This window comes from Sardina pilchardus, chromosome 8, assembly GCF_963854185.1.
Source record: "Sardina pilchardus chromosome 8, fSarPil1.1, whole genome shotgun sequence".
NCBI lineage: Eukaryota > Metazoa > Chordata > Actinopteri > Clupeiformes > Clupeidae > Sardina > Sardina pilchardus.
The window spans coordinates 35493067-35565155 of NC_085001.1; the positions used below are offsets into that span (position 1 = coordinate 35493067).

A 72089-nucleotide genomic window follows, 5' to 3' on the forward strand; every position below is an offset into this window, starting at 1 on the left:
GCACCAAATGACCGCAAAATACGCGAGGCAGCCATGATGCATACACGAACGCGTTGTCTACAGCAAGTCTAAACGTGCCTTTAGGCAAAGATTTTTTGTATTGCAAGTTTTCTGAAATGTGATGTTTAGATATGCAAATGAGACCAGTTTTACTTAAATATGCAATAATTTGCATATATTTCTAGAAAACTAAATCTGAACAATAGGTACAGTCAACTTCAAAATGATTGCTGCATTTTGCTTCTATATTGGATACCAAAAGCCTATGCAAAGGGAATATTAGATATCACTTCATATCACCTCAGAAATGAGGAAATCAAGTCAAGTCTAAATCAATGCGTTTCAATGGAAGTACATTATAGAACAAATGATTGTCAATGATATGGTATGATGGAAGTATCTCAAGTCATATGCCAAGTCACATAAGGAATATATTGACCTTTAGACAACATATCAAGTGAGTTGGCATGCACTGAAATACTTCCATCATGTGAAGTGATCTAATGGATTTCAAGGCAGTCTTGCCAGCCTTGCCAGCCTACACATGTCAAAACACATATGGTGAACTCGGCTAACTCTCCTACACATAACACAAAGCTTAATTTCTGAAGAAAAAAAACACTGTTTGATTTTATATATTTTTAAATGTAAAAACCATGCTTGAAATGCTTTAAATCTATTCTGCGGCTTGACCTTTTCGCCTACCCATATCAAAACTCATCTGATGATCTCAACTGACTGCCCCACACGTAACACAAAGTTTTTTTTCATTACTGTAAAAAAATGGTATAAAATCAAAGGTCAAGCCGCAGAATAGATGTATAGCCTTTTTTCACATTAAAAATGGTATAGAATCAAAGGGTGGGGTTTTTTCTTTCCAAAAAAAGCTTTGTGTTATGTGTGGGGCAGTCAATTGAGATCATCAGATGAGTTTTGACATGGGTAGGCGAAAAGGTCAAGCCGCAGAATAGATTTAAAGCATTTCAAGCATGGTTTTTACCAACCAAAAAAAAATATCAAACAGTGGTTTTTTTTTTTTTGAAATTAAGCTTTGTGTTATGTGTAGGAGAGTTAGCCAAGTTCACCATATGTGTTTTGACATTTGTAGGTCAAAAGGTCAGACCGCACAATAGATTTATAGCATTTGAACATTTAAAAGTCGTATAAAATCAAAGGTTGTTTTTTGGAGAAAAGAAGCTTTGAGTTAATGTGTGGGGCAGTTAGCTGAATTCACCCTATGTGGTTTGACATGGGTAAGTCAAAAAATTAAGTCGCAGAATAGATTAAAAAGCATGTATCAACATTAAAAATCAAAATAAGTATTTTTGACAAATGAAGCTTTGTGTTATGTAGGCAAGCCTTGTAGTAACACGTGCACGTTGGTTTGACTTAAATTTGTCCCTTGTAGCCAGTGCTGAATAGGTTTTTTGAATGTGTCGAATATCCAACATCCAATATAAAACCAACCTTTCCAGACTTCCAAGCGCGAGAGACTAAAAATACAGTACATGAATACAGTAAGCTAGACCATGCTGCATACTGTTCAGTAACCTATAATAGCTAGTCAATAAGCTCCCGTGTGAAATAAACGTCATCGTATAGTAATATACAAATTATAAACAAAAGACATTAAATAAACCAGTAATAAGATACATGACAAATCTTAGTTTTAAGACAAACATACCTGGAAGACAACAGACAGGGCAGTCAGCCACACACACACGCGGTTGAGCAGGGATAGCTGGCATCCTGAAGGTAATGCACCCATTTACACTCAGGCAAATGGCTATTCAGATAACATTTGATCCATTCAAACGATATTAATAAGCTCATTTGCATAAACGATCTCAAAATAAATAGCTGAGACGTCATATAATATCTTTACATCAAATAATAATGATAATATCTTGAAAAAAAAAAGAAATAAACAAAGTTAAGACCATTCACACTAGCAGGATTTATAAAGTCAGTTTACCTCTTTCCAGACTTCCAAGCGCGAGAAAGTCTGCAGGTGTGCAACACCAATTAATGCCCCATCGGAAACAAAAGCAAACTATTAGCGCAACCATTAAGAATTTAACATAAATTATAAGAAAAATAGAAGGGGAAGTTCACAAATTAGACAAAATGTATTAACCCTATGAGCCCTAAGCTGTTTTAAGGGCATTTTCACTACCTCTAGTTAGAAGCATTTATCCTGGTCATTGTAAGTGCCATTCACACATGCTACATATTGTTTTTTTCAGCACAGTCTAGGCTATCCAGATCTGCCACAATATCATGTATAAATACTTGCATTGATTTGATTTAGATTTTTAAATAATAAAAATTTGAAAAGCGTACTATACAAATTCTTACATTTTGACGTGTATCTCACCACAGCAAGCTCACATCTCGACGAAACTTGCATGGTTGTGTAGGCCTGACTGTCCTGAAAATGGCAATATAAGAACCATGGTGGAGGTATACTTTGGGGCTGAGCAATCCACAGAAATATGTGGTGTGTGCCTTCCAGAAATAAATGGCAATTTTTATTTAGTGATGAAAAAATGACTTTTTGGCACTTTTTGCGCTCCATATTTGTGACACTAGCTGATCTGACATGACTTGTTTGCGGTGGCACACATGACGTGCACATATGATGATTCTCTATAATATTTGTTTTACTGCATTGCAATGAACAAAGTAAAGGCAAAAAGTGTTTATTTGTCGAACAAATTTGGATGCAATATGAGTCTTGAATTGGATACCATACAGGAGTTTGCTAGGATCTCAAAACTGTGTTATGAACGTGACTTGCCATAGAGAAACACATGATAACATTGGATTATGAACATAGGCTATTATGCCACACAAAAACACGAGGTAAGTGGAGCTGAATGAAGTTATTATTTTGCCGTCACTTCGTCTGTTTTATGGCTTAGAAGGTTGTATTTGGTATCTGTGGATAGCTCAAGCTCTCCTCTTTCATCTGACATGCGTGCCATATATTTTTGATCGCGATTTCACGAGGAAATCAAACGAGAGTAAAGGTAGCCAAACCTATATGACATTATTATTTGTTTGTAACTTCGTCTGATTTTATAATACGAAATGATCGATGTATTTGGTATCAATGCAAAGCTCTGCTCAGGGGTGTAGCGTGCGACGGTGCAGCTGGTGCAACGCACCGGGGCCCTTCGAGCTTCGCAGGGCCCTTGGCAGTTCGGAATTCGCCCAGCGTCTTTCAGCTATGCGACCTAAAGTTGTCTGTTGTCGTCAATGACGCCGTCGCTTTTTATCATAAAGGGCAAACTGATTGCTATTTAAATGCTTCACTATCTCCTACAACATGGTCTCATGGTGGCACCTATCCATTCCCCAATTCTTGTATTTTCTCCTACTTTTCATATCATTTTGATTTTACTAATGAGATTTCAATGTTAGAATCAAAATGAATCAATAAAACTAATACCATTATTGATTATTTTATCGTCAACTTACAAGATGTTGTAACATGGCCTGCTGGGAAATCTGCTTGTCCAGTCATAAAATTTTTACGTCATCTCTGATCATAGGCTGCTGCCCATGCTAGCAAATGTAAACAGGTATAGGCTACTACTCTTACTAAAGTCGTGGAAAATCAGCAAATTAATAAATACCTATCTGAGGAGTGCCATGGGTCAGGAGCGACTGAGTGGATTGGCCATACTCTCCATCGAAAATGACAGGGCGAGGAAATTGGATTTCACCACAATAGTGAATGAGTTTGCTGAGCAGAAGGCACGCAAAGTACACTTCTGACGGGTGAGTGCAAGTGTTTTTGCTCATACGGCAACTGATCGGCGTACAGGTTAGTTAAATGGCCGCTGTGCCATAATTGTGTCTGTTTGTTCTTTGATGAGTTTGCAGAGAGAGGTGCGCTCAATTAAACTCCAAGATATCCCCTTCTTCGGGTGCGAGTTAAATATCGTATTCCAATGTGCAAAAGAACCGCACTCACTAGTTAATTATCTTATACTTTATTCGGCGTCAAGCCGTCCTTGTGTGTTCTTTGATGAGGCCATTGTTGTGCTGCAAGGGAACGTGGTGTGTTCAGTTGAATGAAATTGTATGCGTTCTGTTTTTGATCGTAGGCTGTGTGCAAGTTACGCAAATAGTCGCTGTCCATGTAATAATGACTGTGCGTGCGTTCTTTCCCTCTGTGGTCGGTCGGTGTGTGTCTTGAGATATACAGGGATGGGTCGAGATAGCGTGGGGTGGGGTGGGGTGGGGTGGGGTGTAGGGGGGGGGGGGGGTCCAGCGGCAGACTTGCACCGGGGCCTTGCGCAACCACGCTACGCTACTGGCTCTGCTTCTCCTCTTTCATTTGATATGCGTGTCATGTCTGTGCGATGCGTGGTCCGTGAGTAATTCAAGCGAGAGTTCTGGATGCGCCGGTGAACGCAGAGCAATATAGACTGTAAATATGATATACTTTGATTTAACTTCATGATTTTATTTTATTTTCATACTTGATCGTACAGACAAGTGTCTAGTATCGTTGGAAAGCCCCGGTTCTGCTCTTTCCTGCAATATAAGTCTCATCTCGCTGTGACTAATAATAGCGGAGCAATGTAACAAAGAAAATGTGTGCGTTTTTTGACGCACTTTGCGTCCGTCGGGCTCATAGGGTTAATGATAAATTATGACTGCTACACACGGTCGGAACACATTAAAACAGGGCTGTAGTACTCGAGTCCGGACTCGGACTCGAGTCCGGACTCGAGTCCGTTTTTTTATGGTCTCGGACTTGTCTCGGACTCGCTGGTATCTGACTTGGACTTGTCTCGGTCTCGGCCACTGGTCTTGCCAAATATGGTTCTTGGTCTTGACCGAGTCCAGGCATCTTTATTATGTTATAATATTCAAGGGAAGTAGGAGTACACTCTGTAATACTGGTCATTCTTGTATTTGTCTGGAGTGAAGCTATTGTTATTTAGATCAGCAAAATTAATAATAACCCAAAATTATTGTCTTTATACTGTCAAGCATGCAAGTTGTTTTTTTCTGTCCTGGACTCGGTCTTGACTCGGACTCGAGTCTTTTGGACTCGGTCTGTCTTGGACTTGAACCTCTTTGGACTCGGTCTTGACTTGGTCTCGACCGGTCCTGGTCTTGGACTCGACAAAGGTGGTCTTGACTACAGCCCTACATTAAAATGCATGTCATCTCGTGTCTCATCTATAGTGCACAAGATATTATGCTAGTTATCACACTATAGATGCATGTCAAAAAATCATAAAACAATAGACAAAGCACACTTCAGTAAGACACACACCTCTGCCTCAGGACAGTTGCAATAGAGGCAGAGGAGGGGGCTACATGGAACCTTAGGGGTCTCCAGCGTGGGAACCAACTTCTGCCACACCCAAGACACACACCCCTACTACCTACTGTACCCCAGAGGCGTGGGAAACTGCAAACCTGTGCAGAATATGCAGGGAAAATTGGGGAAATTCAGGGAAGCATAACCAACCCTGCTGCACTATCGTAGCTTCTCTGAAGCAGAAGCACTCCACACAGTGAAAGGGTTAATGTTAGGTGTCATTGTAAAAATGGTGCTGTTACTCTTTTTTCCAAACTAAATATGAAGTTGAAGACTCGCCATGTGAACACCATGATAGGTAGCCTACAAAGGATCTTTAATACCTTGTATTTACATAGTAATAACAGTGCCTGTCAATCATCAAGACCCCTGCTGTGCCTCCACGTGGCAGCTCATGGAAACTGGCAGAATCCAAACCAGGCGAAATCAGCAGGGGATCTCGGAGTCACAGTGGTCCCCAGAGGTGTAGTCATATTTTTTTAGACTGTGACTTACCAACCACTGCCTTTGCATACAAATATCAACATTTAGAACAACGAAAGACCATAAACTCCAAAAATGTATGCATATTTTTTATTTCAAATCTCTTAGAGCTGCAAGGATCTGCTGTTGTCCCTCAGCTATGGTGGACAGGCTGTTGTGAATCTGAGACAACGTGGAGAGCAATGTACGCTCGAACTGTCGGCGTCTCCGCTGCTCTGTTCTCGTCATCCTCTCTGTGGCTGGGCGCACCAAGGACTCCAGCGCAACCGTCCTCCTCTCCGCGTGACTTTCATAAGTCTCCAGGAAAGGAGAGGAGGCTCGGCTGGCTGAAGCCCTTGGTGGCCGGCTTGGGCCCAGAGGCTGGGGATCTTGTTGGCTGGGGATCCTGATGGCTTGGGGCCAGGGGCTGGGGATGTGGCTGGCTGGGGAATAGGGGAGTGGAGATGACGGTGCCCTCCGGGGCACTCCCAACCCCTGACCTCCCAAAAATGTCATCCATGTGCTGTCACCAGACAGAAAGGTAAAGTGTAAAGTGTAAGTCGTAAATGACAACTCATATATATCTTCAGTATAAGTGACATTTAAATGTTTGGCACATAACTTAAAATCTGCATGAGGTAAGGTAACCAACAAATATTTTTCTTACTGCATAATATTCCCAGCCAATTCTCTCCTCTCCTGTTGCCCGGCATCGGTCCTTTACTCATTTGTAGGTCGTTAGCATGTTGTTCCACAGCTGCTCCACAGACATACTGTATCCCTTCTGCTCCATTTGTTTTTTGGATTTTGGTGAAATATGCCAGTTTATTGGTGCAGTAAAGGTGGTGGTGTGATTTGAGGAGTGATAACAGGAAGAGGTTGGTGCGGTATTTCAGTTCTGTGAATATAGGAATACAGGTTAATTGGTCGTTACACATGTATTTCAATTGACTTACTGTATTTTCTATTCTCAGTACAATACCTGGTTGGGAGTGAGGAGACGGTCCTGGGCTCAGGGACACAGGCTGTCTGGGAGCAGGGCTTTGACCGGAGAATGGTGGCCGGACAACAGGAGGTGGCTGGAGGGTGTAGCAACGGCCTACGGGGAAAGTGGCAATGGAGCTGGGGCCTGAACAGGGGGTTGTTGTTGTTGGTGGTGGCTGCTGCCTCAGGGGGCCTGAGGAGGGGGTTGTTGGTAGTGGTGGTGGATGCTGCCTCAGGAGGCCTGAGGAGGAGGTTGTTGGTGGTGGTGGTGGATGCTGCCTCAGGGGGCCTGAGGAGGGGGTTGTTGTTGGTGGTGGTGGATGCTGCCTCAGGGGGCCTGAGGAGGGGGTTGTTGTTGTTGTTGGTGGTGGTGGATGCTGCCTCAGGGGGCCTGAGGAGGGGGTTGGTGGTGGTGGTGTTGGTGGATGCTGCCTCAGGGGGCCTGAAGAGGGGGTTGTTGTTGTTGGTGGTGGTGGTGGATGCTGCCTCAGGGGGCCTGAAGAGGGGGTTGTTGTTGTTGGTGGTGGTGGTGGATGCTGCCTCAGGGGGCCTGAAGAGGGGGTTGTTGTTGTTGTTGGTGGTGGTGGATGCTGCCTCAGGGGGCCTGAAGAGGGGGTTGTTGGTGGTGGATGCTGCCTCAGGGGGCCTGAGGAAGGGGGGGTTGGTGGTGGTGGGCCTGCTGAGTCAGAAGTTGGTGGCAGAATCCAAACAGGAGTCATGGTGGTGTATGAGTTATAGATTAGACTTTATAATGAATAAAGCAAGTCACTTGAAATTGTGTTCAAATCATTCATTCCAAAACATTTACAAATGGTCACTTGGATACCTTGCATGGCTCCAGATGCTCTGACCTGCTTTATAGTTGATAACAGGAATTCATTATCTGAAGACAATTAAGTCCAAGAATAAGTTGTGGCATCAATCTTAATGAGTCAATTCCCTTTTAAAAACATGTTGTTCACTCACCAGTCTTAAGCCTTTGGGCCACCTCCTTGGACACCTTGAGTGTCAATGTGCCTTGATCATCCTTCAGTTGTAGGATTTCCATTTTGACAGTGAGTGGGAGCCAGCATTTTGGTGGTATATAAAGGTGTTCGAGTAACAGCCTGACATAGCACACCTGTGTTGAGCAACTAGCAAATGGCCTTCATTTGGGAAATTCATTATACCTGTGTTCCGGAATGAGGTCGTTTAAGCAATGAAAGGAATGCCCCTGATGAATCATCTGTAGCCTTAACTGTTTGTCACAACATGAACAAACTAAAGCAACATTGGGAAATATTTTTGTATTAAACATGTTATAAAGATGAGGCATGATGGGCAAGTTTGGACACATATTTTGGCTAATGACATCTAAGTAGTCTAAATGTATGTAAGTAACCTAAATGTGCTATATCATGAAATCTTTCAGCCATGTTGTTGAACTAGATGTCAATGTCAAGTTTATTTGTATAGCACGATTTACAGACGGCTGAGCCGCACCAAAGTGCTTCACAGTAAAGTGCAAAAATGCAGAGAGTAAATAAAAAGAAACACACATTTAGTTAAAAAGATAAAATGAAACAAATAAAACAAAAGGAGAGATATCAAAAGGTAACCATGGGACACTGTAAACAGGTGCTTAAAAGAAGGGGAACCCTAATTAAAAGCAAGTGCAAAGAGATAGGTTTTTAACAGAGATTTAAAACTGTACACAGACTGGGCCGCACGGATGTGGAAGGGGAGGCAGTTCCAGAGACTAGGGGCTGCAACTGCAAAGGCTCTATCCCCCTTTGTTTTTAACCTGGTCCTGGGCACTTCCAGTAGCAGCTGGTCAGCTGACCGTAGTGCTCTGGGGGGGATGTGGTGATGGAGGAGATCAGAAAGGTAAGTGGGGGCCAGACCATGGAGGGATTTGAATACAGTCAGCAGGAGTTTGAAGTCTATGCGGTAGCGGATGGGTAGCCAGTGGAGTGCAAGGACCGGGGTGATATGGTTGCGCTTTTTTGTACAGGTGAGTAGTCGAGCAGCTGAGTTATGCACTAACTGTAGGTGGCGGAGTTGAGATTGGTCAATGCCGGTGTAAAGAGCATTGCAGTAGTCCAGTTGTGAAGTGATGAATGCATGGATAACTCTCTCCAGAGCACTGCGGGGCAGGCTTTGGTCTTGGCTAGGGTTCGTAGGTGAAAGCTTTTCCTAACCACTGCACTGACGATGCACCGCAAAGCAGGACAAAATGACTGCCACTCATTCCAGCACACACAAATAAATCACGCATGTCAATTTGTTTCCATCTCCTACTCCATCCACTGCTGCTATGTTTGCTACTATTTTCAGAACTTTCAAGTCATTTTTCACAACTCTACACACAAAACTCACCACCAATGATCAAAATGCACATTTTTCAAAACCCTTTTCTCAATTGCTTGATACAATACATACATTTTTATTATTTGTACCTTTTATTTATTCTATTTATTGACCAGGTACAGTGAAACTGAATTGCCCAGTGTTGGGACAAATAAAGCTTTCTGAACAACTTAGATAATTTGCCCATTCAACAAAAATCACCTGTTGAATATGATACAACTTAACATCAAAGTACTACTATTTCGAAAGGCAATTCACACATTACATTTCAACAGAGTGTTTATTCATTTCAACAATGATGTAACTGTCAATTGACAACTGCTGTGGTGTCTTATGCTATGGGCACCTTGAATTTCCCCTTGGGGATCAATAAAGTATCTATCTATCTAGCCTATATGTATATATATATCTAAGCTATCACAATAATAAATAGTGGAACTAAGCTAAATCCTGCTGGGCCAATTGCTCTGTCAGTTAGCATTGCGCTAGCTGTGCTACGATTTAAAACGGTGCTCCTTAAAACGGAGGTTTTGGAGTTTAACACGCAGCTGCGCACGAAGTTTAACGTGATTGCTGTGTCAGAAATGAGACAGGATCAGCTGGTTCCTAGTTAAACTGGGGTTAAACTGCCTGGAAGCCGGAAGTACGCTGTTTTGAGTTTTACCCCAGCAGATGCAGTCGTAATTCAACGGTCTTAACGCATTTCAGGATTTTGACGGGATACTTTTTATGACTCTTGTGGCTAAATGCGCTCTAAGTGCCAAAACACTTTGGAAATGTAAAGTGCATTTTAATAAAACGCAAATAATGTTGAAATATATCATGAAATAGTCTAGGCTACTTTTGTGGAAATGAAATCTGAATCTGAAATCTTATCCAGTAGGCTATGCTATTTATAACATTAAATCAGTCAATCAATCAATTGTCACGAATTAAATAGAACATTACACGGAGGAGCAAAAATAAGCCTTTTAATCGCCACACTTCAGCCCAACTATGGACAAATTATGGGCACTAAACCCACATTCCATGGCTCCGTGCGCATTCCAGCCTTTACGAATCCATGTGGGACTAGGCTGCGTATTTTGTCAGCCTAAACAGGCCTACACCATGGCCAGGCAAAATGCATCTGTGCGGTGTAAGCTACATAATGTCACAACTGTCTTTAAATGCATGTTAGTGTGTCGGATAGGGGCAGACGTTTTCAAATCATACTCCCCCAGCGCCGCTGGTTGGTTGGTTCTCTCACGGGATGAAAAAAGTACCTATTCTATTCTATTCTATTCTATTCTATTCTATTCTATTCTATTCAGTCATTGAATGAATGAAAGCGCCTCCCGCAAACAGCGGGTGGAAATCCCTTTCAACGACATGAAACGTAATAGTGAACCTTCAAATATAATATTTCAGTGCCCATCAGTCTCTACATTTAGCAACATCACCAAACAGTCCAAAAGTAAATTAAACCCCAAACTAAACTGAAAACTGCTGCTTTTAATAGCCTATGCCGCTAACAAAACGCATGTCTCTCTGGTCTCACAATAAAAGTAAAAAAAGCTCTTGTCTGGAAGTCTGCCTCAAAGAAATGCTTTGCACAGCCTAAGTAGCCTAAATAAAGACCATAATCGAGGGTTCATGGTACGATCTACCGTGCGTTAGGCTATTTTACGAATAGGCCTACTTGTTCTTTGTACATTTGTAGTTAGGCATTTGCCAACTTAAGCAACTGCTATCTTGTAGCCTTTATTGTAGCCTACTGTGTAATACGTCCAAACTAGCCAACAGTGAGTGTATGTGTCGGTTTATGAAGCGTAAGCTGTCACTCTATCTTGCTATCCTGCAAACTATGGTTTAGTCTACCGCAAAACCATGTCCTTTCCGAGATTAGACTAACACGCCTTAAATGCGCCCTCTAGTGGGTGATTTCAATTTCCTTGAAGACACAGCAATTGAGATCAAGGTAAAACGCAGCAGCAGGTTAAACCACAGGTGCATATGACACAGCAATGGAGCTTAAGTCGTCACGTGACTTCTTGCGTCACCACCGAGTTTAAAACCGTGTTAAACTCCAAACTAGCGACAGAGCAATTGCCCCATTGTGTTGTAGGATATTATGACACCAGTGTAACCAACCTCACACATAAGGTGGCCTATCCCTTCGATTTCTGTTCATTTTAGCACATTCTAACGTAAGGAGCAAAGATTCTAGAACAGAGCAAGATGAATCACAGGGATAAGCTCCAGCGTCATCCCAGACGCTGGTTTTAGTGCATTGAACTGATCCGTCTTGGTCCGCTCTAGAGTCTTGGGTAAGGAGGCAGAACGAGACACCCGTCATACTCGTCATGGGGAGATTCTTCCAAACGGCCCTATCACAACTTTGAACTGACGTCATTGGGGTGGGTTTTAGCCAGCGCAGTTGCTTAAAAACGAACTGCGCTGGCTGAGCTAAGACGCAGTCTCCCGAGATCTTGTAAGGACATGTGACATGATGTCACGGTGGTAACTCCCACCGCGACTGCAAGAAGTCGGACATGATTTCTAACCAGTTTGCATTTCGTCTGTCCCAGTATGCACTCTGTTTAACCCAGCATGCATCACATCAAGTCAGATCTGCGCAGATTTTCGTCAAGTCAAACGAGCCTAATGTGATGGGGCCTTGACTCATCAAAGGTACACACCGGAAGTCCCGTCCTAACCGGAAGTCCCGCCTCTTTCATTGATTACGTCACACCTGTCACTTTTTAATTGATTAGGAAGAAGAGGAAAGGTATTTCCTATTCTCTCTCCCCACAATACCACCACACTGTTAACTCTGTTGCTACTTCACTTTGTGTCAAATCGAGAATTTGCCTGCACGTCTCTGCTTTTACCTTTCCCACGTCCCAGCTTCCGACGGTCTCCTCTCTGTTGAGAAAACATGCTGCATTGTGCACATCACCAACCTTGAACATTGGTGGGTCCACATTGCCTGGGGCCATGGGAAACCATTCTTCCCAGCTGCTACAGTTGCCAACAGGGTTCTCATTTGACAGTAGCTCTGGAATGCAGTGTGAATCATCGCCCCCGTCTCCCTCTGCTATTCTGTCCTCTAGAACAGTGCGACTCATCACAAGTGTGGGCCTCGCTGTTCCACAGATCAAACATTCTTTATCTTCCAAATTACCCAGAGACTGTTATGCAATTTCCACCATTCTATCGATCCATGTGTTTCTATCTGAGAACCCTGTTTCAACTGCCAGCTTATCCTGATATGAGATTTTGCTGGCATCCACCCCGATTACAACTCCCTCAATTGTTTTAGAGCCCGAATTAACGCCAGATTTGTCTATACGGTTCAAATTAAACCTAATTAGTCCCATGGGGTCCTTACCTGACACATCAGCTTCCATCTGTAAGTAAAACACATCCTTAGCTTCACTCTCTGTTGTCCCCTTACAACTCTCTTCATTCCATCCCCTCAGATCAAATGGACTTACCAGTCCTGCTTTTGTGGTCACAATGATAGGCTGCTTTTTCTCCAGTGTTGTTCTGCTTCCCCGTGCTATGTTGATTTTATCTTTAAACAAAACACCTAGTTTCTCTAGCCCCGGCTTTGTCCCTGAACCTCTGCGGTTCCAGGACACATCCGGTGCCGTTAACCAACCTCTGTTTTCTCCAGTCCACCACCACACATCTATCCAATGTCTGCACCCGAGCCCATAGAGTGTGGGGTAACCTGTCCCCAAACTGTCTGGTGTACCTGCATACTGTAGGGAATTCTATATTTCTATATAATTACCTATTAATTTAGACTGGCAAACTCAAGAAAACTTAGGAATCAGGTTTTATTCTTTCAAGCAGAGAGGGTAGCATTAGCTTTAGCCTAGTCTGAGGAGGCCATGGGCCCTTGGATTGAACCAAAGACCCATGGCCTGCAGCATGTCTTCCTTCTACAAAAGTCAATCTCTCAATCTGACCAACACTGCAATCTTATCACATTTGTAATGATTTGAAACAAAGGGAACAGGGCGGCAAAAACAAGGTAAGGTCATTGGTTCACTTAGACGGCTTCAGTCACACCCACTCACACCTAGTCACACATTTTCACACCTTCTCACTCTGATTAGAGGGGGATATCATATATATCAGAAACATCACTTATAGAATATTCCAAACATTCTTACACTGGAATCATTACAATCCTTACACTAAGACTATCATAATGATACCAGACATGAATACATTTACATTTCATGACATATAGATATATTACATCAAGGTAGAATCCTTTGTTTTAGTGATGAGTTGGCTTCACATTCCAAAGAATGTTGGCATAGCATTTCACAGGGGGGGGAAGGGAACGTTGTCTGTTGGTTGTAACACAATAGAAGGAGCTCCATGGTTGGAGCTCAGATGGTAGCTCAAATAATACTCATAAAATTATTACTATCAATACGGACAAGCATAGATGTTGCTATTCTTCCACTTCTCTTTATTCGTTTTACAGTCTATCAAATCACAAAAGTCAAATTGAAACATCATGTCTTTGCTGGTGTCAACCTCCAGAATTATTTTAGCTCCACAGCTGTCCACTCTACTCTCCGCTGGGCTGATCAGCCCCCAGAGAAGTAGCAGCGTCACTATTCCCCTCACCATTATCAGATCCATATCCACCTAAACTTTTGATGTTTTTTATGTTGTTTTTTCTTGCAACTAATGCACAGTGTGCAAAGTGATGCCAATTATCTTCACCCTCCTTGTCTACCTTAAGCCTACCCAAAGCCTACCTTACATTGACAGACTTTGCAAAGATTTGGAAAAGATTTTTAAAAGACTACAGTCTCAGACCCTCTCACATCTAAAGACAATTCATTGAGTTTTTAGTCACAGTCTAGTCACAGGCCAGTCTCAGATTAGGATTTTGCAAAGACTGTGGGTCACTATTTACAAGACTGCTGCTAGATTCCTTCAAATGATTTCCATCGTGCACTAGGCTACATGTCATCATCAACAGGAACTCACATAGGGTGACCACCTCCAGTCAGACAAAATGTGGGACAAGTAGCATGGTAAAGTGGGACAATGTGGGACAGACGTAATAACTTGAAACGTACGATATTGTCTATCTAATTTACTAAGCAATATTTTTTAAGTCTACCGACCAAAATATTAAGACATTGGGACTATCAAAATAGTCAACTGTCCAAAGGACCAGGCATTATGCAGCTAAAAGAATGCTCTCAGTGAATCAAATTCACCTTAAAATACAAGACACACAAAAAATAGGCCTAACCTATTTAAGTTAAACAAAATATAAGGCCTAGTCTACAGTATATAGTGCAAAATGTTAAGGGTTTGCCTATAGAAAGTGTAACTATTTCAGTGCAAATAAGGTAAACCAGAATATTTTTTTTATAACAACAGCCACATTACATTTTCCTAGCTATTTCAGAATCTAGAGCAACATGATTGTGTGTGTGTGTGTGTGATGTAGGCCTACGTCATGATAGACGCTCGATCACTTTTCATCGGGGCTTGTTTGTCTGTCTGTCTGTTCATTATCTGTTGGTTCGCAAGATAACTCAAACAGTTATGGATGGAATTTTCAGGAATGGTCTGAAATGACCCACAGAACAAACGATTAAATGGGAGTAATCCAGGCGGTTATGTTTTCGCTTGGCCTAGGTCTGCGCTCTCGGAGTGCTTATAGTTTTGTAGGACTCACTTGCACCATGTCGCTTCACATCGTATTCTTACGGTGGCCCTGAAGTGCAAAACACAACACAAATAAGACAACACAACACAAATAAGACAACACAATACAAAGAGAGAAATCACGGCCCCGAAGTGCACAACACAAAAAGAGACAACACAACACAAAAAAGAGAAAAAACGGCCCCGATCGTGCACAACACAACGGCAAATCACACAACACAACACAAAAAGAGACAACACAACACTGTGGGATAAATTTTATATGTTTCCCATTGTATTAACCATTTACTATAGCTTACATATAATTAACTCTAGTTGCCATCCTGGCCTTAGGAATGTGGAGGTGACCCCATGGTGAACCCATGGCACACAAACACAAACATGGTTGAGGAGTTCTTGTAAACATTCTTATCTCTGATAATTACCAGGTGGTTAAAGACTCACTAAAGTGTGTCTAGTGATTTTCCATGTGTGTGTGTGTGTGTTAAGGGTATAAGAACAGGCTTCGCCCACAGATGTGTGGGCTTGTTACTTTGACTTTCATGTGAGTAACATGCTCCCGGTATCGTGATTAAAGCTGCAGTCTCACACCAGTTGTCTTGGAATAATTTTGACCACATATTTGGCGACGAGGATGGGATACCTATCTCTGAGACATAGTGAGGAGGACCAAAGGCGCAGGACCCAACAAAGTTGCAACTGAGGGAGATCTCTTTGTGATCTTGGGAGAAGGCCGTTAACAGCAAACAACACTGCTCAGCGGCACCCAGCCTGGCCAGAGGGAATCCTCCTGTGACTCGGATACGGTAACACCCGTGTTTGGTGGTCACAGACAACTTGGTGGTGAGTCCCTGATTTTACATTCTTTTAAGCTTGTAAAATAGGGTGATTGTGTACACGGGTTCTGCCTAGAGAGAGGTAGAACGTTTTCCTGCCAGTGATAGTGGTAGTGGGTTTACTGCCTATGCGTAGGTAGTGGGTGCACATTTTTCCTGCCAGTGATAGTGGTAGTGGGTCTGCTGCCTATGAGTAGGTGGTGAGTGCACATTTTCCTGCCAGTGATAGTGGTAGTGGGTTTGCTGTCTATGCGTAGTCAGTGGTTGAGTACTCTGATATTTCCTGCCAGATATAGTGGTAGTGGCCGTGCTGTCTATGAGTAGACAGTGCAACCGGTTCTGCGCAGTGTGTGTTTTGGGTGTTTGTGTGTTTTGCGCATTGTGTGTTTTGGGGGTTTGTGTGTTTTGTACTTTGGGTGTTTTGAACTTTGGGTATCTGATAAGATTGTCATCACATTTTGTTTGGTTTGCTCTGATTTTAGGCGTAAGGCAATTGGCAAAATAAAAATATTAAGGAGACGCTGATATGGGGAGCAGTAGAGTAAAGACATTAACCCACCAAGAGGGATAGGATGTTTAAGGGACATGTAGAGAGAATATGGATCTGAATGTAGAGTTGGGAGATTTGTGGGTGAAGGGAATAGTTGAAGTGAAGGGACATTTCCTTTATCTATAGTGTGGAGCATAGAAAAGCTACATGAATGTACGGCTATGGAAGAAAAGGGAAATGAATGTAGGGCTATGGTAGAGAAGGGAAGAGAAAGTAGGATAAAGAACAGAAAGAAAGATAGACCTGTGCAGAAGAGAGAGAGAGGCAAAGGCTCTACAGAGGATATTATGGACTATGTAAAGAGTTCTTGTTGCTTGGAGTACGGTGGCTCTGAATGAACTGAACAATAAGCTTGAAGGAAGAACATGGATGTGGCTAGGGGGGCTAACCAGAGGAGTAGACCACTTTGTATGCCACTGTGACAAAGACAATCAGAAAGAGTATTGGGATCACCCATCACAACAGCACTCCAACTCCTGTCTGGTCTCAGCATGACAAAGCTGAATGGGACAGAGAGGTCCGAACAGGGGACCCTATGGTGACACTTCTGATTTACAACTTGAACTGTTTCCTCAACTCGCTCTGACAACAACAGCACAGCCTACTCAGCCAATTCTCTCTTTCTGTTAACGGGGATATTTTTTCTTGTTGAATGATAAAGGAGCAGAGATTAGTTATGAGAGTGAAGAAGGATAATAGTAAGTTTATGATACTGAAAAGTACAAGAGAAGTGCAGGTTATAGGAGTTTCAAATCAGTTAACATCAGACAGAGTTTTAACCTTAGGGGAGTTAAATATAAACAACATGTAGTTAAACAACATTCCTCCTCAGCAGTGTTTGCTCCGGAAAATTACTGAACTGGGATTTAATGTAGAAATGACATCTTACAATTTCACTCACACATAATGGGGTGGGTTTAGAGGTCTGTTTTCTCAAATAATTTGGATAGGGTACATGCACACAGCCTAGTGTAGTATTAACTTCACCAGTCTCGGTCCAGGGAGATAAGGCATCTCCAGAGTACTTGCAATGTGTGATGTCATCCTGTCAGGATAACCTCAGATCCGAAATACTTAGAACAATGGTACCAGTTAAGACATACAGTTAAGACTGTTGAAACAGCTGGCTAATTAGCAATTACATGTAAAGCTACTCTGCAGATGTAGTAGACCCGTCACCTGGTCTGACATATTTGTTTGCAAACTCAATATTCTTATACACATGTGTATTTTCATTTATTTAAGGTGTGTGTTAATGGCAAAGATTGGACACATGTCCAACTCACCTTGGTTTATTTCCTATTATCATGACAGGCATATTTGTTTTTAGAAATGGTGATTGGTAAAAGTCACCCCTGTGCAGACAGAGACAGATCTTTGTTCCCTTCAGAGAACAGCTTCTGCACAACAGGAGGAGTTTGTGACTCTTTCTCCCTAACAAAAAGCGCATTTTCTACTTGTCTACTGCTCAGCCACTAACTGTAATATCAAATAATCCGTCGAAGGCGTAATATCCACTATTGAAAAAGGCTGAGCAGGGGATAGCGCAAACATGTAGAGTAATACATGAGAGAGGAGTTATTGTGATGAACTCCAGCACTAGTCTCTCCAAATGCAACATGTTTCTCTGTAATCGGTATAGAATTGCATCAATTACAATTAGAGCGGATACTTATTGTTAGTTTTGATTTCCGTTTATTTTCAAAGGACATATTTGCCACAAAGATACAGAGTCAGCGTCCGTTTCAAACAAAGCTCTGGTATCTTGCCTCTTAATAGTAATTCTGATGTCATGAAATGCTATTATCACCTATGTCAATAATGTTTAACTAGCAAATCCGTCGAGTGAGGTGTGCCAAATTGACACTGTGGCAATATTACATTCCTGGCCAGTGTGAGACTGGAAGTCTCCAAACAAAAGTTGCAACTCTGTCAGGAGAGAGTTAAGTAATTTGGGTGATATACTAACTCCTGGCTGTTGGGCCCTAGATGCATTTTGCATCTCAGCAATAACTGCTTGTCCAGACCCAAGACAAAGCAGCAAATGTTGTGCTTCCTAGGAATAATTGGCTAATCCTTGCTTGGATTTTAAATTACAGTAAACAGAGTATAGCCACTCCAAGCATATGCAAATACCTGTTAAAAAAAAAAATTGACTGACGAACTGACTTGGACTGACAATTGTGACAAAACTTTCTAGATCATTAGTGTCAACTCTAGCTCTGAGGCTAATCATGACCTACCATTCTGTGTGGAAACACCTCAACATGTGGTGACGAAATGTTCAGCAGAATTTCGGACCTCAACCGCTGGCTGTCAGAGTGGTGTGCCAATAACAATGTGGGCTTCATTGATAATTTTAGCTCCTTCTTGGGGAAGCCTAGACTGTTGAAAAGAGACGGTATCCACCCCACTCCGGAGGGTGCTGTTCTCCTTTCAAGGAACATAGACCATCACCTAACCGAGGCTAGTTCCTGACAAACCAGAGGTTAGTCCAGGCAGCAGAGATATTGTCTTACACAGATCTCTGTCGTCCCAGAGTCACCCAGATAGGCCAACACAGGGCCAAATAGAGAGGGTGTCTGTACCAAAGTTGTCTCGTGCTCGATCCATTAGGGGAATTGATTTTAGCAATCTTATTCAAATAAAAACATCCTCGATTACACAATCCCCCCAAAAAACGCAACTTAGGCTTGCTTTACTTAACATTCGATCATTATCAACAGTGTTGGGGAGTAACGCATTACATGTAATTGAGTTACGTAATTTAATTACAAAATAAATGTAACAGTAATATATTACAGTTACTGTAGAAAAAAATATAATTCAATTACAGGTACTTTTGACATTTTTCAAAATTACAATTTGAATTACATCTCAATATTGTCAGCAAAACTTTGCAAATAATATTGTAGGCTATGTAAAAAGAACTGTTTCCCTCCACAGCCATAGTTTGATACGGGACCTTCTGATAGGCTCTATCATGTCTACAGTGCCATCAGCGTAGGCCTACATGCCTGCCTGTAAACGTGTTATGGTTATCATTATATTATCCTCACAAAAAATGTGATGCTAATTCATGTATTGAATGCCCTTGCTGCCTTGTGCGCTTGTACAGAACTGCTCGGCAGCCTGTAGACCAAGGCCGAAATCTTCGCATGGATTTGGGGACGATATATATCATTCAAAAATCGGAAAAAGTTATCAAAAAGTAATCAAAAGTAATTAGTTACGTTACTCAGAAAAAGTAATTCAAATAGTTACACTACTATTACATTTTAAACAGAGTAACTTGTAACTGTAACACATTACATTTCTAAAGTAACCTTCCCAACACTGATTATCAAGTAAGACCCCCTTGGTTAATGAAATTATTACTGACAACCACATAGATGTAATGTGCCTCACTGAAACCTGGCTTAAACCAGATGAATACCTTCCATTGAATGAGTCCACACCTCCTTCCTATCTAAACCACCATGTACCACGCCATACTGGCAGGGGTGGTGGAGTAGCTACAATTTATCACTCTAGCCTTCTCACATCTCCCAAACCCGCACATAAGCTTACATCTTTTGAAGTCCTAATTCTTAATTTTATACATCCAGACTGGAAAACTAATCTGCCTGTAACCGTGGTCACACTTTATAGACCCCCAGGCCCCTACACTAATTTCCTAGAAGAATTCTCTGATTTTCTTTCCACTTTAGTTGTCCAAACAGAAAAAATACTTATATTGGGTGATTTTAATATTCATATGGATAATGTGAACGATAGTCTCACAATTGCATTCCAATCTCTAATTGACCATCTCGGCTTCTCCCAAAATGTTAATTCACCCACACATCGTCATAACCATACTATTGACCTAGTCTTGTCATATGGCATAAACATAGAAAAGTTAACAATCATACCACAACACCCCACCCTAACTGATCACCATCTAATTACTTTTGAAATGACACTACATTAGTGGTGGGCGATACTGTAAAATTTGGAATCGATCCGATACCAAGTACTTATAGGGTCAGTATTGCCGATACCGATACCGATACGATACTTTTTACTTATATTAAAAAATATATATATTTTACTTATAGGCTATACAAATATATATTTATATATTGTGTAGGAGAAAACAGTAGCCTATGTCATTATGTATGAATGATCAATTCTTTAGGAAATATTTTTTTTATTAGGCTAATATATTGAAGTAGCCTACACAAAATTATTAGCACTTTATTTATTTATTTATCTCCTCAGCATAGGTCATATTTGGTCATTATTTGACCAGTGAAAATAATAAGAGTTTTTGAACGTTAATGTCACTAATGCTGATTATTCAATGATTCATTTGAATTTGAAAACGTAAAATACTTTCACAGCAAAGATTAGGGTCACTCTATGTGATTAATTTAGATTTAATGATCACAGCAGAGTATGTAATTCTGCAGTCTTTGATGAGAGTGTTGTTGATATGGTGAGGTGATTCTGGAGAGGAGAGCAGGAACAGAACAAGATGGGAGAAAAGCAGAACGCTGAATAAACAGGATTTATGACTTCAGAGATTTGTGTTGTCACTGCCACATCACTGAGCTCCTAGGTTCCCGACGAGACGAGACGAGCCGTGACGTTCGAAAACCTTGCGACTGCGATTAAACATGTTGAATGCTCTGCGACGGCTTGCAACTACGTGCAACTTCTAATTCACACCACTGCAACTCGATATGAGTAAAATATTATTAGCCTACTCTTACTATAAACTACCTGGGTATTCTCTGCCTCTTTGAAATGACTATGCCAACTAACTGTGCTGTAAAATAGCTCCACACGGCGCTTCTCTGCCTCTCTCATTCAAAGTGCTGCTGCTCCTCTACGTGTGGGGTTAGTGAGTCACGTGACGGCACGACAACGAATCACAGCAGAGCGGCAGGAGGCTCGTTCAAAGATGTGAAAACAGCGTTTGCTCAGGATTGTAGTCGGAGACATGAGCAAAGAATAACGTAGAGGAGACATTTGAATTAAAATATCGATACTATTTCAATTGGATCGATCAATATCAATACCAGCTTGGGCATCGATAGTATCGATTATTTATATCGATCCGCCCACCCCTACACTACATTATTTAGTACCTAACTCCACTTACTACTATAGTCGCAGCCTATCTGAAAAAACGACTGCAGACTTTCTAGAACAAATTCCACTAACCCTTTCCACATTTGTGACTCAGGATATATTAGAGGGCCCTTCTCCTAAAACAGAAGGTCCTTCCCTTAACTCAACAGAGGTCGATTTACTAACTGATAATGTAATGAATGCACTACACTCAACCCTAGACTCTGTAGCACCACTCAAAAAGAAAACAAGGAAACAAACAAGACACGCTCCATGGTATACATCAGAGACTAAAACCCTTAAGCAAAAAACACGCAAACTAGAGCAAAAGTGGCGCACCACTAAATTGGAAGTGTTTCGCCAAGCATGGAGAGATAGCCTCATCGCTTACAAACAAGCACTTAACAAGGCCAAGTCAGCTTACTATTCCTCACTGATTGAAGAAAATAAAAACAATACAAAATTTCTTTTTAGCACAATCTCCCGCTTAACGAAGAGCCATAATGAAGTAAGCCAATCTATTCCTTTAAGCTTAGATAGTAATGATTTTATGAACTTTTTTAATGATAAAATTGAAACAATTAGAGTTAAGATCAACAACCAGTCAGTTTCACCAAATACACATACTCCATTGCCAAATAATAGTGAAAACATAACAGAATCACAGATGCAACCTAGCACAACATTTAATTCATTTACACCTATTGACACATTAGAGCTCACCTCCACAATTTCCTCATCAAAATCTGCAACTAGTCTGCTAGACCCTATTCCCACTCCCCTTCTTAAGACCGCCCTCCCCCTCCTCGATAATACGTTACTTCAGATTCTAAATAATTCAATGTTATTAGGACATGTTCCACAGCAGTTTAAGATGTCTGTTATCAAGCCATCACTCAAAAAACCTAGCCTTGACCCTAACATCCTAGCTAACTATAGGCCTATATCTAATCTCCCTTTTATATCAAAAATACTTGAAAAAATAGTATCCAAACAAATTAGCGCCTTCTTACAAACTAACAAAATTCAAGAACTGTACCAATCTGGCTTTAGAGCCCACCACAGTACCGAATCAGCCTTAGTTAAAGTGTTTAATGACCTCCTTATTGCTGCTGATAACGGCTATGCATCAATACTAGTCCTCCTTGACCTCAGTGCTGCTTTTGACACCATAGATCATGACATACTACTCCACAGGCTTGAACATTCCATAGGTATCAAAGACTCTGCACTTGCTTGGTTTAGATCATACCTTACTAACCGCCAACAATTTGTACAGGTCCATAATGAACCATCCTCCCAGACTATGGTTAAATATGGAGTGCCTCAAGGCTCAGTACTAGGGCCCCTATTATTTTCTCTTTATATGCTTCCTCTAGGTTCTATAATTAGAAAACATGGCATTGATTTCCATTCTTATGCAGATGATACACTATTATATATTTCCATAAAGCCCGATGACCCAACCCCGTTAGCCAAACTCAACACATGTCTGAGAGACATACAAATTTGGATGACTAATAACTTCCTGCTATTGAACTCAGATAAAACAGAAGTTATGGTTTTAGGTCCTAAGAAGACTAGGGATATCCTATCCACATCACAGGTTACATATAGTGATCTCTCACTGACCTCATCCACAAGTGTTAAAAATCTAGGAGTTACAATTGATCAAGAACTTCTACTCAATAGTCACATAAAGCAGATCACAAAAACCTCATTTTTCCATTTAAGGAACATTTCAAAGATAAGGAAGTCCTTATCCTTACCAGACGCTGAAAAATTAATCCACGCTTTTGTCACTTCCAGGCTAGACTATTGTAATGCGCTATACGCCGGCTACAATAATACCTGTCTAAAAAGCCTACAGCTTATACAAAACGCAGCTGCTCGCACACTCACTAGGACCAAAAAATATGAACATATTTCCCCCATCCTAGCATCTCTACATTGGTTACCTGTTAAAAGTCGCATTGACTTCAAAATTCTACTTCTCACATACAAAGCCATAAATGGAAGAGCACCCGAATATATTAAAGATCTTCTAGTCCCATATAATCCACCTAGACCCTTACGATCACAAAATACTGGACTTCTTGTAATTCCAAGAATTTCAAAAACTACAGTAGGAGGCAGAGCCTTTTGTTACCGCGCACCCCTCCTCTGGAATAATCTTCCTCCCTCAATTCGATTAGCAGACACCCTCCCTATTTTTAAGTCTAGACTTAAAACATATCTCTTTAGTGCTTCCTATAGTTAGGTATGGTGCAGTGTGGAACTTCAACCACCTCAGGGTCTTACTGGAACGGACCACCTCTGCTGTGGGCTTGTGTGACTGGTGCCCCAGTCATGCATCCCATGGTGGCTACTGACCACACCTGAGCTGGTGCTGACCACCCTCCACCATGCCTTAGTTATGCTGCTTTAGCATTGCGCTGTCATGGACTTCTTATGTGGCATGCCGTACAACTCCTCTTCTCCCCTCTCCCTCTGTCTCTCTCAACTCTCCCTCTTTCCTTCTCTCCCTGTCCTGTCCTCTATAGTGTAGCTTGGGGGGGAGGGTCCCGCGTACTGTCTGTTGCGCGTGCGGGCATTTGTTCATTCACTGCGCATGCGGGCTTTTGTCCATTTGCGCCGTTTCGGTCATGGGCCTTCCCCGGGTGGGCTTGCGCATCATGTCTGGGCTGCGCGCCTGGGTGGTGTGGCTGGGTGCTCTGGGCCGGTCGGGGTCCGTTCGCGGGTGGCGTTGCTCGTCCGCGGGGGGCCTCCCGTCGCCGTCTGTAGATGGGGGGGGGGTGGGGTTCGTGTCGGCTCCATTCGCCAGTGGCTCTGCGTGGGCGTATATTGGCGGTCTGGCTGGGGCATGTGGTCTGATCAGATGTGCACGGCTGTGCATTTAGTGGGATGGGGGGGACGGGGGAGGTGGGAATGCTGGGAGTGGATGGCGGAGGGGAGGGCTGTTGCGGCATTGTATTTGGATTGGGCTCGCGGTCCGGGCCTTCTTGGGGTGGTGTTTCTAGAGTGGAAGTCCAATGGTTTTAACGATTTTAATTACATTACACCAATGTCCAATGATTTTAACGTTTTTAATTACACTACATCGCCTCCCTACGCCTCCCGACCCTGTCAACAGGATGACAGGATGACACGTCCAAAGACATGAAGCATTCTGGACTTTTGCTCTGGGGGCGCTGCTTCCGGGGGGCCTGGGCGGCGGGGCGGATCAGACTGTGTGTCCTGGTCAGGCCGTGGTGTGTGTTCGCGTGGTGTTGTGGTTGGGGTGGGGCTGGCGCGGGCCCCGTTCTCTCTGCTCGCGGATGGTGGTGGGGGGTGTCTGCGGATGGGTGGCGCCGCCTGTGGGCGGACTCTGGCTGGCCATGCTCGGCCATGCTGCTCCGACGCGCGGTTCAGAGGTGGTGTGTGGGTTCGCCTGGGGGGGGCATTGGGGGGGGCATTGTGGGTGGGTGGATGTTGCGTGCGTGGTGGGTGGGTGGATGTTTGTATGCGTGGTGGACGATGTGCGGGATGCCTCTTCGGGTTTAACTGGGTAACCTATTCCTACGCACCTGTCCCCACAAAAGAGGTGTGTAAAAGCGTTTTGTAAACCCTCTATAGTATAACCATTTATATCACCATTGATATACTTATTAATACTTAATATGACTTACAGTAATACTAACACACTCTATTTCTCTTCCCTTTCCCCTATACCTCACCTGTGAGGTAAACCATTACCAGCCATCAACCATCTCTGTGCCTGTCCCTCATCACACCTGAAGTCACCATCCCTATGACTGCCCTAACATCGCCTGCTGGGGTTCCCTGCCCGAATCTTTGGCCCTCGGATCCCAGCGACCCATCACCTTCCGAAATAACTAATGGATTACTAATGGACAATTTATTCCCTACACTGGACTATTTGAACTTTCATTGTCATTGTAACTTTCAAACTACAAATGACTGTACTGTAACTGACCCAAGGCAGATGGGTTGGGCCCTTGAGTCGTGGGTCTGTCTGAGGTTTCTTCCTATATGTATCTCCAATTCTAGGGAGTTTTTCCTTGCCCCTGTCACTCATGGGCTCTCTTTGAATGTCTAACACTCTGTAAAGCGCCTTGAGACATGTGTAATGTATTGGCGCTCTATAAGCGACATTAAATTGAACATGTCCCCAGTGTTATGTCAACAGCATGAGAATCAGCACAGACCAGTGGCTTAACTTATCTAAACAATTAGATCCTGAATGATTCCTTATCTGAAGTTTGTAACAGCAGCTGGCAGTGGGATGTTAGCTTGTGCTGACATTGTGTCGTTGCATCCACTCACTACAACTGTCCCACATGAAGCACACTCATTGCTTCTACAAGCAAAATCTGCATCTTACACCTGCCCGTGTCCTGACATATCAGCATGTGTTATTAACCCCTACTCATATAACCCTTGCATGTTATACTCATAATTACGGTGAAGTTGTTTCTATGTGCACTAATTCTAGCCTTGGCATTTCTGAAACACTATTGTCAAATCCCGACCTAATCTTGTTTGTTAATGAATCATCTCAGTGTTTGGAGTCCGGAGAGGTAGGGACTGGTTACTCTGTAGTGAATCAATTTGATAAGAGTGAATCTCACTTCCTCCCATATTTCTCTGCCCAATCAGCTGAATTGGTGGAATTGACAAAAGGCAAATCTGTTCACATTTATATGGATAGTCGTTTTAACTAGAAAATTGTTCATGTTGTGCCTGTAGTAAATTGTCAACCCACACTGCAATAAAGATGTTATCAGCTTGGTCAATAGGAGGGCTGACGCGGCAGCTAAGAGAGCCGCGCAGGGGGGAGTGTAGAGAATAACACCTGAATTAACAACTGAATTTTGAAATTTGAGACAACAAAGCAAAATGCATTTCTTTTTGAATTTACAAATACCAGATATTGTTATATCTGAAGAGGCTTCAAATGAAGCACAGAAAGCATCAGATAATAAGGAAAGACAGAAATGGAAGAATTGTATGGAAAATACACAGGGTCTGTGGGTACATACCCTGACAGGCAGGCCAGTTCTTCTGAGGTCTTGTGTTCACATTATTGCTAAACTATCTCATGGCTTAGACAATGCAAATTCTAACGCTATGATAAAGACAATTGAGAAAATCTATTTTGCACCAGGATTCACTACAGTAGCAACCATGTATTGTGCAAGGTGCATTAATGTGTCTAAAATATAATGTTGCACCTACAATGAGAGTCAAGGAAGGACATCACTCACCACCTGAATGGCTGTTGAGCATATTATAATGTATTTCATTCAATTGAACAAATAGAGGATATGAATACTGTGTGGTGATAGTTTATATGTTCTCAAAATTGCCTGGAAGTTACCCAGGAAATGCCTTATCACTAGCTAAGGCTTTAATGAGACATATGGTGCCTAGTTATTGTTATTAGATAATTAACTGAGTGACTTATTTGATTGCTTTTGTCATTTCATTGTTTTATTTCTCATTAGATTAGTGCTTAAATGATTGTTGTATTGATAATATTGCTATTCTCCCTTTTTTGTAATTGTTCACTGTTATTTAATTTGTATTGCTATTTATTTGTATGTCGCTTTGGACAAAGGCGTCTGCTAAATAACCATAGCCATAGCCATAGCCATAGCCATAGCCATAGCCATAGTTGGGGAGACCCCAAGAAACTAAACTCAGATTTTGTGAATAAAACTTTTAAAATTCTATCAGAGAAATTGTAAATTGGCTTTAGAACTCATTGTGCGTACCAACCACAAAGTGCGGTTGCTAATTCAATGTTGAAAGCAAAATTGACTAAAATGATAGTGTCAACAGAGATGGGCTGGGTGACAGCTTTTCCTTTGGCTTTTTTCTACCTTAGAGGCCATTCATCAAAATCTACAAGGTTTAGCACTTTTGAGATTTTGACCGGACGCCCCTTGCCGGCTCCAGGTTACCTAACCTAAGAGATGTAGATAGGACAATGGTTACATGCGAGAACTGATTGCTGCTCTGTCTTCTGTTTCTCATCAGGTGGCGTTGGCATTTCCACAAAGTTTGCAAAGGACAAACCCAGCCAAGCCAGGCTCCTAGGAACTCATCAAAGGATTGCAAAGGAAGAAAACGCTGGAACCAGGACAAGTGGAAAGGACTTTTCGAAGAATTCACATCTACACCTACATGTACAGCCATAAGGATTTCAGAGTGGTGAAGAATCCAGAACACACATGAACTGAACTGAACATAACCAACACGTGGTTGCAAGAGAGGGTTGACAAACACATTTTGCAATAGACTGAAGAATAAACTTTTGGGGAGAATGAATAAAATATCACTAGCATCACATTAAAATATTCTTTCTCAGTTTAGCTAGATAAACGTTACAAGTTTGTTGTTTTGGTTTAATTTTATTTGGACAGTTACCTGAGGAGGGTCTAAACACCCAAGTCAGCTCTGTTGTTGAAGACTAGGATTAGGTTTTATTTTTGGTTTTGAATAACTGAGAAAACAGAAGATGTTGATGTTTGTTTTGCTTATTATTCATCTAATCATCCCTTAAGAAAGAAGTTTGTGATAATAATAAAGTCTGTGAGTTAGCCTTCCATGCTAAATTAACATTAACAGGAAATAATGAAATATGTTGGATATGCCAAGAAAAATCTTTTCTTTTTTTTTTTTTTTTTTTTCTTTAGTTTATTTATTGGGTTTTCAAGTACAATATAGGTGTGATACATAGTAATATGTGGTATATGGCTAAGGTACATTCAAGAAACTGAATTAAGAAATGTTACCACACACTGGTACAATATGTGAAAACAACAACACAGAACACCCCACCCACCCATCCACCCACCCACCCATACAAGAGAAAGAAAGAGAGAAAAAAACAAAAACAAGATAGTGACAATATTAAAACAAAAAACAAAAAACAAGACAACAACAGCAAAGTGAAACAAAACAAAACAAAAAACAACAAACAAACAAACAAACAAACAAACAAAAAAAGAAAACCTGCATCCTATTAAGAAATGATACCAAAGTAGTCTTAACTGTTGTCTATTAAGTTAAACAGTGTGCACACAGTTCTAGTCTGTCACAGAGGGAAGGTTCAAATCATCTATGTAAGTAGAAAGATATCCCCATGTTTTAGTGAACCTGCGGGTAGAGCCCTTGATGCTGTGTCTTAATTTTTCTATCTTCATAAAATAAAGAATATCTCTAATCAGGGAACTGAACGAGGGGGCGTTTGGAGACTTCCACCTCAGCAAAATTAGACGTCTTGCCACAAGTGTGATAAATGCAACAAAGTCAGCCTTATATGAAGAGGGGGTATTGTAGGAGGGAGAACACCAAACAAAGCAGTAAAAGGAGAGGGAGAAATAGTCAGTTCTAACACATATGACAGGATATCAAAGACCTTGGACCAATAATCGTATAGCTTTGGACAAAGCCAGAGTGTATGTGCCAAGGATGCAGGTGATAGGTGACACCGCTCACATGTGGGGTCAACCTCTGGAAAAAACTGGCTCAATTTGACCCTAGTCCAATGAATACGGTGGACAATCTTACACTGAATCACGCCATGCTTAGCGCATATTGACGAAGAATGTACACGGTGCAAGACTGAGTCCCATACTTCGTCTGAGATCTCATCCCCCAAATCCTCCTCCCACTGAGATTTAATTGAATTAAGACTTACTGGTCGTAAGTTATACATACTATTATAAACATAAGATATCACACCTCTAACATTGGGGAGGGGCATAAAGAGGGAGTCGGCAGGGCTGGCAGGTGGTGTGTTAGGAAAATTGGGATATACGGATCTAACAAGGCTACGTATCTGTAGGTATCTAAAGAAATGCGGTTTGGGCAATGAATATTTCTCAGACAGTTGTTGGAATGAAGCAAACAAGCCATCTATATACAAGTCATGAATTGTCCCGATACCCAACCTAGACCATACCAACCATGCTCCGTCAATGAGGGAAGGCGGAAAAACAGGGTTTGAAGTAAGAGGAGAAAGGATGGAGAGAGCCTTTAGGTTGAAATGTTTCCTGAACTGGTTCCATATTCTCAATGATGTTTTAACACATATATTTTTAGTATATGGAGACAGAGGAAATCTGAGGGGGGAATACATTAAAGCCTTCAAAGATGCGGGTTTACACGACAAGGCTTCCATCTGTACCCAAGCAGGTTGTGGACTAAGAATGTCTGAATGCAGCCAGTAATGTAAAGCCCTAATATTAGCAGCCCAATAATAATATTGGAAATTCGGTAACGCCATACCCCCAAGTTTTTTGGGCCTTTGGAGAAATGATTTACGAATTCTGGGTGACTTCTTATTCCAGATGAATTCTGTGACCAAACTCTCAATCTTACGAAAAAATGTCTGTGGAAGGAAAATGGGGATACTCTGGAAAAGGTAGGAGAATTTAGGAAGGGTGTTCATTTTAACAGAATTAATTCTAGCTGGCAGGGATAGAGGTAGTAAAGACCACCGTTCAAAGTCTTTCTGTACACGGGACAGCAGACTTGCAAAATTAAACTTGTATAAATCATGGAACTTTTCTGTGATCTGTACTCCCAAATAGGTAAATCTGTGATTTGCTGTCTTAAAAGGAAAAGACTGGGTAGAGTATGCCCTAGCTGCAGCATTTATTGGGAACAACTCACTTTTATTCAAGTTTAATTTGTAGCCTGATATAGCTCCAAAGGATGCAAGTGACTGAAGAGCTGCAGGTATAGATGTGGAGATGTTTGATACATAAAGTAAAAGATCGTCCGCATAAAGTGACACCTTATGTTCTATGCCTGATCTGGATATGCCTGTGATATCCTGATTGGATCTAAGGAGAACAGCCAGGGGTTCAATTGCTAGAGCAAATAGAAGAGGGCTCAATGGGCATCCCTGACGAGTGGAGCGGTGTAAGCAGAAATATTCAGAAAAATTGTTATTAGTCCTGACTGAGGCCTTTGGTGCAGAGTATAATAGTTGGGCCCATGTGATAAATGTATGTCCAAGGCCAAACTTCTGCATTGTGTAAAAGAGGTATGCCCATTCAACCCGATCAAATGCTTTCTCCGCATCAAGGGAGATCAAGGCTTCAGGGGTCTTAGATGAGGGTTGGTTATAGATGATATTATAAAGACGTCTTAAGTTGTAGAATGAGTACCTATTTCTAATAAATCCTGTCTGATCCGGGGATATGATGGTCGGCAGTATAGGGTCTAAGCGAAGTGCTAATAATTTAGAAAGTAACTTTAAGTCCACATTCAATAAACTAATAGGCCGGTAAGAAGCACAATCCAACGGGTCTTTGTTCTTTTTAAGAATCAAAGATATGGTGGCTTGAGTGAGAGTTGGAGGAAGGGTATGGTTTGTATATGATTCATTATACATATCGACCAGTAGGGGGGCCAATTGTGGAAAAAACGTTCTGTAGAACTCTATTGGGTAGCCATCAGGTCCTGGACACTTTCCACCCTGCATTGAGGCCATTGCAGTCCCAAGTTCCTCCACAGACAGAGGCTTATTCAGTCTGCCGGCAGTCTCCTCATCCACCTTTGGGATGTCCAATGAATCAAAAAAAAGGTCAAATGCAGCAGAATCGGGAGGGTGCTCGGAAGTATATAACAAGCTGTAGTAGTCCTTAAATTGATCATTAATTTGTTTTGGGTCCGTTGTCGTTCCCAGAGGGGTCCTAACTTGAAGAATTTGGTGAGAGGAGGACTCTTGTTTGAGTTGGTGCGCAAGCAAACGACCTGCCTTATCCCCCTGTTCATAATATTTATATCTTGATCTAAGTAACATTTCTTCCTCCTTCTGCGTAGAACAAATATTAAAGCTAGCTTGTAGAGTGAGGCGTTCTTTATATAAATCAGGGGAGGGGTTAGCTGCATAAATCCTGTCAATTTCCCCAATTTTCTGCATCAGCCTAGACAATTCTGCCTCCCTTGTCTTCCTTTCAAACGCAGTATATGAAATAATGCTACCTCTGAGATATGCTTTCAATGTCTCCCAAAGGGTTGATGCAGATGTATCAGGGGTTTTATTAATCTCTATAAAAGTGTTGATCTGATTGGAGATGGCTTGGACGAAGTCATCACTAGATAATAGGCGGGTGTTGAATCGCCAAGGAGGACGTGTTGAATTAAGTCCATCAAAACCTATCCTCAAAGAGATCGGCGCATGGTCGGATATTATTATGGGATTATAGGTCACAGACTGAACAGAAGGTAATAAATTGTTATTCAATAAAAAGTAATCAATGCGTGTGAATGTATGATGGACATTAGAGAAAAAAGAGTATTGTTTACTATTCGGATATAGAAAACGCCATGGATCAGATATGTTAAATTCCTCCATAAAAGAAGTAATAGTTTTTGCAGATTTGGATGGGGAGTGTGCTTTGACTGATGAACGATCCAGTGATGGGTTAATCCAGCAATTAAAATCTCCTCCTAGTATGAGGGAATGTGTTGTAACATCTGTGAGTTTGGAGAAAAAGGTTCTAAAAAAATTATAGTCGTCCCAATTAGGCGCATAAATATTTGCAAGAGTGAGGGTAATGTTTTGAATTTTACCAGTGACAACAATATATCTCCCGTTTGGATCTGCTAGGACATTGGAACAAATGAAAGGGACTGATTTATGTATGAGGATAGCTGTACCCCTAGCCTTGGCCTGAAAAGTTGAATGATATATTTGACCTATCCAATTCTTCCTCAACCTAGTGTGGTCCACTACTTTTAGATGTGTCTCCTGTAAAAACATTATGTGTGCCCCCAAATTACGAAGATGACCCAGAACTTTGCTTCACTTAACTGGTGCATTTAGTCCCCTACAATTCCAGCTGACGAAATTCAGCTCATTCCTATGAGACTGTGGCATGCATAGTCACTGTTTGATATATAAAACTGAATCGCATTAAGTAGGCTACTGTGAGTTGCAATCACAAATAAAAGATTTGTGCAGGCATAATAATCGACAAATACATACAAAATCAAATTAGAAAAAAACGACAAAACACATGTATCCCTTGCTGAAGCGTCCACTGAACATGACGCGCGCATATCCCCATTAAACATTGACGAACAATCTGAAGTAGCACTGCTCATACTCATTCAAGAGAGCCGCCGACGTGCTATAAAGACTAGTGACTTAACTTACATTAACAATATAAGCTTGGCAAATACAAATACTAGGCAATAACAACAGTTGAAAATTTCGTTTTTTCAGAAACCAGGAAAACTAGCCTGTCGCTAAGAGATTTAAGATGACAAGAGGCAAGAACGTTCAAGCAGTAACTCTGGTTCAAGTTAGCTATCAAGCGAGTCCAAAGTAGCCTACAATATAATTAGCTACTTGGTCAACATTAGCTCACCGTCATCCGTACGAAGGAGTAGTAGGCTATTGTCCTAGTATCCGGTGGTTAGGCAGGTGTAATGGTCTTGATGAAATCCACCGCTGCAGAAGGGTCTTCGAATTTGTGTAGTGTTCCATCAGGCAACGTGATTTTCAGCAGGGCTGGGAACAACAACCTGAACTTCACCCCTTTGATGGGATGAAGGAGACGTTTAGCATCCCCGAACTGTGCCCGTTTCTTGGCCACTGCAGTTGTGTAGTCGGGGAAAATCGAGACTCTTTTCTCTTGATAGCTTAGGGGAAAAGCCTCTGCAGCCCTGCGTAGAATCCGGTCGCGGTCTTGATAGTAGTGTAGACGAATGATGAACGGTCTGGGAGGTTTGTCTTTGCCGGGCTTCTCGCGCAAACTACGATGAGCTCTGTCCAGGATAGGTTTTTGGTCAAGACTCAGAATGTCCTGCAAAAGCCCAGAGACAAATTCGGTCGGATTTGGGCCCTCCACATCTTCCAGTATCCCAATCAGTCGAATATTATTTCTTCTTGAACGCCCTTCTAGATCCTCACACTTAGCATTCAGCTGATCTACTTGAGTTCTCAGAGATTGTACGGTGTTGTCCAATTCGCTCAAGTGGTCACTCTGGTTAGACGCAGCATGCTCCAAATCTCTAATGGTGCCATCGTGGATATCAATTTTCTGTTGCAATGGTGTTATCGCAGTTTTCAATTCAGCTCGAACTGTTGCAATCTCAGATCTCAGTTCGTTGGAGAGTGAGTCAATTTTACCACAGATGTCATCCCTGAGACCGTTTAGCATCTCCTGTAGCGAGCTAGCATCCACTGCATTAGCGTCTTCAACAGGTGAAAGTGTTTTTTTGCCTTTCCCTGAGTCTGATTTAGTCCGTCCAGAAGCCATTTCACAGTCATATATTCAGGAAACTGTTCCTACTAACAAAAATCCCTACACAGTCGAATTTTCTGCCAAAATAAATGACAAATAAGTCACTTAGCCTCAGAGCACTGAAGCACACGTCTTACATGTTCCGTGTCCACGTGCGCCCCCCACCAGAAAAATCTTTTCAAGTGTGAGTGTTTCTGTATTAAGTGTTTCCCTATAGAACTTTTCAGGATTCTCTGTGCGGTCTATTGACTACTGTATGTACCAGCCCTCAATGTTTATCAACAATGACATGGTCCCATGCCAAGTGGAACTTCTAAAGATTCAGAGAAATACTAGATATTAAGAAAGAGGAAATGCTAGAACTATAAAATAAGTCTAACCTTTTGTTTATTGTATCATGAATATACATATTATATATTGATGCGATAGAATGGAGCTTCATAGCTCCACAGGGGGGAATATGTGGGATAAATTTTATATGTTTCCCATTGTATTAACCATTTACTATAGCTTACATATAATTAACTCTAGTTGCCATCCTGGCCTTAGGAATGTGGAGGTGACCCCATGGTGAACCCATGGCACACAAACACAAACATGGTTGAGGAGTTCTTGTAAACATTCTTATCTCTGATAATTACCAGGTGGTTAAAGACTCACTAAAGTGTGTCTAGTGATTTTCCATGTGTGTGTGTGTGTGTGTTAAGGGTATAAGAACAGGCTTCGCCCACAGATGTGTGGGCTTGTTACTTTGACTTTCATGTGAGTAACATGCTCCCGGTATCGTGATTAAAGCTGCAGTCTCACACCAGTTGTCTTGGAATAATTTTGACCACAACACAAAAAGAGAAAACACGGCCTCGAAGTGCACAACACAACGGCAAATCACACAACACAACACAAAAAGAGACAACACAACACAAAAAGAGAAAACACAGCCCCGAAGTGCACAACACAACACAAATAAGACAACACAACACAATTAGAGAAACCTCGGCCCCGAAGTGCACAACACAACGGCAAATCACACAACACAACACAAAAAGAGACAACACAACACAATTAAGAGACCACACAACGGAAGAGGTAGGTACCTTCGGGCCACATGAATCGTCGCTGATTGGACAAAAGAACCTGGACACGACATGCCGAAAATCACAAGAACCCAGCGCGTCAGATCCAGTCTATGGCCAGATCATGTAGCGGCTAGCCAAGCCAAGGGAAAGGAAATGTTTTGTCCAAATTGTGGACAATCATATAGTGCTACTCAAAAGCCAAACTATTGCAGCGAATGTGGTCGAAAGCTGCAAGAGGACGGCGGCGGCATCCATGCACGACCATCAAGTAAGTAAACTGATGTGACGTTAACGTTTATGTTAGGCTAGGTTTTGGATGGCGTTACGTTAGCTTAGCAGAGCAAGTTGAAGACGGATGAAGCATCTTTAGGGTTTATTTTAGAATTTTGCTGGCCAGAAAGAAAAGATTGTGTGTTGCTTGCGTCAAATCAAATAGTTGAGCACCGATTGCCTGATCAGATACACTACAACTACTGCTGTATTTAGCCAAAGATACTTAAATACAACCGTCTCTGATTTAGCCTATGTGCAGGGATGCAAAGGACACGCGTTTTGGCGGATGCCGCCTTTTTCACGGCTGTCTGGGGGGACTTGTGAATCGTAATTCTGTATGGAAATGACCGAATAATTAAATGTACGGTCTATGAGACAGTAGCCTGTAGACAGTATAGCACACAAAGCCAACGGAGCAGCGCGCGCGCACCATATCCTCCTGCTCAGGGCCGGTTCTTCCTACAGGCCAACTAGGCGACCGCCTAGGGCGCCAAATTGGTTGAGGGGCGCCCTAAAGCATCTTTCTTTCTTTTTTTTAACAACATTGATTAACAAAATAAGAAACGCTGGAAACAGATAGTCATTACAAAGTAGCCTGCAAAGCGGAGCTAGCGTCTTCAATTGTAACAAAAGTGTGGAGCGTGTGTCAGTCAATCGTAACAGTCTGCATAATCTTTTATTTGTGTAGCAAGTGTAATTATGCTTCTCTGAATTTCTCCACTCGGTCCTACATGTTCTGTGCCACTTTGCAGTTTCCCACGGTAGAGTAGGTAGCAGGGGGTGTGGCATGGGTGTGGCAGGAACTGATTCCCGCGCTTGGGACCCCTTTAACATGTGTAGAAAGTGGCAGAAAATGTGAACCGTGGAAAACGCAAAAGATTGCATATTAGAGTTCACTAGATAGAAGTCTAATATTAATGCTTAAATCCAGCTTGCTCTAAACCAAATAAAAATGTGCAAATGCGGCAATGATAGATAACTTGTGTGAAAAGAATAGTTACTTAGACTAGAAGTGTGTTTTTACTAAAAAGCTTAAAGTGTGGTTTTGTTTAGCTTTAGAATGTGTTTTTGCTTAATCCTTTAGAGCACAATTGTTTAGCCCTTAAAGTGTTTTAGTCAGGCTTATAGAGTAATGCTGTGTTAGAGTTGTAAGTTTGGTAGTTCCTGCTTAGGCCCATATATGGGTTACATCCGAATGCTGTGTTAGAGTTTTAAGTTTAATAGTTTCAGCGTAGAGCCATGTATGGGCAACATCAGTGTGCTGTGTCAGTATTTTAAGTATGAAGAGTTGAGGGTAGCTACCAGAAAGAGGAACAACAAATAGCCAATCAGCTGACTGTAATACCAGTGATAGATTCAGGTTCAGCTGGGCAAATATAAAAAGTGTCCTGGGACCAGGGCAAAAACACACGGGCGCTCTCCATCACCTCTTTTGGACTTCGCCGACTGAGAGCGAGAAGCTTTTATTTTTATTTTATCTTCATTAAAGTCAGAACCCTAACCCTTGGTTAGGGATTCTGTTAAAAGGCAGCAGAGTCCTTTTTGAGTTTTCTTTGCCTCCCCTGTGTCAACGAGAATGCTGAACTTCTTGCAAGAGGCGCACGCCTACAGAGGAGACCAGGCAGGAAGCTGGTAAGATTGTCCGTTTGAGGGCTTACTTTCTAAGACACTGTTAATGGGCAAACACTTACTGCGCAATGCACTGACATACACTGGAGTAGCGAACTCAGCTGTGTATTTAGGAAGGAAGGTCCTATGCACCGATGCGGTCACAAAACCAACCGGACTTTATTTAGCGGGCGTGTTTCTGTAAAGAATAAGGTTCGGGGGCCTTTACAAGGTCCAAATGCACATCACACAAGCAAAGATACGGAAATCTGTTTTTAGTAACTAATGTATGTAAAAATGGAGTGCAAATTATCACTTAGATCTGTTATATGCCATGAGTGCTATACAGATTTGTCCTAGAAAGCCCATATTGAATCACTTGGCCCTGTCAATAGAATTAGATTAAGTTTGTTGCATGTTTCCGGTGGGATAAGAGAAACTGTTTCCATCAGCCGTGTTACACAACTTACAATTAGGAACCTAGGACCCCCTTAACCCCAACTATTCACCCTCGTCACGAGGAGTAAAATATTATCTGAATTCCCAATCCCAAATAAGATTGACCAGTTGTCTTCTATATCATAGAAGTCCGTCACTATAACAGTTATATATGAATCTTTCTGTGACCACGAGGAATAGGTCCCCTTTGTCACTCCATTGACAGGCGACAGCCTTTGTAACAGGAGGAAGACTTTTAGAAATCATTGTCACAGATTAGCTTATGCAGTAAATAGCCCAGTCCCACTATAACAAGAGAATCACATAATTACAAGCACGATTGCAGGTAATAGGGTTAACATGAAATAGATACATGGAGAGCCTCCTGTATAATATTTACTTGTTGACCCTGAACTCCTGATTAAGGATTTTGATTCATGTATCAGTCCTTTCGTGCATCCTAAACCCATTGAAAAGGGGCCTTTGCAAAAGACACGACACTGATAAATACTTCCTCTTTGTTCGCAAGCGAGAGCCTCGCAGAGTCGAAAAGGGGAAGTTAGTCTTTAGCAAGGTGAGAGCCTCGCCTGGTCTAAAGACGGTGGCACCCACACCCCCCTCTTAGCAAAGTGAGAGCCTCACAGTCTAAAAGGATATATGCACACACCCTGAGTAGCGATCTCAGCTGTGATTATAGGAGCCCTGTAATCATCAGAAGGATACAAAACGCAACACATGTAATGTAGCCCCCTCCTCTGCCTCTTTTGCTACTGTCCTGAGGCAGAGGTACGTGGAGTTTTGCATACAATGCATTATGTATTTTGTTTATGCTATGTTACTTTGCATTGCATTATGCACTTAACACATGAGACTGTTTTCTGGTGTGCCGTACTTTATACCAGAATAAAGGTGTTTTAATCTCTGGATTTTATATTATAACTCGTTACACAATGCACATGTTACGTGCGTGAGTAATGCTGCAGTGTCTTAGCGTGGCTGCAGGTGTAGTGGCATAGCTAGTTAGCTTACAGCCACCGAGTGTGTATTGACTGTAAATGTGGTTTACCTGTTTGGTTGGCAGGAGCTGTGACGCGACTGGCTCGCTCCTTTCTGACTGTCTTTCTTTGTTTTGTCTTGCTTTACACTCCAGGTATGCCATATTTCATTATATTGTTATTGCGTCAGTTTGTGTTGTTTAAAATATTGCGCGCTCTCTTTTGCTACTGTCCTGAGGCAGAGGAGCTGTGACGCGACTGGCTCGCTCCTTTCTGACTGTCTTTCTTTGTTTTGTCTTGCTTTACACTCCAGCCCAGAGCAATAAAGCAACAAACGTTATATCCAGTTGTGGCGTCCATCATTCAATACACAACGCAGAGTGATCGAGGGAGGGGAGAGACGACCTCTGTTACACTGTAGCCGAACACCGGGGTTGCTGCCTTCTGATGTGACGTCCCGACTGGAGCGGACCTGTTGCTGCTGTTCTGCCCATCTGCTGTCGTCGGCCGCTTCTGCCTTTACCGTCAGGAACGTCATTGTCGTCTGACGTGTATCTTTTGCGTGAACTCTGATACAACACATGTTCAAGGGTGTTTAAATGTGGGTGTGTTGGGATTCTGCCTTTATCGTCAGGAGCGTCATTGTCGTCTGACGTGAATCTTTTGCACGAACTCTGATACAACACCTGTTCAAGGGTGTTTAAATGTGTGTGTGTTTGTGTGTTGCAAATGAGCATTTTATATAAGCCTATGTGTATATACTGTAGGTGTATATTATTTTGTTGTTTCTTTTCTCTGTGTTTTTACATTGAATTAACATGGATTTCACTGGTGATAGTCATGGGTACTTTAGTGTGGGGAGAGGAAGGGGCCTTCTGACATTTAGTACTCCAGGTGGTTCTGGTTTAGCCAGTGGTGGCGTAGTTAGGGTTAGGGTAAAATTTTCCACGCCTGTACGTCAGGATCTGCCACCACTGGAGTTCACTGAGCCTGATATCCCAGTTAAGCTGACCAGTGAGCAGGTTAGAGAAATCAGTGCTAACATTAGTCAGTCTGTGAGTGCAAACCTTTTGAGCAATGTTTGTCTAGGTTCACCAGCTCTCTCTGCAGGCCATTCCCTGGGGGGTGGTACTCTTATTGATGCGTCGAAGTTGAATCTCGTCCTTCAGCGTGAGAGGAAAGAGCCGCCTTTCTTCAGAGGTGATAGTAGTGATAAGCACTCTCTGTGTGAGTGGGAGGGGTTAATGAGGACGTATCTGAGTAAGAGTGGCTACACGGGGAGGGAACGTGTGGAGGAGCTCCTTAGCAGACTGATGGGCCGCGCCAGGGACATGATTCGGATCTGGCTCCGTAATAACATGCAGGTGTCTGATGCGGGTAATGTAGATGCTGTCTTTTGCGTCCTCAGACAACACTTTGACAGTGCTGTGCATTCGGGTATGCCTCTAGCGGATTTCTACTCCACTGTGTCGCATGTCAATGAGCAACCTCTTGACTACTGGATCAGATTAAATAAGGCAGCTGAAGTAGCAGAACAGTCTTTGGGGAATGACAGCAGGGCGTTGCGGCTGCAGACTGTGGAAGTCGCTGCTATGTTCATTAGGCATTGCCCTGATAGAGACTTGTCAATGATGTTTTTAAGTAAGCCTCAGAGTGAGTGGACTGCCTGTGAGGTTCAGACGCGCCTCGACGAGTATTTGAGAAATCACAAGGTAAAGAGGGGTCACGTATCACAGCACACTGCGTCTGCTGTCACACCTGTAGCTGAGGTTGTGAATTGCAGTGTGTCACCTGGTGAGTCTTCAGTGGGGGTGGGCAAGCCAGATAGCGCAGCTGCGGAAGGTACCACACTGGACCGGTTGTTAGGCATGCTGGAGAGGACACTAGTATGCAATTCCCAAGCTGCCCGTCTTAACCAGCCTAAGCAAGGTAAGCGGCGCAGTTTCAAATGTGACGTGTGTGAGAGTTCGGACCACTCTACTCAGTCGCACTGTAGGTTGCATAGGTTGTGCTTTTTGTGTTTCAGCCCTGAGCATGTGCGCTCTCAGTGTCAAGGTAGGTCACAGAGTGTGAGACGTGTGGTGGATTCTGCTGTAGTGGGGACTGCGCAGAAGCCGAGGCCGTCTCAGGGAAACTAAAGAGCCTCCATTCAGAGGAGGGCAGTGGCGGGCATCTGAGTTTACCCTCCAATTTGAATAATGATATTGAGTCTGTTTATTCGTATTTTTGTGAGACGTTGCCAAAGTCAAGTAAGGTGGTCATGCAAAACACCATGAGGACTGCGCAGAGTGACAGTCTGTTTTACACCTCTGTATTAGTGCAGGGCAAAGTTGAGTTAAAGGGGATGTTGGATACTGGGTCAATGGCGACCACGCTTAGTGCAGACACGGTGCCGCGTCTGAGGGAAGCTGGTGTGTTGCCAGGTGAGTGTCCGGCCCCTGTTGATATTGTTCTGGTTGGCTGTGGAGGTAAGCAGACGAACCCTCTGGGCGTGTGTGACATGGCCATTGAGATGTATGGATTCAGTTTTGAAGTCCCTGTGTTGATTGTTGAGGGGCAGGTGGATCCGTTGATTGTTGGCACAAATGTCTTGAAGCCTTTGATCAGACAGTTTAAGTCCAGTGATGGTTTCTGGCGTGTTGTGAGCCAGCCTGATGTTGTGGGTCAGGAGAATAACGGGCAGTTCCTTCGTCCCAGTCTGGAGAGATGGAGAGGTGGGTCCGTCCCAGATAAAGTTGGAACGCTGAGGCTGAAGAGCGCAGTCACGCTCCAGCCTATGACTGAGCATCTTGTGTGGGGTAGGTTACCACCTAAGTCATGCATCTCTGTTGGCAGCACGGTTGTTGTGGAGCCCAACACTTCGCGCTGTATTAATAGACAGATGCTAGTTGGACGGGTTGTCTCTCCCATGTGGGGAGACGGGTGGCTTCCTGTCAAGATTGTCAATCCGACATCGGCGGCAGTAACCCTACGCCGGAATGCAAAAGTAGCTGACGTATATCCAGCCATTGCATTAGAAGATTTTGATCAACATTTTGTCTCGCAGCAGGTGGCTAAGGTGGACTCGGGCAGTTCTCATGGCAGCTTATCTGTCAAGAGTGATTCTGGTAGCTGTATGGGCAATGATGATGGCACGCTGCAAAGTCTTGGACTGGGTGCTATACCCATTGATGGTTGTCAGGTTTCTTCTCAGTGGAAGGATAAGTTAGTGGAGCTGATAGCAGAGTTTGAGTCTGTCTTCTCTCGACATCACCTTGACTGTGGCGAGGCGCCTGAGTTCTCTCATAGGATTAGGTTGACCGATGACCGTCCATTTAGATTGCCTTACCGCAGATTGTCCCCGGCGCTCAGAAGTTGAAGGAGACTTTGGATGAAATGGAGGAGAAGGAAATCATAAGGAAATCTAGTAGTGAGTACGCTTCTCCATTAGTGCTGGTGTGGAAAAAGAATGGAGACCTGCGGTTATGTACTGACTTTAGGTGGCTTAATGCCCGCACGGTCAAGGACGCCCACCCGCTTCCACACCAAGCAGATGTTCTGGCTGCTCTGGGTGGTAATGTATTTTTCTCCACCATGGATCTGACATCGGGCTATTACAATGTGCCGTTAAATGAGGATGATAAGAAATATACAGCTTTTTCGTCTCCGTTAGGATTGCACGAATACAACAGGCTCCCTCAGGGCCTTTGTAATAGCCCAGCTACCTTCATGAGGATGATGCTCTCTATCTTTGGTGATCAGAATTTCTTAAGTCTCCTCTGCTATTTAGATGATGTGCTTGTAGGGGTGTGAATCTCTCCCTTTTAAGACGATTCGATTCGTATCGATTCATAAAGCTACGATACGATTCACAGCCGATGCGGTTTAATACAGAATAGACCGTGAGCCAGGGCCTCAAATTATGGAAACCGTTACCGAAAAGGTGGCAAAGGCTACCATACCTTTCCTGAAAGCTTGGAATCTCAGCTTTCCAGTGATGTATGATGGCCATCTGACAAATGTAGCTGTTTTGAGTTATGACACATAATGTAAACTATAGGTTGAAGAAATAATGCGTATAAATCAAGCAGAACACTGACCAATCTGATCATGATATTGGACATATAGGAATATTTTATTTAGTTATGTTTGGTATCATTTTCAAGGGGAGACTCTGGGCTTTCATTTAAATCATTTAGTGAACATTTTGGATAAGTACAGCCAACCCTGGAGCTCTTCAAACCTTTAATCACACACATTTTCCTGCCATTTCCGCCTAGGTCATCTTTTGTCTTTTAATCCTGTGGCACCAGGGAGCATCAGAGAAACAAAATCCAAACACTGAAATACTGGCATGACCCTAAGGGTTCAGAAAATGTATCATTTACCCATATTTTCTGATTTGGAGGGGGTGATTTTCAGTCTTATATCAGACATGCCGTTTTTTCAAAGACAGAAACAGTAGTGTACTATTATCCCTAGGCTAATTTGTTGATACGTCGAGTTGAAAGTCTGAGTAAATCTTTTTTTTTTAAAGTTGTTATTCTGCATTTTTAGATAGTTCAAAAGGTCCTTAATACATATTTGATACAATGTTAATACATATTTACATTAAAAAATGAATGCCTTGTTCTCAGGCAAGAAAATACTGGTAAATAGGGTACTTTTTTTTTTTTTTTTTTTTTTTTTTATATATCACCACAAAACTTTCCCAGTTTATCACAAAGATTAAGACAAGTATTGCTTGTATTGCAGGTTTTCTTAAAAGTAATGACTAAATATGCAAATGAGGATTAATTTCTGAAATAGGCTAGCCTGGGTGTTCCCGTCCTGCCTTGCGCTGTGATTTCATTCATGCTGCTAAGGCAGTCTGGAAACTACCGCCCTAATTTTTGCCTGAGATTGGGGACCAATCACAGAACAGGGGGGAGAGCAAGACGATGATGAGCTATGCACAGACGCATTTGATAGACATCCGTGGTGCCCAATGAACGGATCTGGGCATTTTTTCAAATACAAAAAAATTAACGTCTGGTTGCCAGACCAAGTCTCATTTGAGAAGTGGTAGGTGCTAGCCAGGCTAAAAATAGGCGCTAATTTGGAGAAATGTTCAAACTTGACATGTATATATTGAGAGAGAATATGGCCCTTAGGAAGAGGATAATCAATCTTGAAAAACCAACCGTTGGCGTTGGAGCTTCATGACAGGTTGTTGCAAAACAAATCCATCGAGATGTGAAGCATCTCAATTACAACCAGCCATGGTGACCTCTACCAACAGAGTTGGACTCCGATTCCTCTGTGCCTTCTTCTGTGAAGTCATTGCTATCTTGTCTTTTACCAAGCACTGATGAGAAGGAACAACGACTAAGAGACTCATTTGGCATGGATCTACTGTAGTGTATGCCATATCTCATGGCAAAGTGAAGACTTCCAAGCATATCCTTTTGACTTATGCTGTGAAGTCGCTTACTGGTAATGTCAATCTCATCAGAATATTACTAATACTAATAGATTTAGTAATTGTGTACCCTACAGTATGCTAGAGGAAATTGACATCTCATTATGCGTGCACAAGCTAGGACAGGATGGTGGGGTTACTCCAGACCAAGTGAAGCCATATGTGCCCACAGCTCTAGCCTGGGACAATATTGACAGGCTGGAAGAGCCACTTACAGGCCGTGGAACATCCCATAGGGTCAATGGTATAGCAGTGCAGCCTCGGATGTTAAGTCCTAGGTGTGGTCCTCCAACTAGATCCTATGTTGAGGTCAAGACAGATATCTGTGCTGATGCTTTGAAGAACTCCTTATGGTTGCAGACTGCACTCTGTCACACATCAAAGCGTCCCTAGCTGGACAGGTTACAACATCTTAGCATCAAACTCTGTGGATGTTATTCCCAGTGTTTTCAGCTATCTGCCAACCATCAATGCCCCGGCCAGACTGATGGCAACTGTTCATGAGCTTCTCCTTCAAAGTAAAAAAAAAACTTCCTTATGCATTAGCATGTCAGTTGCCTTTTATCAGGCTCTCTACTGTAAAGTTCAGTACAGAAATTCTGTGGGCACATAGAGACAGGTTTCCCAACATTGTGCCAAGACTTGGAGTCTTCCACACCATCTGTATGTTCTTGGGAGTGATTGAGATGTGCTTCCAGGCTGCAGGCCTAAGGAATATGCATTGAATCTGGAGCTGTGGCCGAGGGATCTGCAAGTGGTGTTAGTACAATAGATCTCTTAGATTCCATAAAATCATATATGAATCCCTCCCTAAGCTAGTCTGGAATCAGTTTCACCAGTGGCTCACAAATAACCATCCTGATGCCCACGGTCTCCTAGATATCCTGCCCCTAGACTTGAGTGTCTTTTCTGAGGTTATATCATCAACCACTGTAGAAGAATCACTTGACTGTACAGTCTTCAGAAAGGTCCATCAGTACTTCTGTGAATTCCTGCAGCATCTCAGGTCCCAGCAAGGTCTACTGGCCAGCTTTTGGATGTCATATATTGACATGGTGGAGGTTGTACTAAACCTTGTGAGGGCATCATGTGAAGGAAACTGGGCATTGCACATGGCTAGCATTCGATCAATCATCCCCTGGACCTTTGCCTATGATAATCTGAATTATGCAAGGTCACTCACTGCTTACTACTCAGAGATGAGCCACATTGAACATGAGAAATCAGATCTTTACATCTTCTCTAGGCTTTTCGGCCTAGCTGAGTGCAACAAACACATTTGGCAGGGTTCTGACTAGGACCAGGCCCTAGAGGGACACTCAGACAGCTTGAGGCACAAAAGGGTTCCGCTTGAAGACCCAGCAGCTGTCTCAAGATATTACATTTCTGCTGAGTACAAAAGCACTTACCTGTCTATATTGAAAAGCTCCCTGGGACTCCAACAAAGTGACTATTCTCACAAGGACCTTGGACAAAGCAGAATTGCCAAAGATGAACACATTACAAGCACTGTGGATCTGATGGATTCTAGTTCATCAGAAGTCCATTTGCAGGTGGTGAGTCCCTCATTTCTCTGTCTACTGGAAGTAAGGCACCAGCAGATGTTGCTGAAGACCTCCTGAATGCACACACCATTGGCAATAATGCCTACAGAACCTTCTCTGCTGTGCGTGTTGAGAATAATCCTCCTGCAAAGCAGTTCCATGCACCACTCTCCAAGATGAAACTGAAAACGTTCTCCTAAATGCAGGGAAAGGCAAAGACATGCACAACTGGGAATAAAGAAGATATCCTCAAAGCTGATAATCGAATATTTGCTCAGATGGTAGCCTACTGACTGCTCAGAGTAGACAGCTCACCTGTGTAATAGATGGCATGGCACTTGATCAATTGTAGTCTGACCAGTGTTAAATGAGAATGATTAATATCCTAGAAATAATACCACAGAGGTAGATAACGGTTGGAAATATAAAAATATAATTTATTTTACATGTATTTCATGGAGAACAGTTTGAGAGCACATGCAACATTTAGTAAGCATTCCCCAGTTAGCTAGATCCACCACAGCTTCTAATCATTCACTTTCTGAGACAGAGCAGGGGGTTTACAACCAAAAAAACACTCACATCAAACCAAAAGATCAAATACACTCCAGGCCTCACAGTGCCAAACAAAAGATTCCAACTCAAGCACATGTGTCACAAACATAAGCCCTGCTCCACCTCCCAACAACCCCATACATACACTAGTCGCTGGGTTAGACACAGACACTTATAGGGAATGGTTGGACAAAACAAAACAAACAAACAAACAAAATAAACCTGCTAACCAGCACAGCAATTCAGTCACGTAATACACACAAGCTGATTCATATATCAGCAATTACCACGGCTGCTGGCTAGCAGAAAGGAAAATACAAGCATATACACACAGTTACACATAATCGAAAGAAAAGACAAAAAACCCAAAAGGAACAGCGATTGCCACACCCAAGCCTCTATGCGGCCTTCCTCCCAGAAGCAATGGCCAAAGATCCCCGTAGTCTCTACAACAGACAAAAGTAGCATCACCAGCATATTCTTACAAAGGTTAATATATAGAAACTAAATAAAAGAAATTCTCATTACCTGCAGACGCTGAAATTACTCATACATACCACCGGACAAAGTACATCTGCTTACATCTGTTACAAGATAAAACAACTTTTAAGAACAGTCACTATCTCTCCAAACAGAGAACAAAAGAGGCCTAGTACATACCTCCCAGCGTGGAGAAAACTCACAACCTCCTTTGGCTGGTTACACACCTGGTCTGAGGAGCAGCAGCACACAGGTGCTGACAATCAGTGGCACTCCCCATTCCTTCCCTTCCCCACTTTATATAGGGAAGGGCCATAATGAGCGCTCATCCCCTCTAGTGGCCATCAAAAATAGTGACCCAAGTGCCACAAGAAGTTGAACGGTGATGGCAAGACATTTGCTGATATTGCAGACTATGCCTTGTCCGCTGTGCAAGCTGAAGCAAGTCACAGCACCCGTGTTGACATTGTTTTTTATGTACACTATATTGCCAAAAGTATTCGCTCACCTGCCTTGACTCACATACGAGTTGAGGTCAGGACTCTGTGCAGGCCAGTCAAGTTCATCCACACCAAACTCTGCCATCCATACTTTTATGGACCTTGCTTTGTGCACTGGTGCACAGTCATGTTGGAACAGGAAGGGGCCACCCCCGAGCAGGGCTTGGTCCCTTAGTTCCAGTGAAAGGAACTCTGAATGCTTCAGAATTAACTAAGAGATTTTGGACAATTCCATGCTCCCAACTTTGTGGGATGTTTGGGGATGGCCACTTCCTGTTCCAACATGACTGGCCTGGACAGAGTCCTGAACTCAACCCAATAGAACACCTTTGGCATGAATTAGAGTGGATCCTGAGAGCCAGACGCCTCGTCCAACCACAGTGTGTGACCTCACAAATGCACTTCTGAAAGAATGGTCAAAAAATCCCATAAACACCTAAACCTTCCCAGAAGAGTTGAAGCTGTTATAGCTGCAGAGTTGACCGATGTCATAATAAACCCTATGGATTAAGGATGGGATGTGACTGAAGTTTATATGTAAGTCAAGGTAGGTGAGCAAATACTTTGGGCAATATAGTGTATATAATGAGGCTTCTATCAAACACTTGGAGAGAGTGGCCAGAGGTGCAGACTCTGGCACAGAGGTCAAACAGATCACTGCATGGCACAGTTCAACAATGTAAGAAATTCCTACAAAGCAACAAAACAAACCTACCTTCTTGCTCAAGGATTGGGGCAAAGAACAGTCTAGAACAAGATTTTTCGGTGAAAAGGTTCTGTACACTACAACCAAAGATTACAAGGTGACCCAAGAGGAGGTGCACAAGGTAGCAGACCTGTCGTCCACTCATAAAGAGGCTGAAACCTGTATGCTACTCCATGCTTGCCATGCTTCAAGGACTGATCACAAACCTGTCATCCTTGTGACACTGATGTCTTGGTGATAAGCATGGCTACCAGTGACACACTCACATGTGGCCTGTTCCTGAGGACAGGGACAAAGAATCGCACCAGCTACATAAACATCTCACAACTCACTTATGGTCTGGGTTCACAGGTGTGTCAGGCTTTGCCTGGTTTACACGTATACACAGGCTGCGACACTGTAAGTGCATTTGCTGGCTGTGGTAAAGTGTCAGTCCTAAAACTTCTTCAGAAGAATGAAAACTTCTGTGAGACCTTTCAGAAGGTTGGGGCAGACTGGCAATGACACCTGAGTTGTATGCAGCCTTACAGGAGTTCACATGTCAAATGTACAGCTCCAAGTCCAGAATCAGGCATTTACCTCCATGCTCAGATTCTCTCAGGAAGCACGGTCTCAGAGCTAACCATCAAGGTGCTATCTGGAGAAGATGCATCGAGAACAACCCTGAAGTTCCTTCCCCAGTTGAGCATGGGTGGTCTAAAGTGGACCAAGATGGTGACTTGCAGCTCTCCATAGACTGGTTCAATGTCTCCATTGGTCCACAAGCAGTACTTGAGTTGCTGTCCTGCTCATGCAAGAGGGACTGTGTCACTCCATCATGTCAGTGTGTTGCCAACAACTTTCCCTGCACTGACCTATGGCGTGCAAAAACCCGAAGGATGACTTTGCTGAACAATCGTATTCCTCTGATGATTCCGACGAGGAGTTTGATTAGTGTTGTGGCCTTGAATGATGCAGTCTGTGCGAAAATGTCATAAAATGTCATTGACCATGCCTAAAGGTCATGACCTTGACCTTTTACAGTAATGGCAATGTCATAATTGTGTTTACCACATCTCAAAATATAGGAATCCATGTCTCATTTGTTAATTGTTATGTTTTCTGCTTAATTTATAATATTATTGACTCAAACGCCATGTCTGATATAAGACTGAAAATCACCCCTCCAAATTGTATAAAATATGTATTAAGGACCTTTTGAACTATCTAAAAATGCAGAATAACAACTTTTTTAAAAAAAATATTTACTCAGACTTTCAACTCGACATATCAACAAATTAGCCTAGGGATAATACACTACTGTTTCTGTCTTTGAAAAAACGGCATGTCTGATATACAGTAAGACTGAAAATCACCCCCTCCAAATCAGAAAATATGGGTAAATGATACATTTCCTGAATCCTTAGGGTCATGCCAGTATTTCAGTGTTTGGATTGTGTTTCTCTGATGCTCCCTGGTGCCACAGGATTAAAAGACAAAAGATTACTTAGGCGGAAATGGCAGGAAAATGTGTGTGATTAAAGGTTTGAAGAGCTCCGGGGTTGGCTGTACTAATCCAAAATGTTCACAAAAGGATTTAAATGAAAGCCCAGAGTCTCCCCTTGAAAATGATACCAAACATAACAAAATAAAATATTCCTATATGTCCAATATCATGATCAGATTGGTCAGTGTTCTGCTTGATTTATACGCATTATTTCTTCAACCTATAGTTTACATTATGTGTCATAACTCAAAACAGCTACATTTGTCAGATGGCCATCATACATCACTGGAAAGCTGAGATTCCAAGCTTTCAGGAAAGGTATGGTAGCCTTTGCCACCTTTTCGGTAACGACCAACCCCTCTGGCTCACGGACTAAGAATGATTCAGTGCGATTCGATACGATACGAAATGATTCGATACGATGCAGTAATAGGCCCCAAAATGCAATATAGTTCTTAATCTCATTTTATTTTCCATACTGCAGATTTTTTTTTTCCCTGCTACTTTAAATGGCATGAGAAAAGTTACAATTGCATGTCATTAATAACATTTTTTCCAAAAGACTTGATTGACTGGATTGAAAGACTGAACAAACATTTTGATGAGAAGAACGTGGCCAAATGCCTAAACGAAATCACTCGGCCAATTAATAGAGATACATTCATATCACCCTATACTTAGCTGCTGAACCAATCACAATAGTTAAAAACGATGTGATGTAGCTGTAGCTCTTGGGAAAGAGTGTGGATTACCTTTCATAAATAAGGAGGCTTCTAACGCACGTTGTGAGAACCGCGTTCAACACATGACAGGTAGGCACTACCCTCCCTCCTCCTCAGTCAACTTTCAGACGTGCACCGAACATACAGTAAGGCACCGAAGCATTTGGGGAGACACGGGGAAAGGGGAATGCAGGAGGATGACAAAGGGTGTTTGTTGTAACCTATGAAGCTAGTTTTTTAGGCTTGTGCTGCTTACGACTGAATATACTGTATGTCTTCGTTCAGGATACTGCAACACACGTTAACGTCAGCGTTATCTGCATTTCACTAAACTTGACAACTAGTTTGTTGCTGCCACTGTCTAGCAATGACGCTACTTACAGTACCCTCATTGGAGAAGCTAGACGCTCTGGTGTGTTAGCAAATCACGGTCAGTCTTATGATTTTGAAAGTATCATAACTTGTAATGTTAGTTTTCCGATTCGTCATTTTTAAATCGATTTATCTATCGATTCATAGTACATTTAAACCGATCCAGGGGTTTGCCTACCGATGCACTCGCGTTGTTAACGTTCCGAATGATTACCGATACGTATCGGTTAATTTTTACACCCCTATGTGCTTGTGTTTGGGAGATCTGAGGCAGAAAGTTTGCAACGCTTGCGCATGGTGTTTGAGCGTTTGAAAGAGCACAACTTAAAGCTGTCTCCAGCTAAGTGCAACTTTCTTAGGAGGTCTGTGAAATTTCTGGGTCATATCATCTCTCAGGAGGGTGTAGCTAGCGATCCAGATAAAGTTGAGGCTATTGTGAATGTTTCGCAGTCAAACCTGATGGAGGCTGATGGCGTCACGCCATCAGCAAGTAAGATCCGCTCTTTTCTTGGTATGGTGGTTTATTACCAGCATTTTAATGAAAACTGCTCGGTGCTTGCTAGGCCATTGTTTACTCTTACGGGTGGGTCTAAGCGGCCGCGCAGAGGCAAGGGTGTCAGTAGGCCTATGCAGAGGAGAAAGCTCTGCCCTCAGGACTGGTCCCCTGAGTGTGCAGAGGCTTTTAAGAACCTCAAATCTGCGCAGGTGAATAGTGTGCCTTTGGCTCACCCAGACTTCACAATGCCTTTCCTATTGTCTGTTGATGCATCCACTAGTGGGCTTGGAGCTGTTCTGTCTCAGGTGCAGCCCGGTGAGGACAAAGCTCGGCCAATTGCTTTTGCGAGTAAGTCATTGAACCATGCTCAGTCCAAGTACCCTGCTCATAGGCTTGAGTTCTTTGCAATGAAGTGGGCTATCTGTGATAAATTTAGTCACTGGTTGCGGGGTCACAGGTTCACTGTGTGGACCGACAATAACCCCCTTAAATATGTCTTGACTAAGCCAAAACTGGATGCCTGTGAGCAGCGTTGGGTGGCTAAGTTGGCTCCTTTTGACTTTGACATTCTATACATTCCAGGCCCTAAGAATGTGGTGGCAGATGCCCTGAGCAGGGAGCCTTTTGTAGGGCCTAGGATCATGCACCGCCTAACCAGGACGTCATACATTGAACTGCTTAGAGAAGCGGAGAATTTACAGGTAGATTCGGTTCAAGATATGTTTCATCTGTCATCTGAACTTTCAGAGGCGAGAGAGCAGCGGGCAGCCTCCGATGCTGACGGCGTGTGTGTTGGGGCCACACATGTCGTCCAGGATGGGATGGGAGGCTTGGTCTCGCGTGAAGAGGTCTCTGCTGTGTTGCAGTCCTCTCGTCACTGGGAGGATGGTGCTAAACATAGGGCTATCTCTCATGTTCAGCAGCTAAAGGCTATGTCTATGACTGGTCAAAATCCTTTGCCTGTTCTTAGTCATGATGAACTGTATGACAAGCAGTGCCAGGACTCCACTATCAGCAGGGTTAGGTTCTTTGTTGACAGGGGGCGTCGTCCATCCCGGCGGGAAAGGGTGCATGAGTCCCAGGAGACACTTAAGACATTGAGACAGTGGGGTAAGCTCTCCATGCGTTTAGGTGTACTGTACAGGGTATCGAAGAACCCTGTGTCTAAAAAGAATACCTTCCAGTATACCTGAAGCGCTGAGGGTCATGGTTCTAAAAGGGGTTCATGATGAGGCAGGGCATCAGGGCCAGCAGCGTACTCTGTGGCTGGCCAGACAGAGGTTTTACTGGGACGCACTTGAAAGGGACGTCAGGGATTATGTTCACAGGTGCAAAAGGTGTGTGGTTAGCAAGGCTCCGAAACCTGAGGCTAGGGCCCCTCTGGTTTCCATCGCTACCTCAGCTCCTTTAGAATTAGTCTGCATTGATTTTTGGTCTGCAGAAGATTCTCACAACAAGACCATTGATGTTCTAGTGGTCATCGACCACTTCACTAAGCTGGCATGTGCATATCCCTGCCCTAATCAGTCTGCCAAGTCTGTAGCTCGGGTTTTGTGGAATAATTTCTTTTGTGTGTATGGTTTTCCTGCGTGCATTCACTCTGATCAGGGGGCTAATTTTGAGAGCTCATTAATCGCGGAGCTGCTTCTGTGGTGAAGAAATCTCACACCACTCCATATCACCCCATGGGGAATGGTCAGCCAGAGAGGATGAACCGCACCCTGGGAAGTATGATTAGAGCCCTACCACCCAGGTCAAAGGTCAAGTGGCCTCAGCTACTCAACAGTCTCACCTTTGCCTACAACTGCACTTTCCACGAGACCACAGGGTTCCCTCCTTTCTTTTTAATGTATGGCCGCACCCCTAGGTTGCCTGTTGACTTAATGTTTGAAAGTGTGCTGCTGGACGGGGATGCAGTGGACATTGACACCTATGTTTCATCCTTGGGGAGGGACCTACGGGAGGCCATGGCCGTAGCTCAGTGTAATGCTGAGAAGCTGCAACGCAGGCAGTCTGAGCTATATAATAGGAGAGCTATAGGGCAACCGGTCACTGTGGGCGACAGGGTACTGCTGGCCAACAAAGGAGAGCGGGGAAAGAGGAAACTGGCAGATAGGTGGGAGGGGACAATTTACACTGTTTTGTCTGTGAATACCACCACACACACCTTTAGAATTAGGAGTCCAACAGGCAGTGTGAAAACTGTACACAGGAACCTTATCATGCCAGTGAATTTCTTGGCGCTCCCTGAAGCTGATGAGGATGATGACCAGCTGTCATGTTCTGGTGGCAGTCTTAGTGTGGCTGGCAACTCACGGTCCAGTGGGGATGAAACCACTGTTGACAGGACGGTTAGGTGGGTTGCTGGTCTGTCAGGTAGCTCTGACACACATCGTAGTGACATAGGAGATTTTGGGTCAGTGTCGGTAGAGGGAGGGGATGAGATGGTTCCAGACTCAGCTGAAGTAGGATCAGAGACATGGGCGGCGCCAGGGTGTTGCTTGCTATAGCTAAAGCAACACCAAGATTTTGATTAGCAACACCAAAGCAACATCAAGTTGGCTCGAGTTTTTTTTTTAATGCGGGTGAATGTCGCGGATGTCTTGGAGATAGCCCCGGACCTCTGTGCCAAAATATGAAAATCGCCCCAGAGTTTTTATGAGGTTCCAAAAAGGTTCCACGGCCAGCAGCCACAAGCAATAGTGTTACTAACTAAGGAGTCGGAATAATTTGTTGCAAATTCGACAGCAGTGTTCTATTATTCCCCCTTCTCTCGGACTGATATTAGAACCCGTCTACAGCTTCAGCGTAGCCTAGTTAATTGATATGGATACAAGAAGGGGCAGCCAGTGCAAGAAGAGGTTGAGAGTGAGACATCTCCCCCACCCCTAGTACTTCCATCAACTCGTTAGCTAGCCAACCTCTGTGCCTCGCTAACATACCGATTTTCATGCAAACAGAAAATTGGACGAGGAGTTGTGTTGGATTAATCCATTTGCAGTTAGCGATTAGAGTGGCACCTCATTCATTCATCATGTTTTTTTTAGCTTTATTTGTTATGAAAATATGATGATGAGGACCCCAACGAATGGCCTTCATATTCTCAAACTACGTTGAAACTGCAAACAGCACACTTTTCCCGGGGTAGAACCCCCTGTACCCCGTAAAAGAAAAATAAAAAACCTGCTCTTGCACTAGTGACGCTGGTCGGCGATATGCACTATACAAAGCAACAACAGTAGGCCATTTGTCTGGATTAAAAAAACGACGTGAAGGACACAATGTAGCAGGCTATTGCATGGTTCTCGAACTCGACAGGATTCGTGAAGATCTGTCCACGGTAAGACATTAGATTTTGCTTTTAGCCTATGCTACTTTATCTCAGCCTACTGGAGCACATCGGGTAGCCTAGAGTAGGCATTTATATCAGAGACGAACTTTGGAGTCAGCAGCCATCAACATGGTCAAATACATTAAAGTCTGCTTCTGCTTCCCCCATCCATATAGTTCATTAAATAAACTTCCCCAAGTATTTTGTTGATTTTTGCATTAATTTTTGCAACAGCCGTTGCGTGGTCGTGTGTGTGTGCATGTGTGTAGCTCAGTCTGGCCAGATGTTAAAATTTGCTAAGTGACGTGACGTTATCTGGTTATCTGTGCTGCCGCTGCGGTTGTGTTGGGTGCACTGAGGTCAGGACTGGGTGTCATGCAACGAAGGCGGATGAAGTTAATTGTTGTATAGGTCTGGGCTACCTTCTCATCATGATTTTTAAGCCATTTGTAAGCCACGTATTTTTTCTTTCATATTTTTCACCTGTCTGTATCACAGCAACAGCTTAGCTACACCAACAAAATTATCCTGGCGCCGCCCATGATCAGAGAGTACCTTGGTATCTTCAGCCGGTGAGAGCCCTCTGTGCACTGTGTCGGACAACTGTGTTGATTCTCTATCGGTTGACCCCCACCCAACTGTTGATTCTCTGTCGGTTGACCCCCACCCAACTGTTAATTCTTCTGTCCACACTGGTGTGACTGAGTCACGTGTCTCACCTCCTCGTCATAATGGTGACCGGTGCACAAGGCGTGGCAGGCTAATTAAACCTGTGAATAGGCTCATACAGACTATGTCAGCTCAGTGGGTGCGGAGTCTCTTGAGAGGAGCTCACTAGAGATTATTCACATGTTTCCTCTTTGCCTTTGTATATTGTGTAAGTTTTCTTTTATAAAATTTTTTTTTTTTTTTTTAAGTCTCTCCCCTCCACACTGTGAACTTTCCCTTTATGGGAGGGATCAAGCATGTTCATGTCTATTGCAATAGAATAGACTATGTTAGCAGGTTGGGGTGTTTTCCCTGCTCGTGAGGTGTATATGGCACCTCCGCTATGGTTGGTGTAGGACATAGCTATTTCCTTACCCTCCTAGTCCATTAATGGACAGCTTTTATTGCTGGTGGACCAGTGGTCCTAACTATGGGTTGCACTACCTGCTTTTTATTTTTCAATGTGTGATGTTTTCTATATTGTATTAATCTGGGGTGGTGTAAAACCTTTCTGATGTGTTTTTGTTGTTTTGTAGTGGAGTGTAGCAAGTGTAATTATGCTTCTCTGAATTTCTCCACTCGGTCCTACATGTTCTGTGCCACTTTGCAGTTTCCCACGGTAGAGTAGGTAGCAGGGGGTGTGGCATGGGTGTGGCAGGACCTGATTCCCGCACTTGGGACCCCTTTAACATGTAATGTAGCCCCCTCCTCTGCCTCTTTTGCTACTGTCCTGAGGCAGAGGTACGTGGAGTTTTGCATACAATGCATTACCGTATTTTCCGGACTATAAGTCGCTCCTGAGTATAAGTCGCATCAGTCAGAAAATGCGTCATGAAGAGGAAAAAGCCATATATAAGTCGCACCGGACTATAAGTCGCACTTATTTAGAAATGTATTCCACAAAATCTTTGCCAAAATCAGGCAGAAGCTATGTAACTGGACACAGAGGCCAAAATATTAATATTATGAAGAGAAGGAGTGAATAGCGATAATGAAGGCAGCTCCAAAGGCCCTGAACATCAATGTAAAGCGATTCACAATAGATTCACTAAATTATTATGCTGAAGTGGTACCGAACATTTAACTAAAATGTGGAAAATATAACCTACTTTGCAGTCAAGCATTTTGGGGAATGTGGTTTTAAAAAGACATGCAGGAAGGATGAAAGACAACGCTGCTGCAGCTGGGCGATAGAGGAGGGTCCGACGGTATTTTTTAAAGCAATTTACAAAAGATTCACTGAATTAAAATGCTGATGTGGTACACGAACATTTAGCTGAACATGTGGCAAAGCAATGCAATCAAGGATTTTGGGTGATGTGGACTCACAGGCTGGCAGCAGGTTAAATGCTTAGGAGATGAAAAACGACACACGCGAAGGATGAACGGCAAGGAATAGGGCCCGACATTAATAGTAAAGCAATTTACAAAATACTCAGTGAATGAAAATGCTGATGTGATACACGAAAATTTAGCTAAACATGTGGAGAATGCAATACAATCAAGCATTTTGGGCGACATGGAGTCACAAGCTGGCAGCAGATGACATAGCCTACTCACGAGATACAAAGACGCAGTTTTAAAAGAACTCGCACAAAGGAAGCTGAGGTGAGGCCCGACGCCTAATTATAAAGAAATTTACAAAGAATTCCGGGAACGAAAATACTAATGTTGTACACAAACATTTAGCTAAAAATATGGACAATGCAATGCAATCAATCATTTTGGATGATTTGGAGTCATAAGTCGGCAGCAGAGCAAATACTCGCGGGAGGCTTATTACAGGTTGTTTTCATCGGGGTTTGTTAGTCTGTCTGTTAGTAAGATAACTTAAAAAGCTATATGGATGGATCTCCATGACTGTTTCAGGAAAGGTCTGAAATTACCCAATGAAGAAATTATTTAAATTGATCCGGATCTGCCGGCAGCAGATTAAATGCTCACGAGATAAAAAAGATTGTGTTTAAAAGGACTCGCAGGAAGGATGAATGGCAAAGCTGACATGAGCAAGCTCCATAGGGCCCGACGTTAATTGTAAAGCAGTTGGAAAAAGATTCAATGAACGAACATCCTGATGTGGTTCATGAAAATGTAGCTAAAAATGTGGAGAATGCGATGCAATCAATCACTTTGGGCGATGTGTAGTCACAAGACGGCAGCAGAGCAAATACTCGCGGGGGCTTATAACATTTTTTTTCATCGGAGTTTGTTTGTCTGTCTGTCTGTTTGTTAGTAAGTAAAACGTAGCCTATGGATGGATCTCCATGACTGTTTCAGGAAAGGTCTGAAATTACCCAATGGAGAAACGATTAAAATTGATCTGGATCTGCCGACAGCAGATTGCTGCATGAGATAAAATTATCGTGTTTAAAAGCACGCGCTCAAAGGATCAATGGCAAAGCTAGAGCAAGGCATAGGGCCCGACGTTAGTAAAGCCATTTTCAAAAGATTCAGCGAGTGAAAATGCTGATGTAATACACGAAAATGCATTTTGGGCGACGCGGAGTCACAAGCTGCAGCAGATGAAATGCACGAGATAAAAAGACGCAGTTTTAAAAGAACGCGCTCAAAGGAAGCAGATGTGAGCTATGGCCCGACATCTAATTATAAAGCATTTACAAAGGATTCCGTGAACGAAAATGGGCAATGTTGTACAGTGGGTACGGGTTGAGAATGCACCTTCTCCCGCGGGACTCCCGAAGAGATCCCGCAGGCCGTCAAGCCGATTTTTTTCGAGGCTAAGGCAATGTACCCAAACAACCACCAGGTGGCAGAAAGTTTCATCCCGCATTTCAAAATGATGAAGACCGCATATCCGTCAATAGTCGACTCCTTAATCTCATTTAATCATTACAATGAAGGTGATGACTGGCGAAATTATTCAAACGACGTTTCAATGAACCATTGTTGAAATGAATGAAAATGGTTATAGAAAATCGCGTACAGCCTAACGCCGACACAGCTGATTCTTTGATTGATTCTAAGCTGTTTTGATGTAGGGGATGGGTAAACTGGCGCGCTACAAACATGCTACCAATCAAATGTAATATTAGTAGGGCTAGCCAACTTAGACACTTTAGTCATAGGCAACGTTGCCATGTTAATTTGGGCTAGAAGTGCTTGCTTGTGGTGGCGCTCCTGTCCGCTGCTTCTCCCGAATTGTGTGGCAAATTTGTAGATGGAGTGAAATTAGGTCCGGTGATCTGATAATTTGCTGCGCAATTGACCAAGCAACCGCGGACCGACAGAAAAAGAAAGCAAACGTTGCTGCGGAAATGCTTGCTAATTTGATGTGTTTAAACATAGAGCCATACAATTAGGTGTGTCTGTTATTATGATAATTTTCGAGCATAACTGTTTGTCCATAGCTCAGTGACAGGTGTTAATAGCCTTGCCATAAGCACTGCTGCAGGTGCTTCTTTTATTATGCGGTTAGAGCATAAGCGCTTACTCATATAGACTATAACTCAGGGACAGGTGCAAAACCACCAACTGGGATGGATCGAAGGGCAAGCAAGCACTGCCACACAACGTGAAGGCCTTTGTGTTGTCAACACTAAACATTAAGTTTCCTACGATGGGGAGAAGTGGCCGCAAGGACTGCATCGATAAGATCAACGAATACAGTAATGTTTTACAACCCAGCTGGTATCCGCTGTTCATTCCGACATATCCCCACTCGGCGGTAGGCCTAGGCCTATTTAACTTTTTTTTTTCAAACAACGTGCCATTCCGACATGAGGTCATTAATAGGCTATTAATGTCATAACTATTAGGCTATCATTAGGCTTAGGCTACTATGCATGGCTGTAGGCAGCTATGAGGCCACTGAGATCTGGACCTCATCGGTTTTGTGAAAGCCGATTGGAAATACATAAGTTTAGAGCGAACGTTTCAACTATGTTTGCCATGGTAGACAAAAACACTCAAATCAAACAATAGCCTAAAAAATAACTGCATGCGTAATGGACACGGCTCGAGGTTCGTCATTTGGTAATATGACCTATCCTTACTGACAATAATTTAGATTGAGCACAACTAAAGTTGCACGAAGGCAAAATACAGTCCTAAAAGCCTATTCTATATAGCCTGGCCAATATTGTAGATGTGCAAAAGCAGCATTTGCGTGCGTGCTTGCCGGTGAGGTGTAGCCTACAAAAATGAGCATAACATCTGATTATTAAAGTATGGCTATAGGATATAGGCTAGATAAGAGTTGGTTTAAAATTCAAGTGTAGTAAAAAGGTTTGTGCACATCCCCGGTCAAGGTGCAGAACAAGAGTAGGCTAAATCATAGAAAAATGGAAAAAGGTTCGCACACTTGAAATCCTTCTTTTTTGATTTGATTTTATTTTCGTGTGGTCTTCTTCAGATTCAAATTCAAGTACGTGCGCTATTTAACCCCTCGAGACCGACAGCAGTCTGCTGACACAGCCAGACGACTCTCCCAACCCATTCATTCGTTTTGGCCGATATAACCCATTCATTCGTTTTGTGCGTATATAGATTCCTGCATGCTGCATTACCGTGACCCTTAGCCTACCTTGTGGATGATTTTTTCTCATTGGAATACAGCAGGACAGAATGCCTTTTATCTAACAAACGCAAAAGCTGAGATTGTTGGAAGGACTAGGCTACTCAACAAACTTGTTTTTCGTTTCTGGGAGATCTCGTTATCGTTTTGGATTGTCGGATTTTTATAGGCCTACTTATTGTTTGGACTTATGGACAATGAACTTTGAGGGGTGGTTGTTAGTGCTTTACAAAGCTTTGTGTTAATAAGTGTCGGTCCTCCTGTCCTTCAGCTCACTGCGCGATGCAGTTGCGCATAGTGGCCACGAAGTCATTAACTGTTTACGACACAATACATGATATTTGTGTTTTTCGTTTCTTAGATTTAATGCATGTTTGACATGTAAACAGGCCTTCAGTCCGTTAACTTAAGGCCTTCTTTTGCATGGGGTTGCTCGCATCCGCCCGTAACCTAGACTAGGCCTATTATGTACGTAGTGGCTGCATACTCTTGATTATAATAAGAGGCAAATTGTTACAGGACAACTTAAACTGACTTCCCCAATGCTTCCCCGCAGCACATTACATTTTAATATAGGCTAATATAGGATGAACAAAGTCTATGCTATATTAAATCCAGTAGCCTAATAATTCTATGTGCCACGTTCGATTTCGCAAGTGATGTAGTAGGCTGTGTTTAAACATCGACAAACGTCTGTGAGACTACCCATTTCATGAAGAGCAATTGTCTTGTGCGATCATTCCCCCTCCCCCACACTTGTCTAACCAGTTCACTAGACATTATAGCCTACCTATATGCGGCATTGAGGACGATTGCCTCCCTCCCCCCTCTCTCTCGACAGACACTTCCTGACACTAGGGCTCGGGATCATGACATCAAAACTTCGCGGGCACAGCCACATTGGCAGCTTCACTCCTTAGTTTACTATGGATTACTATGGATTTACTCCCGCCTTTTAGTGTGTTCCTGTTACTTAGTTTTTGCCTTCTTGGTAGTATGTTGCTGTGTAGTGGGGTGTAACAGTGCAACCCACTATCGCAAGAAGAAAAGAATAAATCGCTACTATATTTCTGCTTCTTGTCTTGTGCATCTGAATGAATGGATATTACGTTCAGTGCGCTACCAAATGGCGGCGATATTCCTAGAATGCAAGGCGTGTGCCCGAGCCCTATTATGTAAATGTAAAAATGTGTGTGTGTGTGTGTGTGTGTGCGCTGAACCACGAATTCACATATTAACTTTTCTTTTCAGCAGACATCGCAATCATAAAAAAATCGCAAAACTTTTTAATAAAATAATGCCTCTTGTCTTCATGGGTTCCGGAGGTTCGTAGAGTAAAGGCTGGCTTACATTGCACGATTTTGGTCTGTTTTAACAGTCGGCGACTACTTTTCCAAAATCGGGCGGAAATCTTGCCAGTTGTACTAGAATCTCGGCGCGCTCCCGTCATCTAAATCGTTTAGTGTAAGGTGCCAATCTTAGCGGTTTTAAGTCCGTCGGAGTCAGTCTTTTTGTAGTTTTGCCGTTACGACAATATCAAACATGTTTGATATTATCGTAAGTCTTTTCAGTCGTGGCTCATGCAAATAGTGACGTGAACATTAAAAACCAATAGTGACCTCGGTCAACGAACACGAAAACGGAAGGGGCAAAATAGGCGACAGCTGTAGCCTGTATGATTATTTGTTATTTCATTTCTTATAATTTATTAGTCGGCTATTCTACGTGACAGAACAACTCTATATCTGTTAGTGATGTCACACTATCAAACAATGCTGCAGAAACAAAAAAAATACTTTGATATGAGTAGCCTATCACGTGAGTTCCTGTTGATGATGACGTATAGCCTAGTGCACGATGGAAATAATTTGAAGGAATCTAGCAGCAGTCTTGTAAATAGTGACCACAGTCTTTGCAAAATCCTAATCTGAGACTGGCCTGTGACTAGTCTGTGATTTAAAACTCAATGAATTGTCTTTAGATGTGAGAGGGTCTGAGACTGTAGTCTTTCAAAAATCTTTTCCAAATCTTTGCAAAGTCTGGCAATGTAAGGTAGGCTTAAGTTTTGAACCCCGGTCGCTGACGTATGATTAAGATGCCTCAACCAGTTACGCCACAGTTCGAGTGTCAATCTCTTCGCACTTAGCCAAGAAATATAAAGGATTCAGTCAGTCGAGTTCATTTATTCGCGGCATGCACTTGAAACGCCGATCAAAAGTTCTGACATGTTAAACTGACGTTAGTCATTCACCACATGATAAAATGCTGTTATATTGACGCACAGTAGCCCACGGTAGTCTATGTCTATCTCTGAATCAACATGAACATGCATAACGAGATCCATATATTCTAAGTTGCTAGAAACTTCTTTTGCGGAGCTAGGCCTACTAGTCGATGGTTACAATGAATCACCCTCACTGCCCTATCGCATATCTGACCATCCATTGTTACAATGTTACAAAATGCGCGATCTTCTCCATGCATGTAGCCTACGGTTATAAGTAAAGTGACATGATAGGCATGTAGGCCTATTAAAGATATTTCTGTTAAATATATTTTCAGTTGTCAAAAGTGGTGGGGACAAAATCTGTGATAAAGTGCTGGGTAAGCTACCCAGCGTCGCCGGTTAAAATGAACATGCCTCCGTTTTAAAATAGCCTATAGGCCTACACATTTCTAAGTATTCCTAGCATAAATGTAGCCTAAATGTCCATCTTGTCCATCTCTTTCGTCTTCGCCTTGACAATAATAGCCTATTCACGGAAATGCGGTCTTGTAACCGTAATGAATTAATGAATTAATCTAAGGTTGCCTATATCGAGTCTTTCAGGTTGAATTGAAGGCTTCTAAAACCATTTTCATTAATTTCAACAATATTGAAACGTCGTTTGATTATAATTTCGCCAGTCATCACCTTCATTTTAATGATTAAATGAGACGGATTAAATAAGACGGATATGCGGAGCATTTCTCTCCCTCTCCATTGACCAAAACGTTGCTCTGGCATCTCTGCTGGACTGACTGAGTTATAGGCTACGTCGAGTGAGAGAGCCAGCTGTGAGGTACGCTGTAAAACATTCGAAAACTCTGAAACTGCAATCTGACATGCCGAGCGTGATGTCTCTTTTCTCCGCTTGTCACCAGCGCGGTGTCTTCGGGTTTTTCCGTGTTTTCCGGTATGAGCCGAACCTTCATTTTATTAAGGCGGTCTTATGTTGCCCCCTTGCGGTTGCAGTTTTAATTAAAGTCCCGATGCTTCGGGAGTCCCGATGTGCGGGAAAGAAAGGAGCATTCTCAACCCGTACCATCTGTACACGAATATTTAGCTAAAAATGTGGAGAATGCAATGCAATCAATCATTTTGGGCGATGTGGAGTCACAAGTCGGCAGCAGAGCAAAATACTCGCGGGAGGCTTATTACAGATTGCTTTCATCGGGGTTTGTCTGTCCGTTAGTAAGATAACTTAAAAACGTGGATGGATCTCCAGGCTGACAAAGGATGAATGGCAAAGCTGACAGGAGCAAGGCCAGAGCCCGACCTTAATTGTAAAGCAGTTGGCAAAAGATTCAATGAGCAAACATGCTGATGTGGTAGGCCATGAACATTTAGATAAAAATGTGGAGAATGCAATGCAATCAAGCATTTTGGGCGATTTGGACTCTAATTTAGCCGGCAGAGCAAATCTCGAGGGAGGCTTAGGCTATTTAGAAATTTACTTCACAGCGTCCAAGAAAGATAGGCCTACATGAGGAAATGCAAGATAAATAGGCCTACACTAATGTTATATTATACAATTACCATGGCCCAACACTTTACCGAGTCCAACAGCCAGCAAACATTCGCGGGAGGCTTAGAAATTCAGCTTCAAAGAATTACAGACATTTAATGGAAACTGGAAGATAGGCCAACAATAGAACACAATTTCATATTAATAAATTAACATAGCCTAACACAGATTCCAACCGAATTTTTTTTTTTTTTTTTTTATAAATTTCATATTTATTTTTAATAAATGTCATATATAAGTCGCAGGGCCATGAAAAAAAGTGCGACTTATAGTCCGGAAAATACGGTATGTATTTTGTTTATGCTATGTTACTTTGCATTGCATTATGCACTTAACACATGAGACTGTTTTCTGGTGTGGCGTACTTTATACCAGAATAAAGGTATTTTAATCTCTGGATTTTATATTATAACTCGTTACACAATGCACATGTTACGTGCGTGAGTAATGCTGCAGTGTCTTAGCATGGCTGCAGGTGTAGTGGCATAGCTAGTTAGCTTACAGCCACCGAGTGTGTATTGACTGTAAATGTGGTTTACCTGTTTGGTTGGCGGGAGCTGTGACGCGACTGGCTCGCTCCTTTCTGACTGTCTTTCTTTGTTTTGTCTTGCTTTACACTCCAGGTATGCCATATTTCATTATATTGTTATTGCGTCAGTGTGTGTTGTTTAAAATATGGCGCGCTCTCTTTTGCTACTGTCCTGAGGCAGAGGAGCTGTGACGCGACTGGCTCGCTCCTTTCTGACTGTCTTTCTTTGTTTTGTCTTGCTTTACACTCCAGCCCAGAGCAATAAAGCAACAAACGTTATATCCAGTTGTGGCGTCCATCATTCAATACACAACGCAGAGTGATCGAGGGAGGGGAGAGACGCCCTCTGTTACATTTGCAACGTTACATTGTAAACATTGTTGCAATGTCATATCTGCCTCGTTTTAACGGTTAGCTATATGTTACTACAATGCTCAGGAGAAAGTCATTGTAGGTCCGGTTCCAATAAACGAAACTTATCTAATAGGAGTCCTATGGCTGACGCGTGTTCTTATAAAAAGTATTGTCTTCCATTTAATGCTCTTGAATGTTTATTGTAACAGCACAGTTCATAGGCTACTCATACAATTGACACGACCAACACGGCCAGAAAAAACGTGGAAATCCAAACGGCTCATGCCGTGTATCATTCAATCACGTTCTAAACCAAAAACTAAAAAGTCTTAAAGTGACATGCACCTAATTAAACAACATGTCATGTTGGGCCTACAGTGTAATCACAACTAAGTAAAATTATACCAAATTATAAGACATCAAATCAAATAAGATTAGAAAACATCAGAATTATTTAGCATATTACATTCCAAATTAATTATTCCAAATCTTCAATAGCAGAGGCCTATCTGATGGTTACAGTCATCATTCTAAATTACCTATGGCTGTGAGTTTTAATTGTTTTCATGCATGTCTGGCAGAATAGACCAAACATTCGTCAGATACGTAGGGTTCTGAGACATTGCAGCTGGCTTGGTTAGATTAGAACTAAGCTTACATTTTACCAGTTCACTTTGGGGGGTTAAATATGCTATTTGGTAGCCTACTAGAGTTATAGTACGTGACTATTCTACATTCATATGCCTTGCTGTTTTATTTTGAATCTCCCATGGTGGGGAAGGCTATCAAATAGCTTATAAAATTCAAGTAGGCTAAACATTAGCAATTTAGCCAAGCAACACAGTTATTATAGCGAGCTATGTGGCTAGCCTACAACTTAGCCTAAATACACAACTGAAACAAATGCAAATCACGAACTCTGTAACTCCACATTACGGTTTTATTGAGTACAACTTGCAATAGAATTAAAAAAAATTGAACCTTGCCTCTCGAGTTCACCTGCCAACCCTGTAAGATTCCGTAACTTTCACGCATCCCTGAACTTGAAACCAGAGCCCGTCTCTGTTGAAACTTCCTGTGCAATCGCGAAATATGCTTGTCAATCCAAAAACAATTACGGTTCCTCCAATCATCATACAGAAGCTCGGCATCCGAGCCATCCCACTGTCCCATTCACCCCCAGAGAGGCCGGGCTTCCCTGGATATGACAATTTTGCGGCGTTTATCCAATATTCATCTAGCTTTTCCTGCACTGAGACCAGCCCACTCCGTAGTGCCATCGAAGTCCAGTGAAGCCGAGCCTCTATGGGGATTTTAATGGATCGTGTCGTCACAGCAATGTATTAGACGTGCGAAATCACGATAGATGACAGTACAGGCTAAACCTTGTTGCAAAACGAAACTATAACGATATAGCCATGAAGTTGAACATGTTTTTAGCATGTTTTAGTTGGAATATTAGGCTTGCTAATGTAGCTCATAATAGGCATTATTTCATGCAATTTTACGTGATATTTTAGGAGGCTGAGCCTCCCCTGCACTCAATGAGCAATCGCCTCTGATGTCTGGTTAACAGGTGAGGAATGTTTTGGAGACATACATGTTAGGGGTGTGAATCTCTCCCTTTTAAGACGATTCGATTCGTATCGATTCATAAAGCTACGATACGATTCACAGCCGATGCGGTTTAATACAGAACGATTCAGTGCGATTCGATACGATGCGAAATGATTCGATACGATGCAGTAATAGGCCCCAAAATGCAATATAGTTCTTAATCTCATTTTATTTTCCATACTGCAGATTTTTTTTTTCCTGCTACTTTAAATGGCATGAGAAAAGTTACAATTGCATGTCATTAATTAAATTTTTTCCAAAAGACTTGATTGACTGGATTGAAAGACTGAACAAACATTTTGAGGAGAAGAACGTGGCCAAATGCCTAAACGAAATCACTCGGCCAATTAATAGAGATACATTCATATCACCCTATACTTAGCTGCTGAACCAATCACAATAGTTAAAAACGATGTGATGTAGCTGTAGCTCTTGGGAAAGAGTGTGGATTACCTTTCATAAATAAGGAGGCTTCTAACGCACGTTGTGAGAACCGTGTTCAACACATGACAGGTAGGCACTACCCTCCCTCCTCCTCAGTCAACTTTCAGACGTGCACCGAACATACAGTAAGGCACCGAAGCATTTGGGGAGACACGGGGAAAGGGGAATGCAGGAGGATGACAAAGGGTGTTTGTTGTAACCCAGCAAACAATTAACGTTCTGCTAACTTTCACTAACGTTAGCTTTTGGTTCCCCTATGGTTCGTTTTTCAGCAACCTACTAATAACGTTTAGAGAACGTTATCTCCAGGTTGTCAAAACAAATAACGTTCCCCAAACGTTTTTACAACTAAAAAAAGAAACGTTATATTAGGTTGAATCCCAGCAAGCAAATAACGTTAGCCGCTGGTTCTCCTGTGGTTAGTTTATCAGTAACCTTCTAATACCCTGGAGAGAACATTAGCTCCAGGTTATCAAAGTTTCCCGAACGTTATTACAACTAAAGAAAAAAAACGTTATATTCTGGTTGCATTTCTCTTTTCACACAACGTTGCTACTTAGTTGTTTTTTGGTATCTTATTTGTATAACCATCCCAGCTAACAATTTCTGGTTAGGAGAACGTTTTTAGAACGTTTTTTTCCTGGTTAGGAAAACGTTGCCTGAAAGTTGCGAAAGTTGCCACAAGGTTCCCCAGGAAAGTTTTCTCGACGAAAATACTACGTTTTTTTCTGGTTGTTTATTTTGGTTAGCAGAACGTTCTCCTACCCTTTAGGGAACTTTACTATATTTGGTTGCATTAACGTTCCCCTAACCTCCCAGCAACAAAGTGTAAAGGGGGAAAAAATATGTAGAATTATCGTGACATTCTTGCATGGCTCGCTGCACACTCGCCGTCTGCGACGACAGCCTATCTGTAACCTGGGAGAGCGAACGTCTCTGATGGCTAAGGCAATGGTTATATATGAATCTTCACTTACCATTAGCTGCTTGCTGAACTGCGACGAACACGGCCCGTTAGTAAGACCAAGTGTCAGCTAAGTATTTAAATGCGGTTAGGTCTAATACTTTCTTGTCTACGGTGTCATTTCCTATAATAAACGATTAGTCAGATCAAAACATAAGCAGAGCAGGCGCTAGCCTAACACACTGCTTCAACATTCAAAACTGGCTGTTTTTATTGCATCGTATGCCATTAAAAGTCCTCGGTTCAGAATTATGATGGATTTTGGTTTATTTTGTTTTAAATTGGGACTGGGAATTGTGGGATAGGCTGAGTGAACAGCACAGTAACATAGGCTATAACTTGGACTACGTGTTAATATAAAACAAATCTCCCCCGTGAACATTGTGCTGTTTAAGATGCAGTCTCAACGTTTGAGAAATAATTCATTGGAGTCCTCATCATCATATTTTCATAACAAATAAAGCTTTAAAAACATGAATGCATTTCAGGTGCCACTCTAATCGATTATGGATTAATCCAAAACTATTCGTCAGATTAGTTAGCATGAAATTGTTGTGTGCCTGCCTGGGACTATGGCTAGCTAGCTCTTCCACCTGGTTTACCATGTACAGTGTTTTTTAAAAGCCTGTTGGACTTAATGGAACAAGTGCATGGAGAACGTGAAGAATGTGATCGATACCATACAGCCAGCCTACGTGAGTAACTTTATCTCTGTGTTATCCAAATGTCTTAAAGTTAGCGAGGTTGAGTCTGCTAAAGACTGGTCGGCCGAATATCAATCCAACAGAGGGGGGAAGAATATAGGGCTATATGTCGATTTTGCAACAAATTATTCCGACTTTGCAGTGTGGCTGCTGGCCGTGTTCAATTGGAAACTCATAGAAACTCTGGGGCGATTTTCATCTATCAACCCCACACACATAACCAGAGAATACCGATATGGTTATACAAATAAGATACCTAAAAACAACTAAGTAGCAACGTTGTGTGAAAAGAGAAATGCAACCAGAATATAACGTTTTTTTCTTTAGTTGTAATAACGTTCGGGAAACTTTGATAACCTGGAGCTAACGTTCTCTCCAGGGTATTAGAAGGTTACTGATAAACTATAACCACAGGAGAACCAGCGGCTAACGTTATTTGCTTGCTGGGATTCAACCAGAATATAACGTTTTTTTCTTTAGTTGTAAAAACGTTAGGGGAACGTTATTTGTTTTGACAACCTGGAGATAACGTTCTCTAAACGTTATTAGTAGGTTGCTGAAAAACGAACCATAGGGGAACCAAAAGCTAACGTTAGTGAAAGTTAGCAGAACGTTAATTGTTTGCTGGGATATCGGTATTCTGGTAATGTGCGTGGCCCGTGGGGTTGATTGTTGATGAACATCGCCCCAGAGTTTCTATGAGTTTCCAATTGAACACGGCCAGCAGCCACACTGCAAAGTCGGAATAATTTGTTGCAAAATCGACATATAGCCCTATTCTATTCTTCCCCCCTCTGTTGGATTGATATTCGGCCGACCAGAGCCAGCCCGTCAGCTAAAGGGGCCAGCGCGAGAAGAAGCTAGGCTGAGAAACTTCCATCTCGGGTCCGTGAGTTCTGGGGTGTTGGTGTTTTAGCAGACTTTAGCAGCCAGACGTAGGCTGGCTGTATGGTATCGATCACATTCTTCACATGGTTCTCCATGCACTTGTTCCATTAAGTCCAACAGGCTTTTAAAAAACACTGTACAGGGTAAACCGGGTGGAAGAGCTAGCCATAGTCCCAGGCAGGCACACAACGATTTCATGCTAACTAATCTGACGAATAGTGTTGGATTAATCCATAATCGATTAGAGTGGCACCTGAAATGCATTCATGTTTTTAAAGCTTTATTTGTTATGAAAATATGATGATGAGGACTCCAATGAATTCTTTCTCAAACGTTGAGACTGCATCTTAAACAGCACAATGTTCCCGGGGGAGAATTGTTTTATATTAACACGTAGTCCAAGTTATAGCCTATGTTACTGTGCTGTTCACTCAGCCTATCCCACAATTCCCAGTCCCAATTTAAAACAAAATAAACCAAAATCCATCATAATTCTGAACCGAGGACTTTTAATGGCATACGATGCAATAAAAACAGCCAGTTTTGAATGTTGAAACAGTGTGTTAGGCTAGCGCCTGCTCTGCTTATGTTTTGATCTGACTAATCGTTTATTATAGGAAAAGACACCGTAGACAAGAAAGTATTAGACCTAACCGCATTTAAATACTTAGCTGACACATTGTCATGGTAACGAGTCGTATTCGTCGCAGTTCAGCAAGCAGCTAATGGTAAGTGAATTAACATGCGTGTGGTATATTGTCATTGCCTTAGTCATCAGAGACGTTCGCTCTCCCAGGTTGCAGATAGCCTGTTGCCGCAGACGGCAAGTGTACAGCGGAGCCATGCCTCGATGTCACGATAATTCTACATATTTTTTCCCCCTTTACACTTTGTTGCTGGGAGGTTAGGGGAACGTTAATGCAACCAAATATAGTAAAGTTCCCTAAAGGGTAGGAGAACGTTCTGCTAACCAAAATAAACAACCAGAAAAAAAACTTTGTATTTTCGTCAAGAAAACTTTCCTGGGGAACCAGGCAACTTTCGCAACTTTCAGGCAACGTTTTCCTAACCAGGAAAAAAACGTTCTAAAAACGTTCTCCTAACCAGAAATTGTTAGCTGGGAACCTATGAAGCTAGTTTTTTAGGCTTGTGCTGCTTACGACTGAATATACTGTATGTCTTCGTTCAGGATACTGCAACACACGTTAACGTCAGCGTTATCTGCATTTCACTAAACTTGACAACTAGTTTGTTGCTGCCACTGTCTAGCAATGACGCTACTTACAGTACCCTCATTGGAGAAGCTAGACGCTCTGGTGTGTTAGCAAATCACGGTCGGTCTTATGATTTTGAAAGTATCATAACATGTAATGTTAGTTTTCCGATTCGTCATTTTAAAATCGATTTATCTATCGATTCATAGTACATTTAAATCGATCCAGGGGTTTTCCTACCGATGCACTCGCGTTGTTAACGTTCCGAATGATTACCGATACGTATCGGTTAATTTTTACACCCCTAATACATGTGTTTTAGGCATAGTGCTGGCCCTAATCTCTGACTGAAAGTGCGCAGAATTTATGCATTTACATAACAATATTTACAAAATTTTCTCGGGGGAGACACCCCCGAACCCCCAATAAAATTTGGGAATGAAATGGAACGCATGTCTAACGCTTGGCATATGGATAAGTTTAGTTCATCATGCACACCTCTTGATGGCTTATAGAAGCTGGCTCTGCTGACATCATCAATAAAATCAAGATGAAAGTCAAATCAATCGGCTCGTTATGTCTCCCGCAACATGTCCAAAAATAGCCATGTCTTAAAAGTGTCGGAAAGAAGAGTGCACATCTGTCTGCTGTGTGGAGCATAACAGAAGTTTCAATGACTAGCCTACTTTGCCCATTATGGCAAGACAATTACGTGAGTAAAGTTAATTTCGAGTAATGTTCTGTTGTTTATCTAGTTGTATAGGAAATTATGGCCTTATTATGGCAGTATCTGTCAGCACCGTTTTCATTGTAGTTATTAGCAATGTGGCTAATCGTAATTAGCATAATTTTGGTTTAGCCTTTATACTTTTTTGTATTTGGATTACCAATCACGTAGATTCTATTTTGTATTGGCCTTCTATGTTTGGATTAGATGTAGCTGGCAGTGTAGCAATTTGCCTTGGCAAAAAACTTGTAGGAATCTATTAGGAAATGGCACTTGCAAACTGTGCTACAGTAGGCCTACACATGTAGCCTAGTAGCTACATAAATAGCAGTGCCAAATGTCTCACAATGTTCCATGTTGCTCTGTCCTCTTTTTGCTGGAAAATCATGAAGTACAGTCTTACACTGAGTAAACTTTGTTATAGACACATTTAACTTTTACATGAGCATGTCCACTAGATTCAATTGAAATATGTTTTTTGAGCTCCCCCATCATACATAATTACCTTGTGTAACCACTAATGGATTAGCAGTTTGAAACCATAATGATTCAGTACCATCTTTGGTTATGCTCCATTTGACCCTTAAATAACATCTGGCTTATCTGTTAATTTTTCCTTAGTGTCTCATGCTCAAATAAATGTTTGCACTTTGTTAAGCAGTAAACACACTTCTGTCTCTTACATTGTAAAACCAACATTTTTAGGGGAAAAGTCCTAATCATGATCTTGACATCACATCTAATTTCTGTACATGACATTTTGTCTATTTGATCTCATACCACAATTCTCAACAACTCTTATCTTCAGGTATTTTGCACACACTGCTGCTATATGTCTGGTTGTATTGATTTCACACCTATGTCTTACACAATAATTGTCCTTCATAGATTCAAAGACGGACTGGCTAGTCTGGAGTTTTTGGCTTCAGTCCAGAAGCATCCTGATGTGCTGTCTCCTCTCCTGTGCTATTCTACAAAGACACTGACTGCTTCAGAAATAGAGCATCTGTTCAGCCCAGGCTTCAGCACAAAGGGAAGCAACAGGCGGCAGAAAGAAACCAAAGTTATCGGATTTTGGGCCGATTTTCTACTGGAATGTGAAGGTTTGTCCTGGCTGTTTTGTTAGATATACAGTCGCAGAAAACATTGAGACACCACTCTTACAAATGTTTCTTTAACATTCTGAGGTCTAAGGCCCTTCAGACAGTTTGAGGTTGTCAGCTACACCTTGACATTTTTAAGTATTTCATCTAACTAAGAACATCTATGCAGTAATGGCACATATGGTTATATTCTAGAAAACCCCAGCAATAATAATATGAGAGTAAGGTGAATGAAATGAAATGATTTTTTATTATAATTCTGTGTAAACACAACCACACAGAAACCTGTTTTCAAAGGTCTTCAGATCTTGCAAAAATCACACTATAAACATATCTGACCAAGACTTTTGACATTTGAATCTTGTAAACATACGTTTTGGCTTCATAAAAGTACAAAGAGCATTCAAAAATGTTTTGTAATTCCAATAGGGAGGGAAAGTGAAAACCAGCGCCCCAAGTGGTTGCGTTCCTATCGAAGAGCAGCTCCAATGTTAAGTCCCATAGACCGACTTTTCAAAAAAATACTACGCAGCTATACCAGCGATCTTATCCACCAAAAATATTTTTCAGTCTTCATACTGTAATAATCTACTAACTGTGAAAATATCAGACCCTATTTCGCCTTATTTAAAAAAAAAACGTAATTGCTCGTTTCATTTCATAAATGGACTACAACTACAAGTGACGTGACGACCTTCAACGACTTTACTCACCTAGCATGGTTTGTTTATTAGCCTGTTAGCTAGTTGGTTAGTTAGTAGACAATCACACTTACTGCCAGCTCTTGTGTGAGTAGGAGCACAACACAAGTTATCCCAACATAAAGGTAATTACCACGCGGTTTACATCGCTCTCCGTTATTACAAAAATATGTA

At 42.4% G+C, this 72089-nt stretch overlaps 1 long non-coding RNA gene across 1 annotated transcript; it reads left to right on the forward strand.

Annotated features, from left to right (window-relative positions):
- The first annotated feature begins 15090 nt into the window (after positions 1-15090).
- Positions 15091-27963, forward strand: LOC134089338 (uncharacterized). The gene is made up of 2 exons (XR_009940043.1): positions 15091-15682; positions 27386-27963. It is a non-coding gene; the product is annotated as an uncharacterized LOC134089338 (long non-coding RNA).
- The last annotated feature ends 44126 nt before the right edge of the window (positions 27964-72089 follow it).